The sequence below is a fragment of the Papaver somniferum genome, chromosome 7, assembly GCF_003573695.1.
Source record: "Papaver somniferum cultivar HN1 chromosome 7, ASM357369v1, whole genome shotgun sequence".
In the NCBI taxonomy this organism is placed as follows: domain Eukaryota; kingdom Viridiplantae; phylum Streptophyta; class Magnoliopsida; order Ranunculales; family Papaveraceae; genus Papaver; species Papaver somniferum.
The window spans coordinates 197,227,558-197,299,646 of NC_039364.1; the positions used below are offsets into that span (position 1 = coordinate 197,227,558).

Consider the following 72,089-nt stretch of genomic DNA (forward strand, 5'->3'; position numbering starts at 1 on the left):
AGAAGCTAGGCTTCAAAACCTTAATTCCGATTGGGAAAACCTTCGTATGGCAGATGAAGAAAAATTTGATGAGTTTAATCACAAAGTGTATGAAATTGTTAATGCATCTTTTGCATTGGGTAAGACTATTCCTGAAAAGGACATTGTGATGAAAATTTTCAGATCGCTGCCATCTAGATACGACTCTAAGAAGCATGCCATCGTTGAGGAAAATAACCTTGATAATCTCTCCAGAAATACGCCGGTTGGGAAGATTAAGATCTTTGATCACGAATATTCATCCAAAACTAAGGATGTTGCGTTCAAAGCACAGAAGGACACTAAATTACTTGATAAGTGTAAAAAAGTGTATATCTCTAAAGATGATCACTCTGAGACAGATTCATCAGATGAAGATCTTTACAAGTAGGTCTCGATGATCACAAGACAATTTAGGGATCTTCTGTTGAAGAGAAGTAAACGGTTCTCCAGAGATAAGCCTAAAGCATCAGTTAAACCTCATAATCGTGTTCCTCCTAAAAACAGGGAAACAGGTGAAACTGATGACGAGGATATGCCTCAGTGCTTTAAGTGTAAGGGATTTGGTCATTTTGCAAACGAGTGCCCAAATCATATAAAATACACCGGGAACAAAGGTCTTGCTGCAACTCTTGATGAAATGTCTGACAACTATGATCCCAATGAAGACGAGAAATCAAGTGTTGCACTTCTTGGTGAAAATATTGATTTTGATAATTGTAGCAATACATAAATCAATCTCGATATTATTTCAGAAGAGAACCCAACTAATCTGGAAGAAAAAATTGACCCATTTCTTGGAAACTCTGTTTGTAATGTTTCAGGTTACACCATGTGTCTAGCTGCGTGCACATCTCAGAAGCCTGACTTTTATCCCAGTTTGACATGCTCGTATTGTTCTCTAAAGGGTCATGAACTTTCTTGGTGTTACAAGTACAAACACCAATTGAGGCACGTCAACAAACTTCTACGAAAATCAAATCAATTAGCAAATAAGCTTAAACTTGCTCAGAAAACCGTTGAGGTATGTAGGATTTTATCTTCGTCTAAGAAGTTAGTTTCCAAGGATAAACCAAGACCATTAGAGAATAAATTATGGTCGAATCGTTTTGATAGACAGAGGTCTGTGGATTCCTCTCAAGAGGAAAATGGTGGACAAATTGTTGTTCACCGCAAGCAACTTGATTGTGTTGTTTTAGAAATCTTGTCTCATGTGCCTGGTCAAAAGACACAATGATTTTGTACCTCTCAGGCTTTAGGAAAAGTTTTTTTCTTCTTTTCTTATTTTTGTTCTTCCCTGTCTATCAACAAAGGAGGGTTATTATCGATAATTCTACTCTTTATAGGGTTGTGAGTTGGACGTGAATGAGCCTGTTTAAAGGTTTCGAAACCCTACATTCATTTTTCCTTCCTCAAAACCTCTTTTTATCTCAAGACTACTTGTTGAGTTCAATTTGTGATTTCCTCTCACAAACTCATAAGTTATGGATACTCCAAGCATGATGTCTTCTGATGGAAAATATGTTAATATGATTGTTAAGACATCAATCATGAAGGAAAAAGAAAAATCTCTGTTATCTCCTACCTTGAAAAGAAAAAGAAGGAATGTGAGGAAGCCAAGAGCCGTTCCTTCAAACTCTCAGAAGTTTTCTGGTGTTCTTGAAGAGTTGAAGGAGATGGGAAAGGAGATTCAACAAATAAAGGGTTTTGTGTATAAGACTCATGAGATTCAGAAGGCCCTGGTTCGACAACATCAGGCGAGAAGGTTTATTGATATAAATTCCTACCTTAATGAACCTTATGTCCCAATGGATGTTGACGACAAGGAGTTCGGGGATGATAAAGAATTCTTCAAAGGTCTTATTTCCTAGTAAATCTTCTATTTTTCTTGTTTTGTTAGAAGAATAACTAGAGTTTGGAATAGCCATTATTGTGATTACACATAGCTATGTCCAACGTTTTCATCTTCTTGTTTTTAGATTTATTGGTTTAAATTCTAAATTTGTTTGGAAGATGATTTTTGCAGTATTTAACTTTATGATTTTATATATTTTAATATTTTTATGGGATATGTATGTTTACGTCCGTAAACTATGGTTGTCCCGTACCTTGTCAAAAGTAAAGTCTTTCGTATGTCGATATGCATGTATTGATAAAAGAATGAATACACTTTTTACAAATACAAAAGTTAAGCCTATTATGTCAATTATTGATGGAAGATAGGTTAAAATATTTTGTTTGCAAGGATTATGTCTATTGAATATCGTTATGCGAATAATGATGGAAAATAGAATGAATCCTTGTGTTTTCCGCAGTATTAATCTTCCCTGATCCATATTTTTTGTATTATTGTGACGCTCCGTAAAGTGTCTTATGTTGAGCATTAAACGACCAAGTTGATTATTTTTATGATTAGCTATGTTGTTGTTCTGTGAGGTACTTTATGTCGAGCATTTTCAACTAAATTAATCATCTTGTTTGGTTATTTAGTTGTTGCTCCGTAAGTCTTCTTATGTTGAGCATGACCAATTAAATTGATTACTTTTGTGATTAGTTTGGTTGTGTATTTCGATTAGATTAATTATGGGCTCTCTTATGATTAATCTAATTGTATATTTTTGAGTCTCCATAAGTTCATTTATGTTTGAGCATTTTTTCGAATAAATTAATCATGGGTACTCTTGTGGTTAGTTTGATTGAATTTTTTGGATTCAAATTCATACTTGTATGAGATTTGTTATGTCCAAAGAAATCCTTCTTTTCTTTTGAAAATAAAGTCGCTCTTGTTTTTCTTTCGGGAATGACATTTTGTGGGGGAGAGTTCTTAATTGAACTTGTGCTTAATTTCCAAATCTTTGTGGGGAGTGAGGTTGTGGAATATTATAGGGGTTATCTTGTATCTTTACAAAATCCTTGAATGCATTTAGCTTCGGCTTTATGATTGCATCTAAATAAGATGATACATGTTTTCTTTCTTTTGGTCATGAAATGTCTCTTTCGGAAATTTCATTAGGATCCCGTTCTTGTACCTTTGCCAATTTTATTGAAAAAAAGTGGGAGAATTAATATGTAGTTCACATTACAAATACATATGGTTTTCGGATCATTATGTAAGGGGGAGTGGTTTCCATGTGAGATGGAGTATTGACTAAGGGGGATTGATACATATCACCATAGTATTGTTGTTGAAGTTATGATACAATTGAACTTTGACGCTGTGTAATGATACTATGACACTGTATAACAATGATTGATAACTCTTGTTTTCTCGTTGTTATAGCTACGGATTTTCAACAACGATGATGCTGAACTTACAACCTTTGGGATCATTGGAGTACTTGGAAGTGACGAAGATTTTGAGTAATGTTGAGGATTAGACATGTGGAATAGGAGCCACAAAAGTTAATTTATTTATTTTTTGTATTCCATATGTATTGATAGTTTTGTCACTAAAATTGAAAAAGGGAGAGATTGTTAGAGCATTGCTTGGTCGACCTCGCATGCGTTGCTATCTCAAGCATGTTTGTCAATGTTAGTGATCAAAACTATAAGTCTTGATTTCTAGTCTACTATAGCTAAGTCTCGGACTAAGATAGAAAGTGTAGTTAAGCTCAAGAACTCCATGGCAATCATCATATAAGACGAAGGACTACTCAAGGAACTGGTTGATCTTCATCGACTAAAAGTTATGTGGAGACTTGAACTTATCTATCACTCAAAAGTCTATCTACTTTATCTCGTATCTTGATACAAAAGTCGTTTTGCTATATAGACTTAGATTATACACATTTGCTATTTCGAGCCGAGTTTATCTCGCTTATCTATTTCTCGAAATATGTGTTGGTAAACTTTCGCTTTAACTAAGTTCATCTTTACCTAGTGACGAAAGTCATGACAAGTTTCAATCACTTTGAAAATTGCTTACTTTGACGAAAAATAGTTTGTGAATAACAACTATATAATATCAACGTCCTCTAAGAATGTTTCAATGATTGAAATGAGAGTTTAGATTATATAACCATTGGAGGATATAAGCATTTATTGTGGAAACACATATATGTATAAGTCCTTATTCCTTGAACAGAAGTTTGCGAACTTTGTTGATCAAGAGAACCGGCATGGTGGCGTGAGCCGAGTCCGCGAACTGGAGGAAGTTCTTGTCCGAAGAATTTCTGCTGGAGTTTGTGAACTCCGTCTGGGAACTTAAGTCCGCGAACCCAGTCCGCGAACTTGAGTAGGTTATATCTAAAAACGATGTTTGTGAACTTATTCTTATAAGGAATGCAAATTTCAAATCGTGGCTGTATAGTTCATGAATCGATTCGAGTGAATCAAATATTTTTTGCTTCGATTGTGTCTTGTGTAGTTACATAAGATTTCCTTGCAATTGAACAACTCTCTAACTAGTTCATTTGAGTCACTTGAACTAGTTATGGTGAAGAAGAATATGGTTGATATGAAAGTGATCATATGGCTAACTATTTGGTTGACTATTGTTGAACCAACAAACGTACAAGTTTGTGTACGGTTACACAAGCCTAGAAACGTGCATTTATTTGTATGTAACAAGCTAGTTTTCGATCTAACGGTTGAAATATATTAGCTTGAATCTAATCAGGTTTTCATCTAATGGTGATTATTGAATGCTTTGTTACCAAGCTAACATTGATTGCAAACCCTGATTTGAAAGACTATGTAAGGGAGAACTCTAGCAACTTGGAAACCTAATCTTCACACCTTCTGTGTGATACTAGTTGTGCTAAGCTAGAATCGATTCTCCTTTAACCTTTGGTTTCTTCTTCTAAACCAGGTTAACGACTTAAAGTCTTCATTGGGATTATGAAGCCAGACCGATACTACTTTCTCGTAGTTGTGTGATATGATCTTGTTGTTTCTATCGTACGAGTAATAATTGGATTGAGATTGATATCTCCGATAGGCAAGATATAAAAGTAATCACAAACACTTCGTCTCATCGTTTGTGATTCCACAATATCTTTTTTTGCTGCGTCGATTAAGATTATTGTGAGGTGATTGATAATACTAGGATGCTCTTCGGGAATAAGTCCGGTTTATCAATTGGTTCCTGTTCACCTTGATTTATCAAAAGACGAAACAAAACTCGTAGGTATATTCGTGGGAGACGGATTTATCTATTACCGTAGACTTTTCTGTGTGATACATATTTGTTTATTAAAGTCTTCGACTTTGGGTCGTAGCACCTCTTAGTTGTGGGTGAGATCAGCTAAGGGAATCAAGTGCGTAGTATCCTGCTGGGATCAGAGACGTACGAGCATAACTGTACCTTGGATCAGTGTGTGATTAATTGGGGGTTCAACTACAGTCCAGACCGAAGTTAATTTGGAGTAAGCTAGTTTCTGTAGTGGCTTAATACAGTGTGTGTTCAATCTGGACTAGGTCCCGGGGGTTTTCTGCATTTGCGGTTTCCTCGTTAAGAAATTCTGGTGTCTGTGTTATTTCTTTTCCGCATTATATTTTGTTATATAATTGAAATATCATAGGTTGTGCGTTGTTCAATCAATTAAAATATCCGACCTTTTGGTTGTTGATTTAAATTGATTGACACTTGGATATTGGTCTTTGGTACCATCCAAGTTATCTCTCTAGTATTTGATAAAGACTCGCAGATTTCTGTTTGCTTGAGTATATATCAAATCGAGAGATTGAGATATAAACTCTTTGATATACTTTTTATCTAGATTGAGTCTGAATGTCTAGTTGGTTCTCTAGAAAGTATATTGGAGTTTGTCCATACAGATTGTTAAGCGAAATATTAGGTGTGGTTGTTGTATCCTCGCTTTTTCACTTATATCTCTGATCCCAGTAGGATACTACGCACTTGATTTCCTTAGTTGATCTCACTCACAACCAAGAGTTGGACCCACAGTCGAAGACTTGATAGACAAATCTGTCTCATACAGAAAAGTCTATAGGATTGAATAATATGTCTCCCACAGAAATACCCAAAAGTTTTTGTTTCGTCTTTTGATAAATCAAGGTGAACAGGAACCAATTGATAAACCAGACTTATATTCCCGAAGAACAGCCTAGTATTATCAGTCACCTCAAAATAAACTGTAATTGATTAACGAAACAAGTTATTGTGGAATCACAAACGATGAGATGAAGTTTGTTTGTGATTACTTTTCTATCTTGCCTATCGGAGATATAAAATCTCGAACCAATTATTTCAAGTGCACTCCACACGATAGAAACAGCAAGATCAGATCACGAAACTACAAAGACAATAGTTGGGTCTGGCTTCACAATCCCAATGAAGTCTTCAAGTCGTTAACCTACATGGTTTGTGGAAGAAACCTAAGGTTAAAGGAGAATCGACTCTAGTTGTGCAACTAGTAACACATAGGAGGTGTGGGGATTAGGTTTCCCAGTTGCTAGAGTTCTCCTTTATATAGTTTTCAAATCAGGGTTTGCAATCCAAGTTACCTTGGTAACAAAGCATTCAATATTCACAGTTAGATAAAAAACCTGATTCAACCAAGTTAATATCTTTCAACTGTTAGATTGAACTTATCTATATACACACAAATGAAATGTACCCTCATTTAGGTTTATGTAACCGTACCTAAACGTGTACACCAGGTTGGTTCACAAATAGTTAACCGAGGTTATCCATATGATTACTCTCATATCAATCTTATTCATCTTAACCATAACTAGTTCAAATGACTCAAATGAAACTAGTTAAAGAGTTGTTCAATTGTTTAGAAAACATAATTGAAACCAAATCGGTTTGATTCAACTTGAATCAATCATGGACATTATAGCCACAGTTTGCAAAGATTGCATTCCTTATGATTTAAATGTTTAAGTCCATGAACTGACCAATTTGACAAAATAACCAGCTTAAGTATGTGTACGGGTATACGTACTTCAGCAACCGGTTTTGAGTTTGTAAAGTTTTCAAACTCCGCAGAAATTTTCGGTTCGAAAACTTCCGCCAGTATGCGTACGGGTACGCATACTTAAGGTGACTAGTTAAGAGTTTGTCAAGAAACCGAACTCAACAGAAATTCTCGGTTCAATAACTTCCGCCAGTATGCGTATGGGTACGCATACTTAACCCGTCTCCTTCACCAATTTCGTATACACACATATGCATACTCTTGGCTTCTGGTTTATGGATTTATACACTAATGTGCGAACACACTATATATGCTTATATCCAAAGATGGTTACATCATCAACTCTTTATTTCAATCATTGAAACATTCTTCTATAATTACAATAGCCGTTTTCACACACTATTAGCATCAAAGCAATTTTCAAGATATTGAAATAATCATTATCGAAACATTCCAAGCCTACATCAAATGATTGTATCACACAAACCATGTAAGATGTTACTCGGAAATTTTCTCATGATATAAGATGAACTTGGTCGAAGCGAAAGCTTACCAACACATATTTCGAGAATATGTAAGGGAGATATACTCAGCTCGAAATCTCAAATGTGTATAGAGAAAACTATATCGTAACACGACTTATGTCTCAATATAGGAGATAATATAAATAGACTTTCCAAGTGATAGATAAGTTCAAGTATCCACATACCTTTTGTCGAAGAAGTTCCGCAAGCTCCCCTTAGTAGTTTTTCGTCTTCAAGAGATGAACGTCGAGAGATCTAAGCTCAACTACACTATCTATGTCCTAGTCAGAGACATATATAAATAGGCTAGAAATCAAGACTTATAGTTTTGATCACTAACATTGAAAAACATACTTGAGATAGCAACGCATGTGAGTTCGACCGAGCAATGCTCTAACACAAGATATATTCTCTAGTCCGTCAGGAAGAGAATCAGCAAGACCTCAACTTTTCTTCTGCCCCTACAATCGAATCAGATGCTCTCCATGTTGGGAAACAAGACCGTAGCCCTACTGCACAACACAACATTCGTCATCCTCCAACTAAGAAAGCGCGCACATTTTGCGATCATTGTAAAAAATTTGGACATACTAGAACTACTTGTTATAATCTACATGGATATCCATCACGCGACTGACGCCAAAGGGATAATCAAGCTGCTTTTGATGCTGCCCCAGATGGTTAACCACAACATGAATCTCAAGTTCTCGCACCAACTATCACTCATGAACAGTACAATCGATTGTTTGTCGCTTCTTGAACCTTCATCTGGTCCTTCAAGCCATGAAATAAATGCTAATTTTGCTGGTAATGTCTCTTGCACCTCTGATTTTTCTTGGATCGTTGATAGTGGTGCATCTAACCATAGGTGTTATTCATTACTTTGTTTTACTAAATATGTTAAAGCTCCGCCTAATTTATTTGTCCAACTACCTGATGGTAGTTGATCTCCCATTTTACATATTGGGACAGTAACTTTTTCACCCAATTTAATGCTTGATAACGTATATCATATCCCAAGTTTTAAGTTCAATCTTCTATCAGTCAGTCACTTATTTAAATCTCTCAAATGTAAAGTGACTTTTGACGAATCATCATGTATATTTCAGGATCTGCTAAGGAAGATAACGACTGGTCAGAGTGATCTTTTGCTCAATGGTCTCTACATTCTCCGGTCGACCCCTACATGTTTTTCAGCTTCTCATTATTCAAGCTTTGATCTTTGGCATTGGCTCCTTGGACACCCTTCTGATTTACGTTTTCGTATTTTAGCAAATAAATATAGCTGCATAAGGACTAATAAAAATCATCTATGAGAAGTATGTCCACAAGCTAAGCAATCTTGTTTACCTTATGTATCCAGTAATTCGGGAAGTAGTAAAAAAAATTCAATTAGTTCATGCAGATATTTGGGGTCCGTTCTCAGAACCTTCTTTGCGTGCAAAACGATATTTTTTAACAATTGTTGATGATTTTTCGAGATGCACTTGGATTTACTTTATGTCTAGTAAATCAGACACTAAGAAGTATCTCGCATATTTTTTAATCATATTATCACCCAGTTCTATACAAAAAATACAAATTTATCATCAGGTAATGGAAAAATCTTTAGTCCACAATTATAAAAATTTCGTTCCAACAACGGGACTGAATTTCTAACCAAAGATCTACAAGAATGGTTTCATGCTAATGGTGTCATTCATCAACTCAGTTGTATAGCTACTCCTCAACAACATAGTGTTGTGGAGCGCAAACACCGGAATTTACTTAATGTTGTCCGCGCTTTACGATTTCAAGTTGATCTTCCCTTGAATTTTTGGCTGAAGTGCATTTTGACGCTTCCTATCTCATAAATAAGATGCCTACTCCTCTTTTAGAAAATAAATCACCTCAAGAAATTCTATTTCAAGATCCAACTTCTTATCACTATTTAAGAGTTTTTGGTTGTTTGTGTTTCGCAAGAAATATTAACGTTAAACAATAATTTAATCAACGTGCTCGGCCGTGTGTTTTTGTAGGATGCCCTTATGGTCAAAAAAGGCTATTGTGTCTATGATCTTCAATCACGTAAAATCCATGTTTCTGGTGATGTAAATTTTTATGAAAATACATTTCCTTACAGAGACTACCATATTAACAAAACATCTTACACGTCACATTCATTTTAACACTTAGCTGATGACGATGATACATATAATTATAATATAATTCCATCTATTTCATTACATGAGACCATACCCTCATCATCAAATACTTTGAATACCCCAGCATCCATGTCTAATCCTTTACAGGGAGACTTGCAACCATCGGGTACAAATGATACATTAAATAATATCACCTAGAAAATCCTCGTATCACCTGAAAATGAATATATCTCACATGAGAATCACTATGTACATAATTCGTCCAATGAAACTCAACGAGTAGTCTGTGATAATTCATCTCGACCCATTAGAGAGCGTCGACCTCCATTACATCTAAAGGATTACGTGTGCACAACTACTTCTCTTCCTTTTGCCTCTACTACAACTCGCACACCGTATCCACTCACTAATTATCTTTCGATCAATCAGTTTTCAACAAATCACCAAGCATTTTTAACCTCTGTTCTTAATACTACGGAACCTAGATCATTTTCCGAAGCGATAAAAATTCCAGTATGGAAGGAAGCTATAATCAAAGAGATGGCTTCCCTTAAGGCCAATAATACTTTGATAATGTCAGATTTATCGCCCGGTAAAATTCATATAGGCTGTAAGTGGGTGTATAAGGTTAAGTTTAACCCCGGTGGTTCGGTAGAAAGATATAAGGCGCTTCTTGTTGCTTAAGGTTACAACCAAATATATGGACTCGATTATCATGATACATTCGCAGCCTTGGCTAAGCTTGTCACTGTTCGGGTTCTTCTGTCTCTTGCTGCTATTAAGAATTGGCGATTACACCAGTTAGATGTCAATAATGCTTTTTTGCAAGGTGATCTTCACGAAGATGTTTTCATGAAAATTCACACGGGATTTTCTAAACAAGGGGAGATTAGAGTCTGTAAACTGAATAAACCATTATATGGGCTAAAACAAGTCTCGCGCCAGTGGTTTGAGAAGTTTTCTTCCAACTTACTTAAACATGGCTTTACTCAATCAAATGCTGATTATTCTCTTTTTATATACTCACAAGGTACTACTCGTATTTATATTTTAGTCTATGTCGATGACATAATCATCATTGGAAATGATGATGTTGCCATCACCGACTTAAAAAAATTTCTTGAACGATCATTCTCTATCAAAGACCTAGGAAACCTCAAATATTTCTTGGGGATAGAAGTATCTCGACCCCAAAAAGGGATTTTCTTATGTCAACATAAATATATACTTAAAGATACAAGGATGACAGGTGCTAGGGTGTCGTCCTTCCCAATGGAACAGCAACTTAAACTTCGTCCTACTGATGGAAACCCTCTTTCTGATCCCACACCTTATCGTCTTCTTATTGGATGATTACTTTATATTACAGTAACTCGTCCTGATATTTTTTATGCCGTCAATAATCTCAGTCAATTTATGCAATCACCACATACGACTCATATGGATGCGGTCAATCGTGTCATTCGTTATCTTAAAGGATTTATTGGCAATGGACTTTTTCTCTCTGCTTCTAGCAGTCTATATATCACTGGTTTTAGTGATTCCGATTGGGCGGGATGTCCTACCTCTCGACGTTCCACATCTGGATATTATACTCTTCTTGGCTCCAACCCTATCTCATGGAAATCAAATAAACAACCAACTATTGCCCGTTCTTCCGACGAAGCAGAATATCGTGCTTTGGCCTATCTCATATGATGTGACCCTTATGGTTTGTGTGGATTTTTTATTTAGCGGGATTAAGTTCTATCCCATGTTGGTAGGTTTTAGAAAAGGATCATAAGGTGTTCCGATTGATACTCATATGTGAAAAGTCACATTATGTTGAATCAATTTGTGTTTATATGAGTTGTGTTTAGCATAACATATGTGCTTCGAGTTTTCAACTTTTGCTATTAGCACGCATTTGTGAATATCAATATTCTGCGGAGCACGTGTCACGGTTTCAATGGTCGCATGCAAGATAACTGTGTAGCCCTCGCTATACAGAGGAACCTGAATAGCAGAAGACACCTTCGCAGATCTACTTTATCTTATCCCAAGAAGGGATACCTCGACGACCAAGATAGAAAAGTAAAGCCTAGTCTAGAGAGAGGCAGCTGACGAAGGGACAGAGGTATATGACATATCTAATCAGCATTAAATGCACAAATCTCTTATCTACACGCTTAATCAAAGCACGTGGATAGAGATGAGTTGGAAGATTCTGACTGGCGAAGGTTAGCGGTGAACGAAGGTACAACCTGTACTAAGGCTGGGAAGTTCCCGAAGGAACGTGGGTCAGCTGAGATGACAGGATCCGACTGGAGGAAGCATGCGGTGGACGAAGGTACCATTTGTATGGAAGGTATATCATGGAACGGTGGATTCAAAGACAACAAAGATATACCTGGAGCAGAAGGGGTTATAAATACCAAGTTTCACCAACAAACTAAGGGCATTCAATATCTAGGAGAAGAAGATCTAGTCTTAAGCTTATACCTCTTTAATGTTTAGAACTTAAGTATTAACTTCAACTTGAGTTCTCTCTATTACTTTGGGAAACATTTAAGATCTTTGTAACCACCACAAACTGATACAAACAATCACTCATTACCTCGTGGACGTAGACAAAAGTCGAACCATGTAATTCCTTGTGTCTCATGATAACCTAGTAGCATTTACATTATATTTGTGTTCTTCGTTATTATCGTGATCCCGAGTACAATCTATAACTTAGCATTATCAGTTCGACAGAGGTATTAATATTGATTAGTATTCGATCCTCTGAGCTGTATACATTACGTAGACTATGGGAAAATTAGTAGTCACGGTGTTAGTTAAAACCGATTCAACCTTTCTCTGGTAAAGGTTGCCTTTGTTGTTGTTCTTTTGTGCTTGCGAGAGGATGACAACATACTGGGGGAGAGTTCTTATTTCAACTTGCGCTTAATGATATATCTTTCTGTGGAGAAGAGGATGCGGAATCTGAGGTAACGAATTTGTTAGTTAATATTTTCCTATTTAAGAAAAGCCTGTTTATATTGCATATATTTTGCTTTTGCTTAACAAAATTTCGGTACAATTGATATATTCCATTATGATGTGTATGGATGTGTGTGTGTGTGTGTGTGATTCAATTGTTTCCGGATATTCTTTCGTACGAACTTTAATGGTTAAAATATCTTCTCAATGATTTAGGTGTATCACATCCTGAACCTATGTTAATTTTTTACGATGGCAAAGCCGCTTTACACGTAGCGTACAATCCTGTTTTTCATGAACGAACAAAACATATCGAGCTTGATTTTTATTTCGCTCGTGAGAAAATTCAATCCGAATTGATCTCTCCTGCTTTTGTTCGCTCCAACGATCTAGTAGCAGACATTTTTACCAAGCCCCTTGGGGTTGAAACTTTCAATCGTCTACTAGGCAAGTTGGGTATGCTTGAGATTCCTCAACCAGTTCCAACTTGAGGGGAGTATTAAGTCTCTTACACACGACATGCACGAGCAAGGCTAGACATATACTCACGCAGGACACAAGCAAACACAAGTTGTCACAACATACAAGAATGCTAGCTGTACGAACACACAAAAAATCAATCAGATCTTTTGGTATGGAGATATATCAAGAAAGAATTTTAGTTCTTGGGAAACTCTTGGTCTATTTAGGATTTAGATTTCGACATTATTCTTATAAATAATTAGAGATGAAGTCCTTTCCTTGCATAGTTTCATTCTCCATTATTATCGTTGTAAACAACTATATTAACATATATACATGCAGTAGCCAAACCATCCAATAAATAACATTACCATTACCATTTCTCTTTAATAAGATTTCAACTTATCTCCATATGTAGTTTTCACTGATTTGGACTTTCTTCACGAAAAGCTCAAAGTGGTTTTTCACCTTATCTCCAGATGTAGTGACTCTTCTTTTTTCTTGGGTGTTTCCTTAGGATTATAAGGTTAAAACACAAATCTGGAGTATTATCCCAACTGTGATACTATGGTGTATATGGAAGGAGCGCAACGACAGAGTCTTCAATGGAAAGCAAAATTGAGATAAGGCAGTTATTAGCAAATCTCAATTCGAAATGTTCTCTTGGCGCTTGGTTTTAAGGAGTGTCATAGTCTCTCTTTTCCTGATGTAATTGATGACTGGCCAAGAGCACATTTCAACCCTCATTGAGTCGTTTATACTATCTGGTTCAGGAGTGGCTTCTTGTTTCCTTTTTCTTTTCTTGGCAGAGGGATCGTATGTTATTCATTTGTTTTCTTTCTTCCAAGTGGTCCAAACCTTTTGTACCCTTATTTTTTTGATCAACATATTCTTCTTTGCCGATCAAAAAGGAAAAAAAAAAGATCATTAAAATCTTAGGAAACGGCCACAATCGGTTATATCATATAAGTAAAGTCATCTATATGGAGACAGATGTAACCCTTTTTTTTTTGATGGAAGGTGTAATTCCTTTCATAATATTAGATCTATCCCCATAAAATTACATATGGGAGTGCACCTTCCCAATCAAAATTACATTTAAAATATTTCGCCTTTTTTGCAAGAGTATCAGTTACTTCATTTTTTGTTCTATGAATAACTTGATAATCCAAAAAATTAGAACAAGATTTAGCTAGATTTTCTGTTGCTTTTAAAAGTGCTTTGCTGAGCCAACATCAGGAGCTGGCCACCCAACATTTTGTACTTGATTATGCTATCTTTTATGGTTTTAAGGAGATTCTTTCTTGTTCAGAATAGAACATATCTTTGGATTTCTAATGACAGTTGAAGTGGTGTTTTTTCTTTTTTCTGAAATACTCTGTTGCATCTTTCTTTCCAAATGAACCACATTTTAGTGATGGCTAGTTCTATAGAAAATTCATTTCTAGGGTGAGTCATCCATTCGTTACAGATATTTAACAATTTAGTAGAGCTTTGGAATTGTATTTGAACAGAGCTAGGACCTAGATCCCAGAGTGCTTTGGCATAAGGGTAGTGTAAGAAAAAATGACCACTTATTTCTTCATTTTTCCATATCGATACTACCGTAGCTGTTAGTATATGAGTGATGCAGGTATTATCGATACTACCATTCTGCTAGTGGATGAAACTCATAGCTTTCTAATTGCTCAACATATTAATGTTCAAAATATCATAGTGGAGGGTGACTTCCAGAGAGTGGTTCACATACTTCAACGCAAGAATTCCTGCATCCCTTGGAGAATCCATCATCTCACTGATGATATTGGTGAAAGACCATCTTATTGAACTCTTTAAGTTCCGATTCGTTCCGAAAATGGCCAATACTTCGTCCCACGATCTCGTAGCTTACGCAAACTCCATAATGTCCAAACTTGGTGGACATCTTCTCAACTTCCTAGTTCTATTGTGCAGCAACGCAGCTCCTGGTTAGCAAACTGTTGCTTGTCGTTTCATTTGTTTTTTCCTTGCCTGTTCTTCCTCTGCAAGACATACGTCCAGAAAAGAAAAGAAAAAGTTCTTCAATATTGCTAACGGAATTTACCGAGAAGGATAACAATTTTCATATATAAGAAATGGAAAATCCTTTGTCTTATATCAAGTTCGGTACCCTCTCCAATAAACTGTCTTATACATTAGCAGCCATGCAACTTTTGTATTTTTGAAAAGTACGAAGTTTACTAGTCATAGACTCATAGACAAAAGTACCAAATCGATCGGTTAGGTGACTTAGGTTGAGTTTGGTAATGTATTCTTCTTTTCTCTAAAAGCACGTTCACAATGTATATATGGTAATAGTTTTTGATATTGGTGTTTGGTAAAAGATTTTTAAAATACTTTTTATTTAACAATTTTTGTAGACAACTATTTTCAGAAAAAGCTTATTATAGGGGCGACATGGTTTATTAGAGGGCGGCATTCTAATAGGACAAAAAAGGTCATTACATGATCATTCAAGGTGTCCCTTATAAAAAAACTGGAAATGACAAATTAACCCTCATTATTTATAACCTAGTTTAGTGATTATATTCAAGTTTAGTGTTAATGATTAATTTCACTTATATTAACTCAAAATCAAAACAAAATCAGATTTTTAGAGTTAAAAAAAAGTTCAGAGGAGAAGAAAAAGAAAAACTTTTGTGATATTTGTGAAACCCTAGATTTTGATTCACTCAACCAAAATGAGTAATTCCAAAGACCCGGTATACTTCTAAATTAGTTCCCATTAGCTTTTTCTCGCTCAAAATTATCTAAAGTACGTCGAAATCTCGAGATTATGATGTGGGTTTTTCTAAATTAATTACCCACATCAACTAGGCTAACAATCTAGGGTTTTAATAAGCTTCTAAATGAGGTCAGTTTTACCATGATGATGATTATGAAGATTATGATGATAATGATGTTATGTTAGAAGAACATGAAAATATTGTGGAACCTTTTGGTTCAATAACATATGGCTTCTCGCCCTCGACCTTCATGAATGTTGTTTCTTATAATACTCATAGCAAATCATATGATTTTGATATTGATATGGTACTTGTACAATTGTTCTTCGAAGATGAGCATGACATAGGAATAGTTGAATCTTTTGTAGACACTAATGTTAATATGCATGAATTTTTTTTTGATGTGTCTGATTCCTTGCCTAAGTCACAAAATGTTATTTCTTCCGATGTTGATTTGAGTACTACGGACAATCATGATACCGATTTAGGTCTTGATGTTTTGTTCGATGAATGTGAGCATGATTTACCAATTTCTGATTTAGGGGAAGTATGTGTTGGTACTATTGATCTTATCCATGAAAATAACTTGGAAGTACCAACTTTCTTACCTAAATCGCATATTGAGATTATTCCACCCAACCTAGATTTGGTTTGTGACAAAACTTTTAAACCAACTTTTCTGAAAATTCCCAACCTAGGATTGGAACTGTGTGCCTCCCAAGTCCTTTTGGACTATTTTGCATCAAAATACAACATTTTTAAAGAGCCACAGTTGGAATTAATTTCTCTGACCATCCCGCAAAAAGTCCATTTTGAGTTAGACCTTGTGAATCCTGAACCCCTAAAATTAAAAGATTTTGTGCTTAAAAGTAAACCTGCTGAAAATTACAAGTTTGGGGGTGATTCATCCGGTTTTTCACTCTCGCTCTCATTTCAGTCCAATTTTAGTGTTTTGAAACTGTCTATGTTTCAACACTTTGTCTTTTGGGTTGATCCTCAACTCTTTAGACTGTATATATATAGAGAATTGTTTGTATATAATCTGGTAGGTAATGTTTAGTGGAATCATATGTTTCTTGTAAATATTGTGCTAACCCAATGTGAATTCAGTTGAGTTACTGTTGGGTTTTTCCTTGAATAATGGAGTTCAAAACTTGTTTTCGCCAATATCCGGTAATCTCTTTCCTATTTCTACACTTAGCATCGTTTTCATGGTATGTGTTATAATCATGATTATCTTTTGAAACATTGAGGACAATGTTTAGTTTAGGTTTGGGGGTGAAAAGTAGATACTTTGATAACATGCTATAATTGAAAACGGAACTCTTTCTTTTTGAAAAAAAAAAATCAAAAAAAAAAATTAAAAAAATTCGAAAAAAAAACATAAAAATGGAGCTCATTTACCTTGAAATGTTGACTCTTGTGCATGTATGTAAACATAAGGATTCTTAGTCTAGATATTTAGGCACCCTGATTCTAGCACAATTCACATAGTGATAAGAAACTTGCACGCGCACGATCTACCAATACATGTATAGCCTCATCCTTGAGGTGTTCTATCGGAAGTCACCATTGCCAATCACTTTAGAATACTGAGCGAAACTTGAATAGCTTGTTCTTTGGTTGGTTGGGATAAAAGGTGGAGGTTACATTAAGAAAGACAACCATCGAATTTAACTGGGTGCATCAAAAAGGGCTATCTCTTGCAAAGTGTCATGTAATTTTTTTGTTTCTTTTTGCTTATGTATCAAAAGAGTTACCATGTTGTAAATTAGTTTTTTCAAAAAAAAATAAATAAAAAAAAATCAAGTATTTATCAATTCCATCCTCTCTTGTTCCAAAAATAAAAGAGAGTAGTCAATGTAAATAAGAGTCATGTAAAGAGTCATCTTTTGTGTTTTTGTGTTATAAGCAAGGAAGGGTGTATTCCATTGATGTACAACGCGAGTAATTGTGAAATACCTCCAACTCATTCACAATTCTCGTAAAGTACGGACAGCTAGCTAGATTTCGACCTCGGTTCTTAGCCTAAGAAACTATCTCTTGGTGATTAGTAGTTATAACATCCGATCTTTCTTTACACATGTGTAGATACACTTTACACTCTTATCACATGTCTTTATTTGTTATCAGTGCTAGGATTGTGCCTTTGATAGCTAGATTGACATCTCCATTTTGCTGTGAGCTTCTACTGTCTTGCACATGTCACATTTCATGGAATCAGAGCTTATATTTTATTCGAGAACTTTGTAGGTACGTTCTAAGCAAACCTTCATGAGACTTCAACTCGTCCACTAGGGACACTTAGTGGTTTAAAATGCTTATTGCATTCGCTAAATGCAATCGAGAGACCAACGACAGTGGTATAGGTAGGATTTCCTTAGTTTTGTTTTACTTGAGGACAAGTGAAATTCAGGTTTGGGGGTATTTGATGAGTGCCAAATATTGTATATATTTGCACCTTTTTATTGGAATTTAACTCATCATTTGTGCACTAACGCTCCATTTTATCCCATATTCTGTGTTTTCGTTGTTTTCAAGAATAAATACTTTTCTCAATTCATTTTGCATTTTTAGGTACTAAATAAAGCCTGGTTAACTCACTGAGCGAAGAGAGCAAAGAAACGGCAAAGACTCCCGCAGAAAGGCAGCTAAGAATGATGTTTGCAAGAGCCGGATCAATTAGAAATGGGCTTGAAGAGGAAGAATTGTTCTTAAAGAAGATATGGGCTTGGCATACCCAAGTCCCAAATCCATTCCCAATACCCAAAACCGCTTCTATTTTCAGCCGTCAGATTGGATCCATCACTTCATCCCACGGTCGCTTCGTCATCGTGCATCAAACTCTGAAGTTCCTGTCTAACATCATAGTACCTAACCCCATCTTAAGCCGTCAGTTTTGATGTATCACACATCCAACGGTCGCTCCACGCCTGTTCCCTTCGTGCCGTTCGATTTAATCCAGATGTGATCATCCAACGCTTTCTCTTCGCTGTGCATCAACATTCGATGTCCCCGCCTCACACCCTAGCAAAAAATATCTTCTTCCCAACCAAACATTCCCTTCTTCCTCCCATCGAGAATTTCTTCTCTCTTTCTCTGCAGTTTTCTTCCCCCGACAGAAACCCATCACCTGCAGTTTCTTCTTCTCGAGCTTCACCACCACCACCTTCACCCGACCACGACAGCAGACCAAACCATCAGTTGAACCCCCTAGTCTCTCTTTCTCCATCATAGCTTCTTCATACCTAGATGCTACAATTGAGAGAGGCAGACTTAGGGTTTCCCCTCACAGTCGATTAAGGACAATTGGAGCAGGAGATGGAGTGGCAGAAGCAATACAAGGCATGGATTTTCATCAATTAGCAGAGGAGAAAACAAAATCTGAAGATTGGTGAGTTTATTTTACATAAACCCTAATTTTGGGAATTTGGGGGAAATTGTATGAACCCTAATTTTGGGGTATAAATAGAATGTGTGTGTGGGTGTTGGGAGGGTATGCCCGGGCTAGCCGGAGCACCAAGCTCTTAGTGTTCTTTAGTTTTACTATTTCATCTGTTTCATCCAGTAGTATAATTTGATCATGTTTTAGTTCACTAAGCTAAGGTTGAGATGAAACCATAGCTTTGTACTATGTTATTTATGTTGTTTGTGTGATTCTTGAATGCTTAAAATGTTGTATGATAGATTTAATCTCAGTGCATCAATACTCTGCTCTCACAATGTATGTCAAGCATCCATTGTAGTTAGGATAACATTGTGTTGATTGAACTGCAACTCATGCCTTAGAGACTGTTATGAATCCTCTGACTAGTTGTGCTTTAGTTAGACAGTTAGTGCTTAGGATTGATATTTTAGTTGTGATTGAATCATCCATTGGTGAAACACCTTAGGTAAGTAATAGACTTGACACCTCTACCTTATCTGTTAAAAGGACAAGAGTATCATAATCAGTTGAATACATAGTATGAGTTAATGGTGGATTCGACAACCTTAGTTCCCTCATTCTCACTGTTTACACCCATAGTTCATTCATGCTCTTGTTTATTAAACATTGCACATTGCTTCCACTGTCTTATCTTTGCTCCTTTACACACTGCTTTGCACTGTTGTGCTTTTTGCTTACAATCACTTCCCAAAATTATCTGAAATCAGTTAAGCAAAAACCTAGATTCAACTACACACACCAAGTCCCTGAGGACAAACCCCTTCTTACCTCACTCACTACAACTGACCCTGTATAATTGCAGGTCTAAGTTGTAGGTTCTTTTAAAACCACACCAAGTTTTTGGCGCCGCTGCCGGGGACTTGGCTGCTGTGTGGTTGAAGCTTTGTGTATCTTGCTTTGCTGTTTTCTGTTTTCCTTGTTGTTCATCTTAGTTTTTCTTTACTTACATCTTAGCTAACTTACTGTGCATTTAGTGTAAGCATATTTGCTGTTTTTCCTGTAACTGCATTTTAGTTTCTCATCTGTAGATGCACCTGCATCTCATACTCTTTGCTCACTGTTTGTTCTTGATCTTGATATTTACTGTCCTGTTCTTGATGTACATTCCCTTGTCTTGTTGTTTCTTGCATCTTATTTGCATTATATATCATCTTGCAGTCTTCACTGCATCATTTTCTTTCATCTATTCATCCCATGCTTCTATTGCATTCTGGTAGCATATTCTTTGCTGTTTACAAAAAAATCATTTCATTTCATTTGGCATAACTTGTAAATATATTTGCATCTTCACTGCATATTGTTCTTGCATTTATCTTTGCATACTGTTCTGCATCATAACTTGCATCTTTCAATTAATCTTACTGCCTCCTGTTTTCACATAATCTCTGCCTTCTTGTTGTGCATCTCATTGCATTTCACTGAACTTGCAAATTTTGCTGCTGTTGTGGTGTTGTGGAGCTGGTGTTGCTGCTGCTGCTCTTGGATGTGCTGCTGTTGTTGCTGTGTTGCTGCTGCTGAGCTGCTGCTGCTATGCTGCTGCTGCTGGTGCTGGTGTTGTTGCTGCTGTGAACCAAAGCCCAACTGGGCTGTGCAACTAGAACAACAGAGCAGCTGGGCTGTGCTAAAAAGAGTAAGCTTAAACCCAATAACTGTGTGGGCTTGCTTTAAAAACTGAAATTCTGGGCCTTGTAAATTGATTCTGAAACTCTTGAACCCAAGTGCACTTTGTTTCTGAACTCTGGACTTGAACCCAACTCAGAATTTGGAAAACGTTTTTAAGCCCAAGTGGGCCTCGTATTTTGGCTAACTGAGAGCCCAAAAATCAAATACCCAGCTGGGCCTCGTGCATTTCTGGGCTTGGTTAACTGAACTCGTTAGTTGGGCCGTGTACTCAAATCTCTAGGCCGTTCGCTGGGCTTGTCCCACAGAAAATTTGAACCAGTTAGTTGGGCCTCATCCCATTAAAACCAAAAGGAGTTTTCAAAACCCAACAAAACCAAAATTTTGCTCCTAATTCAAAACCAAAGCTTTGCTCCACCAATGTGGGCTTGCTCCCAATTTTAAAACCAAAGTTTTTCTCCCAATATTAAAAACCAAATTTTTCTTTTTATCTCCCAATTAAAACCAAAAGTTTTCTCCCATTCAAAAACCAAAATTTTTCTCCCTCTTTTTAACCAAAAATCCCAAATAGGCTTTACCTTTAAAGCCTAAAAACCAAATTTTTGAAACCCATAACTGAAAAGTGTGGGCTTTATTTCTCTTTTTGAATTGTGTGATTGTTTGATAAACATAACATGTCTGGATTTTGGTCTGCCACTGGGAATAAATCTATTAGAGAAGCTTACGGGCAAGATTCACCTTATGAGCCTCCCACAGACCATGATGTCAATAGTTATAGGGATTATTATTATGGACCCTCTGTAGGTCATGAACCTCAATATGCAAACCCTAATGACTATTCAAACATGTATCATCCACCATTGAGTGAAAATGAACATCTAGACAATATCCAACTCACACATTCGTCACTTGTGAATCAGTTAGAGGCTCAGATCACCGCTTTAGAAATGCAAACACATGAGAAATCTGTAGCATCTAGTTCACATAGACGGCCTGAAATCTATGCATGTACCTTATGTGGTGGTTTAGACCACCCTGATAAATATTGCTATATTTTGCATGATTATAGGCAATTTAGAGAATCCCATGAAAATCCAAATTATGAAATGCCCACAAATTGTGAGGCTGGTAGTCATTGGGACCATAATCAATCCTTTGAGGGTTGCGATCAATCTTTTATAAACCCTAATGACCATGCACACATGTACCATTCACCACAATTTGAACATGAAGAATTTTGTACTCCCATGAATTTAGACCCCACCACATAAGCTTTCAGACTCAGTGAGCAAAACTTTGCTAGATCTACATCACGAATTCAGGCATATTTAGATCAGATTTTGCTTCACCTACAAAAGGAGGAAATTCATGAGGAAATGTATGTTGTCCCTAATGAAGTGTCTAGTCCCATTCATGTAAATGATGTTGAAAATGAACCTAATTTAGAGGAACATGAATCGACTAATGACACCACCACTGTTAATGAGGACCAATATGCATGCTACCATGATGATGATTATGATGATTATGATGATGTGTTAGAAGAACATGAAAATACTGTGGAACCTGTTGGTTCAATAACATATGGCTTCTCGCCCTCGACCTTCACATGTACCTTATGTGGTGGTTTAGACCACCCGGATAAATATTGCTATATTTTGCATGATTATAGGCAATTTAGAGAATCCCATGAAAATCCAAATTATGAAATGCCAACAAATTGTGAGGCTGGTAGTCATTGGGACCATAATCAATCATTTGAGGGTTGCGATCAATCTTTTATAAACCCTAATGACCATGCACACATGTACCATTCACCACAATTTGAACATGAAGAATTTTGTACTCCCATGAATTTAGACCCCACCACAGAAGCTTTCAGACTCAGTGAGAAAAACTTTGCTAGATATACATCACGAATTCAGGCATATTTAGATCAGATTTTGCTTCACCTACAAAAGGAGGAAATTCATGAGGAAATGTATGTTGTCCCTAATGAAGTGTCTAGTCCCATTCATGTAAATGATGTTGAATATGAACCTAATTTAGAGGAACATGAATCGACTAATGACACCACCACTGTTAATGAGGACCAATATGCATGTTACCATGATGATGATTATGAAGATTATGATGATAATGATGTTATGTTAGAAGAACATGAAAATATTGTGGAACCTTTTGGTTCAATAACATATGGCTTCTCGCCCTCGACCTTCATGAATGTTGTTTCTTCTAATACTCATAGAAAATCATATGATTTTGATATTGATATGGTACTTCTACAATTGTTCTTCGAAGATGAGCATGACATAGGAATAGTTGAATCTTCTGTAGACACTAATGTTAATATGCATGAAAACAAATTTGATGTGTCTGATTCCTTGCCTAAGTCACAAAATGCTATTTCTTCCGATGTTGATTTGAGTACTACGGACAATCATGATACCGATTTAGGTCTTGATGTTTTGTTCGATAAATGTGAGCATGATTTACCAATTTATGATTTAGGGGAAGTATGTGTTGGTACTATTGATCTTATCCATGAAAATAACTTAGAAGTACCAACTTTATTACCTAAATCGCATATTGAGATTATTCCACCCAACCTAGATTTGGTTTGTAACAAAACTTTTAAACCAACTTTTCTGAAAATTCCCAACCTAGGATTGGAACTGTGTGCCTCCCAAGTCCTTTTGGACAACATTTTTAAAGAGCCACAGTTGGAATTAATTTCTCTGACCATCCCGCAAAAAGTCCATTTTGAGTTAGACCTTGTGAATCCTGAACCCCTAAAATTAAAAGATTTTGTGCTTAAAAGTAAACCTGCTGAAAATTACAAGTTTGGGGGTGATTCATCCGGTTTTTCACTCTCGCTCTCATTTCAGTCCAATTTTAGTGTTTTGAAACTGTCTATGTTTCAACACTTTGTCTTTTGGGTTGATCCTCAACTCTTTAGACTGTATGTATATAGTGAATTGTTTGTATATAATCTGGTAGGTAATGTTTAGTGGAATCATATGTTTCTTGTATATATTGTGCTAACCCAATGTGAATTCAGTTGAGTTACTGTTGGGTTTTGCCTTGAATAATGGAGTTCAAAACTTGTTTTCGCCAATATCCGGTAATCTCTTTCCTTTTTCTACACTTAGCATCGTTCTCATGGTATGTGTTATAATCATGTTTATCTTTTGAAACATTGAGGACAATGTTTAGTTTAGGTTTGGGGGTGAAAAGTAGATACTTTGATAACATGTTATAATTGAAAACAGAACTCTTTCTTTTTGAAAAAATAAAAATAATCAAAAAATCAAAATAAAAAATTAAAAAAATTCGAAAAAAAAACCCATAAAAATGGAGCTCATTTACCTTGAAATGTTGACTCTTGTGCATGTATGTAAACATAAGGATTCTTAGTCTAGATATTTAGGCACCCTGATTCTAGCACAATTCACATAGTGATAAGAAACTTGCACGCGCACGATCTACCAATACATGTATAGCCTCATCCTTGAGGTGTTATATCGGAAGTCACGATTGCCAATCACTTTAGAATACTGAACGAAACTTGACTAGCTTGTTCTTTGGTTGGTTGGGATAGAAGGTGGAGGTTACATTAAGAAAGACAACCATCGAATTTAACTGGGTGCATCAAAAATGGCTACCTCTTGCAAAGTGTCATGTAATTTTTTTGTTTCTTTTTGCTTATGTATCAAAAGAGTTACCATGTTGTAAATTATTTTTTTCAAAAAAAAAAAAAAAAAAATCAAGTATTTATCAATTCCATCCTATCTTGTTCCAAAAATAAAAGAGAGTAGTCAATGTAAATAAGAGTCATGTAAAGAGTCATCTTTTGTGTTTTTGTGTTATAAGCAAGGAAGGGTGTATGTCATTGATGTACAACGCGAGTAATTGTGAAATACCTCCAACTCATTCACAATTCTCGTAAAGTACGGACATCTAGCTAGATTTCGACCTCGGTTCTTAGCCTGAGAAACTATCTCTTGGTGATTAGTAGTCATAACATCCGATCTTTCTTTATACATGTGTAGATACACTTTACACTCTTATCACATGTCTTTATTTGTTATCAGTGCTAGGATTGTGCCTTTGATATCTAGATTGACATCTCCATTTTGCTGTGAGATTCTACTGTCTTGCACATGTCACATTTCATGGAATCGGAGCTTATATTTTGTCCGAGAACTTTGTAGGTACGTTCTAAGCAAACCTTCACGAGACTTCAACTCATCCACTAGGGACACTTAGTGGTTTAAAATGCTTATTGCATTCGCTAAATGCAATCGAGAGACCAGCGACAGTGGTATAGGTAGGATTTCCTTAGTTTTGTTTTACTTGAGGACAAGTGAAATTCAGGTTTGGGGGTATTTGATGAGTGCCAAATATTGTATATATTTGCACCTTTTTATTGGAATTTAACTCATCATTTGTGCACTAACGCTCCATTTTATCCCATATTCTGTGTTTTCGTTGTTTTCAAGAATAAATACTTTTCTCAATTCATTTTGCATTTTTAGGTACTAAATAAAGCCTGGTTAACTCACTGAGCGAAGAGAGCAAAGAAACGGCAAAGACTCCCGCAGAAAGGCAGCTAAGAATGATGTTTGCAAGAGCCGGATCAATTAGAAATGGGCTTGAAGAGGAAGAATTGTTCTTAAAGAAGATATGGGCTTGGCATACCCAAGTCCCAAATCCATTCCCAATACCCAAAACCGCTTCTATTTTCAGCCGTCAGATTGGATCCATCACTTCATCCCACGGTCGCTTCGTCATCGTGCATCAAACTCTGAAGTTCCTGTCTAACATCATAGTACCTAACCCCATCTTAAGCCGTCAGTTTTGATGTATCACACATCCAACGGTCGCTCCACGCCTGTTCCCTTCGTGCCGTTCGATTTAATCCAGATGTGATCATCCAACGCTTTCTCTTCGCTGTGCATCAACATTCGATGTCCCCGCCTCACACCCTAGCAAAAAATATCTTCTTCCCAACCAAACATTCCCTTCTTCCTCCCATCGAGAATTTCTTCTCTCTTTCTCTGCAGTTTTCTTCCCCCGACAGAAACCCATCACCTGCAGTTTCTTCTTCTCGAGCTTCACCACCACCACCTTCACCCGACCACGACAGCAGACCAAACCATCAGTTGAACCCCCTAGTCTCTCTTTCTCCATCATATCTTCTTCATACCTAGATGCTACAATTGAGAGAGGCAGACTTAGGGTTTCCCCTCACAGTCGATTAAGGACAATTGGAGCAGGAGATGGAGTGGCAGAAGCAATACAAGGCATGGATTTTCATCAATTAGCAGAGGAGAAAACAAAATCTGAAGATTGGTGAGTTTATTTTACATAAACCCTAATTTTGGGAATTTGGGGGAAATTGTATGAACCCTAATTTTGGGGTATAAATAGAATGTGTGTGTGGGTGTTGGGAGGGTATGCCCGGGCTAGCCGGAGCACCAAGCTCTTAGTGTTCTTTAGTTTTACTATTTCATCTGTTTCATCCAGTAGTATAATTTGATCATGTTTTAGTTCACTAAGCTAAGGTTGAGATGAAACCATAGCTTTGTACTATGTTATTTATGTTGTTTGTGTGATTCTTGAATGCTTAAAATGTTGTATGATAGATTTAATCTCAGTGCATCAATACTCTGCTCTCACAATGTATGTCAAGCATCCATTGTAGTTAGGATAACATTGTGTTGATTGAACTGCAAATCATGCCTTAGAGGCTGTTATGAATCCTCTGACTAGTTGTGCTTTAGTTAGACAGTTAGTGCTTAGGATTGATATTTTAGTTGTGATTGAATCATCCATTGGTGAAACACCTTAGGTAAGTAATAGACTTGACACCTCTACCTTATCTGTTAAAAGGACAAGAGTATCATAATCTGTTGAATACATAGTATGAGTTAATGGTGGATTCGACAACCTTAGTTCCCTCATTCTCACTGTTTACACCCATAGTTCATTCATGCTCTTGTTTATTAAACATTGCACATTGCTTCCACTGTCTTATCTTTGCTCCTTTACACACTGCTTTGCACTGTTGTGCTTTTTGCTTTCAATCACTGCCCAAAATTCTCTAAAATCAGTTAAGAAAAAGCCTAGATTCAACTACACACACCAAGTCCCTGAGGACAAACCCCTTCTTACCTCACTCACTAAAACTGACCCTGTATACTTGCAGGTCTAAGTTGTAGGTTCTTTTAAAACCACACCACGTAACTACCCTACGGTTGGTGTGTCAACTTAACTTTTGAACCGTATATCATTATTTGATAAATTCTTAAGACACAAGATTATTTACGGTTGGTATGGTTGTTTGAGTAACAAACCGTAACTCAATTACGGTTGATAAATATGATGCAAATACAAACCGTAACTGAACATATTTCTCAAAACTAAGAACTTACGGTTGGTATTTGAGTTAAAACCAACCATAACATCAACCCAATATACAGTTACGGTTCGTATTTGAGTTATTACCAACCGTAATTCACATGCAACCATAAATTTCAATTTTCATACAAAACCCTAATTTTTGATAAAAAATTAACTTAAATCCAACACGATAAACTAAACCCTAACTGGGTTTTTTCAAATCACTGATTAATCGAAGACGATGAAATTTTCAGTTTTAATGGAGGTTACGGTTGATGGAGGAAAAGATAAGATGAAGAAAAAGATGAAAAAAAAATGATTTGATTTTTTCTGATTCATTAGGTTTAAAAAAATTGATTTGATTTTGGTTGATTTAAGGTAAAAAGGGTAATTTAGTCAATTTACATCCCCTTTGGGACATCCCCTAACCAACTAAAGGGACATTACTATCACAATGCCTCCCCTCTAATAAACCATGCCGCCCCTATAATAAGCTTGTTTCAGTTATACGTCTGTTTTTGTCATCTGCTACAAAAATAATAGTTGAATCTCATATTTTGCCAAATACAATTTGATTGTTTTTTAATCAGCTTTAATTTTAATTTATATATTTAACAAAAGTTCAACTGTATTTTTCACAAGGACATTACGGCAACGCACAACATAAAAAAATGCTTTTATATTATAAAAAGCACAACAATACAAAACAATGCCTTATCCCTCCACCAAATTTCTCTAAAAATAATTGGAAAATCATTTCTTTCAGACTCAACACTTCTTAAATCCATATGTTTGTAGATGGTGGATTTTCGACAAGGGATAAAATCGTAAACTCATAATTATACGAAGCTCTGATCCAACAATCAGACGTGAGTATTGAGACAAGGGTCTCTCATCGAATTCTCAACGGAGAGTAATTTCTCTCAGAGTACATGTAGATATGTAGTCTCACGACTGGACAACGGCATATCTCATGAATACTGAACACTTTCAGAGATTATTTCTATATAGTATCACGAGATGGACGGCTCCTAGACAGCTTGTTATGCTAGTATAGAGCGATAACGCCTTCAGGAACAAACAACGAGTTTACCCTGACTATGTAAAGGATATGACTTACCGACAAGCTCATATCGGGATAATTAATGCTCCTAGACAGCTTGCTCTTCTAGTATAGAGCCACAAAGTTAATTACTCCTAATAACAATTGCTCCTATTCTATGGTCGAAACCACGACTGGTCCCATGGAATGGCAATAACAATTGATCCTATTCCATGGTCGAATCCACGACTGGTCCCATGGAATGGAAATAACAATTGCTCCTATTCCATGGTCGAATCCACGACTGGTCCCATGGAATGGCAATAATAATTGTTCTGATTTTATGATCGAATCCACGACTTGATCTCATATAATAGCAATAACTATATTATCTCATTACTCTGATTTCATGATCGAATCCACAACTGGTCTCATAAATGGTAATAGATAAATCTTAATTACTCCGATTCTATGGTCGAATCTACGATCCCATGGAATGGTAATGCTCACTTTATTATTCTGAATTCATAGTCGAATCCTCAGCTGATCCTATGAATTAATAATAAACATCTTATTACTCAGTTTTGCGAATTATTCTTCACTGAATTCCATAATTAGTAATAAATAATCAACAACCGGGCGTCTGAGCTACCTCTAAGTAAGCCCAGATTCAAATGGTGAAAGTGTATTCAACGACGATGCACTAATAGTCACCGTGCGAACGAGTATTTCAAAATACAACGAAACGATGAACCTATGCAAAATAGGGAAGAAAATAATAAATAATTAAAGATATTGACCAAGGTGCTGGGAACACGGACACACGACCTACCGACCGTGCCGTGGTCAGTTCCACGCCAGTTTTATATTTTTAATACATTTTTATTATTTTCCGTGATTTGATGAAAATTCTCTCATGTGATCAAATTTCCTTCGTCTCGAGGAAACTCCTCGGTTTCATGGTACTTCCATAAATCCATAAAAAATAATATAAAATTAAGGAAAGGAGTGTGGGGCGTGACCATTGGACAATCGGCCATGCCTTGGTCTCAGCCGGCCCCACACCTCACGGCTCCTTATTATTATTTCTCTAATTTCATGAAAAACTCATTGATTTCATGGTATTTTTTGCACAAATCATCATATAATAATAAATAAAATTATGAAAACTTGTGGGACCGGGCCACTAGCCGGCCGGCCATGCCCTAGCCGGTCCCACACGCCCTTGTTTTATATTTTATTATTTTATTATTTTCCTTGAATTCATCAAATTCCTTGATTTCATGGTATTTCTCTCAAATTAGGAAAAATTCCCTCAAATCATGAAAAATACTAAAAATATTAAAAAATTATGAAAACTCGTGGGACCGGTCCAGCCGGCGGCCAGCCCATGGTCCCACACGCCCGTGTTTTTATTATTTTAATATTTTTTGCTTCCTGAACTCATGAAAACTCCTTCAATTCATGGAAACTCCCTAAATTCATCAAATTTCTCAAAATTCATGAATTTTCATAAAATCATCAAAATATTATAAAATTAAGGAAAAGGCACCACGGGACCGTGGTCACGACCGGCCGACCATGCCTTGGCCTGGCGGTCCCACACCTCCTTATTCCTTATTTTATAATTATTTTCCATCATCTCATGGTGTTTTCCTCAGTTTCGTCGAAACCCTAATTTTGGCATATTTTCTCGAATGGATGCTCAATTGCACGCCAGAAAATCAAAATTCTCAGGACTGAGACGCGGACGCCTTGGGGACACGAGCACGCTATCTTGACCGACCAAGATTGGCTCTTTGGCTCAGAAGCCGGTCCCATCAAGTTTCACAGTTTTGACCTAATTTGCACAATTGCTCGTATTAGGTCCAAGACTCTTCCAAACACTTTGGATTTTCATGAAGTGATCATCAGGCGGTCACGTGACTACCCAGGGCCGGTTTCATGACCCATGGTCGGTCCCTCACCTCGTCATAATTAATTAGGTTTTCTCACCTAAGGCTCAGACGAGCATTTTGAATAAATGATTAAACCAGCATTTAATCATTCTTCACCAAAAATCGTCAACTCTTCAGGAGTTCTTTGTATTTGCTCACGTGAGCATATGAACACTACATGGTTGATCCACGGTCCCATGTAGTCGCTCCCTCCTTCGTCCCATGGTTAAACTTCTGACGAACCATGAATTGATCATCAATTGATCAAATTAGGGTTTCTGAATCCAAGGATCATCATTCCAGATTCCAACCTTAATAATTTTACGACGACCTCATGGTCATTAATTTTTTAATTATGCTCGGTTCAACGACCAGTATTCTAATTAATATTTTTGGTACGCTGCCAATAATCCATCAGATGAGCAACACATGCTCAGACGATCAAATATTCAACAATTCATCACATGAGCAACACTTGCTCAGATGATAAATATTTCTCAAACCAAGGAATATTGGTTCAACAATCAATATTCAACGATCCATCGAATGAGCAATACTTGCTCACTTCATCGTAAGAACTATACCTCTGTCTCATGACATGTTCAATTCATGAGTTTCAGAACATCATGTTCAACTCAGAACTACATGGACTCATCGTCCCATCAAACCACGAAGTCATCAATTGACTAACAACCACGAGACGTCAATCGTGTCACTTTGGGGGGATATCACTTAGGGTTTTGGTCTGGCGGTCTACGGCACGTGTGTTCAAACACACGATGGAATGTGAGCAAGTCGTGCAATCAGTTGAAGGAATTCACGAGGTAGTGGGTGGAAAATCGACCAAGTCTCCACATGTTGAGCAACTGGTTTCAAACACGATCTCCACTTCCCCACTCCTTGATTCCATCAACTGTCACACTTCATGGATCATGGTGTCTAAAATTCCAGCAATATAAATAAGTCTCTGAATCATGATTGAAGGATCGCATCAACAGTATCATCAATCTCACGTCTCATCGACAACACGAGATCATCAACTCATCAATTGAGCAACTTTCAATCATTCAGAGCTTATCATATTCAGAATTCACACCCCACAATCTTTGATTACCATTGATTCCACACATTTCCCAGCTTCCCTCCTACAGATCAACCCATCCTCTCTTGTGACCGAATTTACTCTGGAACGGTCATTGTCTTGATTTAGGCCGGAGTACTACAGATTGATCTCTCGAATCTAAAGCACCCCCTTTGCAGCGGTGCATCTGTGTGAGGTTTAACATTTCGCTCGGTTCGAGGAGTCTCCTCCGTACGGTCGTCTCCTCAATTCCTTAAAAACCAGCAAATCGTTTTTCCCCATCACAGATTGGCGACCACAGTGGGAGATTATCTCTCGGTTGCAATCTCACTTTCACAAGATGGTTGATCTTAGGTCACGCAGTACGAATCCTAACAAAATGTGCTACACTAGCAACACACTAATAGATATCCAGACATTCCGCTTCCAACACTGATGGTGGTGACATTACTCCTCCTCACGTCATCCATGTCCGGACGTTCCCCTGAGAATCAGAGAATCCACCACCTACCATTGCTGATCTTATCAAAGTGCAGAGACTCTTGCAAAGAATCAAACTGACATGGCTGCACACAGAAGGAGCTATTTAATATCTCAAACTCTTACTGACAATGTCAGGAAACCAAGGAAGGAAAGAGAAGGAAAAATCCTCAGACGTGATCCTGAGGTAATTTCGATTCATACAGTAGATGATGATGAAGTCCGCAAAGCTGCAGACGATCCATCGGCGAAGGAGTCATCAAACTTCATCACTCGGAGGATTTGGAACGCCTTCTGGAGAACCGTGGAAAGGACAAGACCCCACATGTCCATCGTCACCAGCCTCCATACCCTGCTGCTACGCAGAGGATTCCTCTTCCAAAAGGTTATATCTCTCCAACCTTTACTTTGTACGACGGAACCGGCAATGCTCGGGAACATGTTTCTCGGTTCCTGGAAGCTTTGGGTGAACATGAGCATAACCATGTTGTTCGCCTCAAAAATTTTCAAAATCCTTGAAAGGGAGAGCATACACCTGGTACAACAACATCGCACCAGGAACTATCAACGGTTGGGGAGAAATGGTTAATGCTTTCTATAGGAAGTATTTCTTCGTTTCAGAGAAAATTACCCTCTCTGATCTCGGAAGGATGTTTCAAAGGAACAACGAACATCCTAACGATTATGTGAAAAGGTTCAGAGTTCAAGCGTTGGATTGCCATGATCCGAACGTCACGGAGCAACAACTGGTAGACTTGTGTATCAACGGCATGATCCCGGTCTACAGAGATTTATTGGAAAATATCTGTTTCCAGACCTTCTCAGAGCTTCATGAAGCGGTGAAGAGATCGGCAACTACTGCACCCGCTTTACTGGAAAGAACAAAAGCTACAAAGGCTGAAGAACCGTGAGACACTCGAGGTAGTAGATGTCTGATCAAGAAGCAGTAAAACCTCCAGCCTTCCACAAACATTGTTGCATAAGGGAGCAAACGGAAGGCCAAACCGCCGCGCAAGCATACCTCGGCTCCTTCAAAAGCACAAAGGAAGGATAAGTAAGATGCACAAGCCTCTGACCAACGCACAAGAGTACCTGATCAAGAAGCACCTGACTTTACTTTTTCCATTAAAGAGGTGATCGAACTCCTGGATGTCTGGGTCCAAGATGGTGCAATCAAGTTTCCATATGTCAAGAAAGAACCAACTGAAGAAGACATGGAAAGTCCTCGTTACTGCCGCTTCCACAGGTTCGTCAATAATCCCACAAGCGACTGCGGAGTTTTGAAGCACATTTTCAAAGAGAAGGTTGATCCACAATATTCAACTGGGGACTGAAGGAGTACACAAGAATCCTCTCCCAGTCAAAACCTTACACTCTCTGAACAACCTATCAAAGAGGCAGTTCAATCCTTGGTCGAACATGAATTGCGTTATCTGTCGAAGGCACAAAGGAGAGACATGTTCACAGTACTGAACCACATCGTGTCAAGAAGTCCATTCCGAAAATACTTCTTGAGCCTCCAACCACAGACCAAGATATGTACGACTGGGGACTGCTTACCACAGTCAATCTCAGAAGAAACGAATTTGGAAGAACGTTGATCGATGGACACCTCCATCAACAAAATTCCACTGAAAACCATCGGATCCACATGCATCACTCGACAAGAAGATACTCATGCTCCATCTCAATCAGAGACCTTGAAGGAGCGCTCGGAAATACTTATGGCTACATCATTCTCAAAGTGAACATAAGTTCAACCTGGACAGAAACCAAGTTTCACATAATCAATCAAGAAGATCCAGGATATGACATGTCCTTCAGACGAGCGTGGATCCATGCTGAAAAGATGAGTACTTACAAAGCGCCTTTGGTTACACATCTCTCCAACGAAGAAAGTTCTAATCCAGAAGATTTGACGGACATTCCTTCATCAGAGTACTTTGAGTAATTTCGACGAGGTTGAAGCAAGAACCTGCAAAATATGCATAGACATTCATCAAGAGGTTCCGCGCTCAGGCAAGTCTCATTCCATGTCTATGTCATTTATTTCCCCACATGCTATCCTAGCATGGGGACTTAATTATGCTAGCAACTCTACAAGACGTTATGAATGGTAGCTTCACCGCATTAGTATTTTACCAAGTGGTTGAATCTGACGTTTCTCCGAATCAAGCACTGAAATATTCATTATTGACGTCCAAACATGGCAAAGAACACTTTGGGCGTTTCTCCTGCAAGTCCATGTGTTCCACAAAATCAGAAAGCTCTGATGTCTGCACAAGTGTCGAATCCCACTACTGCAACGAAAGGGATGTTGAATCAACAGAAGATACTCCAGGGCCGAGACGATCAAACCCCTAAGACATTCGATGCTTAAGGAATATAGTTTCAACGCTCAAGCATCTAAAAACCATCAAATTGTACTCCCAATCAAAGAGTACAGCTTCAGCACAAATATCTCGACGATGACACATTGATTCAACACCAGCACGATCAAAGTGTAACTAAACGATAAGTCTTCATTATCCCATGATAAGACTTCTGAAGCATATGCAACATCATGGATGGCGCTAACTCCTTCAATATACACCGGGCAACCTGAGGTGATTCCGTGAAACTTCATCAACGGGTTTTCGCTATGTCACAAGCCCCTGCATGATTGAGGAACTTTCTCTCTTCACCAATCACATCCAGTATGAAAACTCTTGATGCCATCTACCGCAACAATGTCGACTCACTGACAAAGCCAGTTCGTGGTAAAGTTATGCTTTCAGGAGCATTCAGGTTGAACTCTCAGTACACCTTCATCTTACGGACGCTCAACTCATCAACTAGTTCGTGAATGTAAAAGGCTCACTGGATGAAGTAGCAAAGATTATATCTATAATCATGGTTCTAGCCTTTTCGGTCTTTGGAGCAACTTCATCCATCTTCTTCAACACGGCATCACTGGTGGTGAAAGGAGTGTCACCTTCCACTGCTTTCCTGATAGCATCAATCTTTTGACGAAGCCATTTCAGATTGAAGCCAAGTTCTTCAGCTTTCTTCAAGTTGTACTCCCAATCAAAGAGTACATCCCGGGTGACAGTATTTCCAGCTGTGATGCGGATATCATTTATAACACGCAAGATGGCTTCTACTTGCCTCGTCAAGAAATAACTATGCTCCGGATCCTTGGTAACGACGATGTGCCCATACGTCTTCCACGGTTTCTTGTACATAGCAGCATATCTAATGGGAACGCTAAATCCACCAACAAACCTGCGATATGGGAGTATCTCACCAAATGAAGGAGTAAAAGCAGTCCCTGCGTTGGGATACTCATGCACTATTATCCGGTTCTCAGTCGCTGGAGCAGCGTCAGCAATCATAGGAACAACTTCGGTTGAAGCAGCTTCTTCCATTCTCGATTCGGGTTCCACCATCCCACGCAAAATTGGAGTTTCAGTCACCTCCACGGCATCAACAAGCTTTCCATGACCTTGAGGTACAGGATGGAGGTCTCATTATCAACGGCTCCATAGTTGCTCAAGTCATCATTGTTGGATCCATTATTCCCAACTTCAGCATTTGGCACCTAATGTGAAGATTACATGGGATTAGAATGATTCATGCGTGGAAACCCAACACAACCATAAAATTAAGAATGTAATTGAACTAACATCATATAAGTTCCTTATTATGCACCCAAGACATGCGCAAATAGTGTAGAAGTCATGAAACACGTTTTCAAACAAGCTCAGCTGAAGAGATTTTACACTGCCATGTATTCAACGGATAACTGGGAGAAATTGAAAAGGAATTTAAGGTTGGGTCATATACCATTATATTCGTATGGATGTTTACTACAACATATCAAAATTTCATAGCAATCGGATGAACGAGCTAACAGATGTGGCCAAAACATCAGACGACATGCAATCTGGAAAAGTTCTGAAGGTCTCCTGGAAGTTCACTATTTCGCCTTTTTCAGGATCTAAACATGCTCAAACTTCAAAGAGCTTCTTTGATAAAGCTTTTAAATTTCCTGGGATTGAAGATACGTATGCAAACCGAGAAAATCTGACTTCGGACGAGAATTCTACAACGTTTCTAGTAAAATCTGAAGTCTGAAATTTTCTGGTGACGTATTTCGGCAAAGCTATCCATAAATTCACATGGATTTTCATTGATTCATTCACAAATCAGCGATATCATACTTCTTTGAAGAAATTACAGAAGATATACTTACTAAGGGAGTCTCTAAATCATTTGAAGCCTCGACAATGCCAGAATCTCCGTTGACAACACCATTATCTCCATTCGATTCGGGATTTCGGGAATTTCTCCATATTCCCATGTCCCAAAGAAGAGTGCGCTTCATCAACATGATTCTTATCTACAATGGTTTGTTCCTGGATTCATCAACAAAAATTATTATTATTTCACTCAAGGAGATGCCGTGATCACCTGCACGAAAGAGATATTTACATCGACTTCTTCATCAGTACTGGATTCCTGAATTGTTCGCCTGGGAACAAGTTGAAGACCGTCAGTCGATGGAGAAAAGGTCTGAAAAGAAATAACAAAACCTTGGTCTCTTGATCCTAATTGCACGGGCAGGAAAAAGTCATGACACAAGGAGCGTTAACAACTCACCAAAGAAACGGCTGGGGACTGCACGTCATTTGATAACATCCTGTAGTCCTTACTTCTGGGTGCTCCGCCCCGAAGACTTTATTCCATTTCCGAGGAGTCTACATTGATCTGAAACCTCACTACACGATCATCCTGTGGTATTGTTGATGAAATAACCAGGAGTACAACTCAGTATGAAGGATCTCTCACCATCACTCAGAGGTCCCAGAATCTTGAAGTTGCACCCGCGGAGATGTCATCCCTGGAAACATCGTCTTTGAAAGTGTCATCATGGGAGTCATTAATTCTTGCAAAGTGACTGTGACAGATGCATAACATTCAGCGCATCATTCAAAGCGCAGGATTCAACAAAACGACGAATCATGGAATAAAGATGTTCACATCAGCGTCTGCAAAAATGGTAACTTTCAACTCTTACCTGTTTACGATTCCACTAACAGTACATGAGTTAATACTTCAAATCTTGCTCGTTCCTTCAAACCTGCTAAGACGAGAAAAATTCTGACATGATTTTCATAAAACCGTGAACAACCCACGTAAATTTTACAATGTGAACATTCACTGGTTTCTCAAAATCTGGACATACGTCCATTCTACGATTGTGAAAACTTACATATAGACATTATTTTACCATGTATAATGGTCTACATTCAACAGTTGTTCAAAATCAAAACATGATTTTACAAACTATATAAATATTTAACGTGAAACTCACGTAAATTTGGAAAATATATCTATATATTTTTGCTCCCTCGCACGAGCATCTGTCTCTGAAGCGAGAGTATATTCTCAAAGATTTCTGAAAGCTCGAGATAAAACTTTTTCATGAAAGCTCATAAACAAAATTTTATTACTAATAGACGCACGTCTATTTTAAAAAAAAAAAAAAATTCTCTCGTAAGAGCATCCACCTTTGAAACGAGAGTTTATTCCACTTTGTGAAATCTCACATATTTAAAAAATAAAATATTTTTTTTCGTGAAAGCTCATAGACAAAATTTTTATCATTAGACTCAGGTCTATTTTGTTGTTTCTTAAACTAACGAACGAACGAGCGTCCGTGCTAAAACGGATTCCTTTCTTGGGCCCGACCCGCGAATCCTAAATGACCAAGGTTCCATCACCAAATCAGCAGTGCTACCACTTTATGCTCATCAAACGATGCTCTAATCGTGACACTGAAGCCTTCATCAAGTCGTGGTTTGCTCATGCTCTCTAAATCCGGTAACGTCTCAACTTATGACTAAGTTCAATTACTGGTATTATTATTTATGGACGGAAAATCACAATTTAATGCTGACTGAGGAACACAGCTTTCCTCAGTAAGCAGGGGACTTAATGTAGATGGTGGATTTTCGACAAGGGCAAAAATCGTGAACTCATAATTATACGAAGCTCTGATCCAGTAATCAGACGTGAGTATTGAGACACGGGTCTCTCATCGAATTCTTAACGGAGAGTACTTTCTCTCAGAGTATATGTAGATATGTAGTCTCACGACTGGACAACGGCATATCTCATGAATACTGAACACTTTCAGAGATTATTTCTATATAGTATCACGAGATGGACGGCTCCTAGACAGCTTGCTCTGCTAGTATAGTGCGATAACGTCTTCAGGAACAAACAACGAGTTTACCATGACTATGTAAAGGATATGACTTATCGACAAGCTCATATCGGGATAACTAATGCTCCTAGACAGCTTGCTCTTCTAGTATAGAGCCACAAAGTTAATTACTCCTAATAAAAATTGCTCCTATTCCATGGTCGAAACCACGACTGGTCCCATGGAATGGCAATAACAATTGCTCCTATTCCATGGTCGAATCCACGACTGGTCCCATGGAATGGAAATAACAATTGCTCCTATTCCATGGTCGAATCCACGACTGGTCCCATGGAATGGCAATAACAATTGTTCTGATTTTATGATCGAATCCACGGCTTGATCTCATAGAATAGCAATAACTATATTATCTCATTACTCCGATTTCATGATCGAATCCACAACTGGTCTCATAAATGGTCATAGATAAATCTTAATTACTCCGATTCTATGGTCGAATCTACGATCCCATGGAATGGTAATGCTCACTTTATTATTCTGAATTCATAGTCGAATCCTCAGCTGATCCTATGAATTAATACTAAACATCTTATTACTCAGTTTTGCGAATTATTCTTCACTGAATTCCACAATTAGTAATAAATAATCAACAACCGGGCGTCTGAGCTACCTCTAAGTAAGCCCCGATTCAAATGGTGAAAGTGTATTCAACGACGATGCACTAATAGTCACCGTGCGAACGAGTATTTCAAAATACAACGAAACGATGAACCTATGCAAAATAGGGAAGAAAATAATAAATAATTAAAGATATTGACCAAGGTGCTGGGAACACGGACACACGACCTACCGACCATGCCATAGTCAGTTCCACGCCAGTTTTATATTTTTAATACATTTTTATTATTTTCCGTGATTTGATGAAAATTCTCTCATCTGATCAAATTTCCTTCGTCTCGAGGAAACTCCTCGGTTTCATGGTACTTCCATAAATCCATAAAAATAATATAAAATTAAGGAAAGGAGTGTGGGGCGTGACCATTGGCTAACCGGCCACTGCTTAGTCCCAGCCGGCCCCACACCTCACGGTTCCTTATTATTTTATTATTATTATTATTATTTATCTAATTTCATGAAAAACTCATTGATTTCATGGTATTTTTTTCACAAATCATCATATAATAATAAAATAAAAAAAATTATGAAAACTTGTGGGACCGGACCACTAGCCGGCTGGCCATGCCTCCATGGTCCCACACGCCCGTGTTTTTATTATTTTAATATTTTGGTTCCATGAACTCATAAAAACTCCTTCAATTCATGGAAAGTCCCTAAATTCATCAAATTTCTCAAAATTCATGAATTTTTCATAAAATCATCAAAATATTATAAAAGTAAGGAAAAGGCACCACGGGACCGTGGTCACGACCGGACGACCATGCCTTGACCACGGCGGTCCCACGCCTCCTCATTCCTTATTTTATAATTATTTTTCATCATCTCATGGTGTTTTCCTCAGTTTCGTCGAAACCCTAATTTTGGCATATTTCCTCGAATGGATGCTCAATTGCACGCCAGAAAATATCAAAATTCTCAGGACTGAGACGCGGACGCCTTGGGGACACGAGCACGCTATCTTGACCGACCAAGATTGGCTCTTTGGCTCACGGAAGTCGGTCCCATCAATTTTCACAGTTTTGACCTAATTTGCACAATTGCTCGTATTAGGTCCAAGACTCTTCCAAACACTTTGGATTTTCATGAAGTGATCGTCACGCGGTCACGTGACAACCCAGGGCCGGTTTCATGACTCCATGGTCGGTCCCTCGCCTCGTCATAATTAATTAGGTTTTCTCACCTAAGGCTCAGACGAGCATTTTTGAATAAATGATTAAGCCAGCATTTAATCATTCTTCCACCAACAAATCGTCAACTCTTCAGGAGTTCTTCGTATTTTCTCACGTGATCATATGGACACTACATGGTTGATCCACGGTCCCATGTAGTCGCTCCCTCCTTCGTCCCATGGTTAAACTTCTGACGAACCATGAATTGATCATCAATTGATCAAATTAGGGTTTCTGAATCCAAGGATCATCATTCCAGATTCCAACCTTAATAATTTTACGACGGCCTCATGGTCATTAATTTTATTAATTATGCTCGGTTCAACGACCAGTATTCTAATTAATATTTTTGGTACGCTGCCAATAATCCATCAGATGAGCAACACATGCTCAGACGATCAAATATTCAACAATTCATCACATGAGCAACACTTGCTCAGATGATAAATATTTGCTCAAACCAAGGAATATTGGTTCAACAATCAATATTCAACGATCCACCGAATGAGCAATACTTGCTCACTTCATCGTAAGTATTATTCCTCTGTCTCATGACATGTTCAATTCATGAGTTTCAGAACATCATGTTCGACACTCAGTAACTACATGGACTCATCGTCCCATCAAACCACGAAGTCATCAATTGACTAACAAACCACGAGACGTCAATCGTGTCACTTGGGGGGATCACTTAGGGTTTTGGTTTGGCAGTCTACGGCACGTGTGTTCAAACACACGATGGAATGTGAGCAAGTCGTGCAGTCAGTTGAAAGAATTCACGAGGTAGTGGGTGGAAAATCGACCAAGTCTCCACACGTTGAGCAACTGGTTTCAAACACGATCTCCACTTCCCAACTCCTTGATTCCATCAACTGTCACACTTCATGGGATCATGGTGTCTGAAATTCCAACAATATAAATAAGTCTCTGAATCATGATTGAAGGATCAGCATCAACAGTATCATGAATCTCACGTCTCATCGACAGCACGAGATCATCAACTCATCAATTGAGCAATTTCAATCATTCAGAGCTTATCATATTCAGAATTCACACACCCACAATATTTGATTACCATTGATTCCACATATTTCCCAGCTTCCCTCCTACATATCAACCCATCCTCTCTTGTGACCGAATTTACTCTGGAACGATCATTGTCTTGATTTAGGCCGGAGTACTACAGATTGATCTCTCGAATCTAAAGCACCCCCTTTGCAGTGTGTGAGGTTTAACATTTCGCTCGGTTCGAGGAGTCTCCTCTGTATGGTCGTCTCCTCAATTCCTTAAAAACCAGCAAATCGTTTTGCCCCATCCACAATGTTGCAGTACCAACTCCTTCCTTATTTAGTATTTCCCTGTTTAGTTATTACTTTCCTTAGATAGGCAGTTGCCTTAATTCATCTAGTTCTCTTTAATTACTGCAACTTGGCTAACAAGTTATGCTACATATAAATATGCTAGCCTTGTTTATGAAAAGACAATCAGTTAATAACAATTCAGTTTATCCTTAAGTTTGTTTTCTTATCAGAGTTGGTGGATGACCCCCAATCAAAGGGTTTATCCGGCTCTATTACTTGTTTGCAAGGCTTTGTCCAGTGTTAAAGGTCTAGAACCCTAACATCTGGATCAGAGCAGGTTCATCTCAATCTCAAAAAATCCACCAAATTTTTTTTTAGGGTTCTTTCTTACTATGTCTTACACAGAAAATTTAAAAAACATGCATGAAAGTATTGAAGTCTTAGCAGACAAGGTCGACAATCTGGTTGACGTTATTACTAACCTTCATGCCAGTGATGAAGAGACTCAAACGAAGAAGCTAGCAGAGAAGTCGTTGCTCCGAGAACAAGAAAGTACTTCTCTTGATACATCCATAGAAACCTCAATCCGCAACATATTTAGAGAATTTATTCCTCTTCTACAACAATGTCCTGGTACCGCGAATCCTCCACCAGCTCCTCCTCCACCACCACCACCAAATAATGGTCCAAAACAGCAGCTACGCCCTAATATCAAATTTCCTAACTTTCATGGTGACGATCCTGAAGGCTGGATTTTCAATGCAGATCAATACTTTAGTGTTTACAATGCATCTGATGCTCTTAAACTTACTCTTGACGCTGCACATCTTAAAGGTGAAGAAAACCAGTGGTTTCGCTGGAGAAGAACCCAAACTTATATTACTACATGGGAACAATTTTTCTCTTTGGTTTGTGCAAGATTTTCTCCAGAAAAATTCGTGGATGCTAGGTTGGATATAAGCACCATTGAACAGAAAGGTATTGTACGTGAACATATCCCTGAGTTTGAACATCTATTAAATTTGGTTGATTTTCCTGAGGATTTCTTGATCAGCTGCTTTATCCGTTCTTTGAAACCTCACATTGGCACTATGGTTAAATTACTGACACCACAAACCTTAACTGAGGCTTTTACCAAAGCCATTCATCACGAGGAATATTATGCAGCGGTTAAGAAATCTGCTACAAGGAAACTTTATTGTCCTCCTCAATTTAGACCTGCTGCAACGTTACAACCTACCCCATACAATAGATCTTTTTTACTTCCAGGAGCTAAAAGGTTATCCTTAGAAGAGCAAAGAAAAAAACGAGCAAAAGGCTTATGTTTTAATTGTGATAAGCTCTACACACTTGGTCACTTATGTGATAAGACAAGATTATTAATTTTAGATATGGCTTTTGACAAGGATGAGATTACCAATATTGTTGAAGGGGATGATGATCTACAGGTTACAGACGAAATTCACAGTGAAGTTGAGATTCCTAAGGAATCTCAAATTTCTTTTCATTCTCTTCTGGGATCTTCCTTTCCTAAAACTATGAGAGTCACAGGATATATTCAGGGAGAACCCATTACAGTTCTCATTGACTCAGGATCAACTCATAATTTTTTACATCCATCCATTGCTCAGAAACATGTTCTTTCTCATCAATCTAGTGGTGCTGCCTTACAGGTTATGGTTGGTAATGGCGGTTTTCTCGAAACTAGTGGTTTATGTAAAAATGTCTCTCTTCAATTACAAGACTATACATTCACTGCTGATTTCTTTGTTTTGGATATTAGTGGATGCGATGCTGTGTTGGGTGTACAATGGCTACGAACCTTGGGTGAAATAATGTGGGATTTTCAAAAAATTCACATGAAATTTCAGTTAAACAATAGTAATTATTTGTTGGTTGATAATTCTTCAACCTCAGTCATGCTTTTGGATAGTTCTCCACTACAGAAATTCTTGGATTGTGCACACAATGGATTTCTTCTCCAGCTTAATCCTACTTTGCCAACAACATCTTCTGATAAGGTTCCTACTGAAATTTCAGCGTTACTTTTGCGTTATAAATATATTTTTGAAACTCCAACATCTCTTCCACCCTGTCGAGCTCATGATCATCACATTAATCTGCTTCCTAACACAACACCAATAAATGTTAGACCCTACAGATATCCTCATTTTCAAAAAGATGAAATTGATAGAATTGTGTCTGAACTAAAACAAGATGGTTTCATTCGCCAAAGCTCTATCCCTTACTCTTCTCATGTGATACTAGTTAGAAAGAAGGATTCTAGTTGGCGTATGTGTGTTGATTACAGGGCACTTAACAAATTTATTGTCAAGGACATATATCCAATTCCAGTTGTTGATGAGTTGATTGATGAGCTAAATGGCAAGACAATTTTTTCAAAGGTGGATCTGTGCTTTGGGTTTCATCAAATCAGGTTATTCGATGCAGATATTCACAAAACAGCTTTCAGAACACATGATGGCCACTATGAGTTCTTAGTAATGCCATTTGGATTATCTAATGCACCTGCAACATTTCAGAGTTTAATGAACGATGTTTTTCGACCTTACCTTAGAAAATTCGTCTTTGTATTTTTCGGTGACATATTGATTTACGGTAGCTCTTTATCTGAACATCTCCATCATTTAGAGATTGTGTTTGACTTACTAAGAACACACAAGTTCTATCTGAAACAATCTAAGTGTGATTTTGCAAAATCCTCTATTGGATATCTTGGCCATACCCTTTCAGCTGAAGGAGTTGTTGTGGAAGAAGATAAGATTTCAAGCATTAAGAATTGGCCTATTCCTTCTACCATTAAAGATCTTAGAGGATTCCTAGGTTTGGCAGGTTATTATCGCAAATTTGTGAAAGATTATCGGAAAATTTGTGTTCCACTCACTAAGTTGATAAAACAAGATGCTTTCAAATGGTCTGAACAAGCTCCAACAACATTTAATCAACTCAAGCGTGCATTAACCAGCACTCCAGTTTTAGCATTACCAGATTTTTACAAAAGAATTTTGTTTGGAATGTGATGTGATGCTTCTGGTAATGGATTGGGAGCAGTTTTAATGCAGTCTAACAAGCCTATTGCTTATTACAACAAACCTTTGTCAGGTAAGAATTTGAATTTATCAGTCTATGATAAAGAGATGCTTGTTATTGTCCTCTGCAGTAAACAAATGGAGACCTTATTTGCTTGGAAGACATTTCAAAATTTACACAAATCATATAAGTCTTAAATATTTCCTTGAGCAAAGATTGTCTTCTCTCGAACAACAAAAATGGTTGTCTAAACTATTAGGATATGATTATGAAATCATCTATCGATGTGGAGATGCAAATAAAGCTGCTGATGCTTTATCAAGAATGGCTAATCCTCAACTTTTGGCCATCTCTACTCCCATTTTTTCTGGACTCAATGAAATTGTTCAAGAATGTCATACAGATGCTGTCTTAGGAGTTCTTATTCAAAATTTGCGCCGAGACCCAACTTATAAACGTAATTACTCATATGTTGTAAAGATCGGGTTTTTGTAGTATCTACTTCTGAATGGTGTGCTAAACTACTTCATGAGTTCCATTCAACTCCGATAGGTGGACACTCTGGGTATTTGAGAACTTTCAAGCGCCTTCAACAAAACTTTTATTGGAAATGTATGAAATCTTCCATCAAGACATTTATACAACATTGTGATGTTTGTCAGCGCAATAAATATGAAGCTTCAGCACCTCCTGGATTACGACATCCGTTATCTATCCCTACTGATATCTGGATTGATATTTCTATGGATTTTATTGATGGGTTTCCTTTATCCAACAAGAAGAACTCCATCTTGGTGGTAGTGGATTGTTTATCTAAGTATGCTCACTTTATAGCATTATCACATCCTTATACTACTTCCACTATTGCTGAAGTCTTTATACGTGAAGTTGTTCGTCTGCATGGTATGCCTAAAACAATAGTTAGTGATCGGGATCCTATTTTCATGAGTAATTTTTGGAAGACATTCTTTACTCTGCAAGATACTCAGCTTTGCAAGAGTTCAGCTTATCATCCTCAAACTGATGGGCAAACTGAGGTAACCAATAAAACTTTAGAATGCTATCTACGTTGTTTTACTAGTATTCGTCAAACAGATTGGTCTAAATGGCTTCCATGGGCTGAATGGTGGTATAACGCAAGTTATTATTCAGCCATAAAAATGACTCCCTACCAGGCTTTGTATTGTAGAGCTTCTCCAACAGTTTCTACTTATCAGCCTGGCACAACTCTTGTGCATGCTGTAGATGATTTACTAAGAGCTAGAGATTATATTTTGAAAATTCTCCACTCCAACTTACAAGATGCTCAGGTCAGGATGAAAAATTGCGCAGACAAGCATAGAACTGAACGTTCTTTTGATGTCAATGATTGGGTTTTCCTGCGTCGTCAGCCTTATCGACAGACAACAGTTCGTGACAATCATTTTCTAAACTATCTCCAAAGTTTTATGGACCATTTCGCATTCTGGAAAAGATTGGTACAACAACATATAGATTAGAATTGCCAGCATCTAGTCGCATACATCCAGTCTTCCATGTTTCTCAGCTGAAATTGAAACTTGGTTCATCCGTTATTGTCAACACTGATTTACCGATTACTGTGGATTATGAAAAGTGGGAACCTGAGTTAATACTGGATCGCAAGTTGTTCAAAAAAGGTAATGCTGCAGGTACTCGATGGCTTATTAAATGGAAAGATCGCTCAAATAATGAAGCAACTTCGGAGGATGTGGATGCACTTATCGATTGTTTTCCAGACTTTCAGACATGAGGACAAGTCGTTTTTCAGGCGGGATGGGATGTTGCAGTACCAACTCCTTCCTTATTTAGTATTTCCCTGTTTAGTTATTACTTTCCTTAGATAGGCAGTTGCCTTAATTCATCTAGTTCTCTTTAATTACTGCAACTTGGCTAACAAGTTATGCTACATATAAATATGCTAGCCTTGCTTATGAAAAGACAATCGGTTAATAACAATTCAGTTTATCCTTAAGTTTGTTTTCTTATCAGAGCCGGTGGCTGACCCACAGTCAAAGGGTTTATCCGGCGCTATTACTTGTTTGCAAGGCTTTCTCTGGTGTTAAAGGTCTAGAACCGCTATGAGATCTTTGTGTTGGCAAGATACTGACATTTTCTTGTGGTGAAATTATTCCTTCTGCTGATTGTGGTCTGCTTTTGGGTGGAAAAGAAGGTGTATTCTTTTTCTGTTCTATCTTTGCCTTTGTAACTCGTTTTGATCTTTCTCTGCTACGTTCTCTTGCTTCAGTGTACTCATGTCTGTCTCCTTTTTCTTTCTTCGAATCAGGGCAACAAAATCTAATGTGGCATGGATTCGAGAGTGGTTATGCATGGAAATGTGGTGGAGGAACAACAACAACTCTTTCAATTGAATGCATAAATGACTTCCCCTTTCAAAACAAATGTAAGTACTCATTGCCTATTTCAGTTGATCTAAATTATATCATGACCAAAATTTTGAATTGAGAGGTAATTAATATAGTACACTGTAAAATTTGAATGCGGATGGTTGTACAGTTTTAAGATTTAAGAGATTATTCCATTAGGGGTGAAGAATTTGAATCCGGATGGTTATTCTCAATTTTGTGCAGATTCATTATTAGCTCTTGAACATGGGTCTGACATTGCTTTGATTATTACAGATTCATCGTTATTGCATTGTACTCCTTGATTATGTAGATGCATTGTACTTCTTGCGCATTAGCAGGATGTGTTTCTCTCAAGGGGAAGGGGTTAATTTTGCTGGTGTTGGTCTGTTGAGGTCAGTTGGAAACTTGGAAACAAGCTTACTGGACATATATTTGTCACTTGCTCCCTTGGATTCTTTTCCTGAACTTTTAATGACAAAATGACACTTCCTTTTATTTTCCCTCTTGATTCTCTTTCTTTTTAATTTTTTTTTTCAGTATGTATTCAATTCACATCTTTCGGGGAAAAAAAATATGCCATTTGCATATGGCTTCTGCTGGGGTGCCATATTGCAGGCGTGGGGATCATTTTGCCTTGATTATAAGTGCTTTCTGGTCTCAGCTTTCGTCATCCTAGGGGTGCCATTTAGTAATATTTACTGTTTATCCTCAAGTTTCATCGTCCTAGGGATGCCATTAAGTTCCACTCAAAGAAATGTTAGAACAAGTGCTACACATTCTTAGGTAGCTTGTACTAATTCTCAGTGTTCGATAGTTTTACTTTTACCTAAAGAATTAGTATGTACCCCCTTTGTTTTACCTTTTTGGAGGTTTGGGGAAATGTGAATCTGTTAATGCACGGTGTTTGTATTTACGGTCGGATCTTTTTAGACTTAGAGAGTTTTAAAAAGTATAAAATACTTAATATCGCAGTGACACCAAAAACAATGGTCAGATGAATGCAAAACGAATAGTGATCTTTGGAGGTGATGAAATATTGAAAAGGCTAATTAGGATTGAAATGAGCCACATGTTCATGCCCCTCCTTCAATGTTCTGTAGACTTGATTTTATCCTTGAGCTCTAGTGCAATCACCTGCATAATTCATAAAATAGTTTCCAACTGATTTTCATACTGAAATTATGCATTCTGGGTCACAAAGTTGAAGCTGCAATGTTGAGTTTCCACATTCTAGCAGAACTTCTGGGCATCCTATTTCTTATACTGCTACAGAGAACTATTTGATAAACCGATTGTTTGCATAGTTTTCTCGCTTTATTGACTTTTGTTGGATCTCCCTCTAATTAGACTGTTACTCTCTGTGCATCACTTCACTTCATTTTATTTGTTTCTCATTCTCATTATTTTTAAATTATCAGGTCAACAAAGAAATTTCTTTCAAGTGGTTTGTGTGTGCATTCAGTGGAGGAACTCCTTCATAGATGGTGAGGCAGATGGTCTAAAGTGAAGCAGCAGGCAGCTGTATCATGTTTCCAATAAGAGAAAGTTTGTTGATGCAAAAACATAGACACCAGGTACAAAAATAGAACCACATAATTAGCTAATCAAGATAGATACGATTCCATTTTGAACTCTGTCGACTGTCGAGATTTGTGTCATGTTTTCAATATCCTGCATGTAGTCTTGTCTTCGTGGTTTTAGTTGATGTGGCATTCTTAAAGGAAGTGTATAAGAAGTATTTTCTGTATTTTCATTGGATTAGAAATCTAATTTATTCTTAGTACCTGTTAGTCATGAGTTGTAGTGGATTAGTGGATTTATATGCTTTAGTGGATTTATATTTGTAAGAAAACATCATACAGCAAACCTACCTTGTACTTTGGAAGGCAAACTTGTGTTTTTATTAACAACAAACCTAAGCAACTCCTGGAGTAGCAGTAACCTTATGGTTCAATTTAGGGTGTTCACTTTTGAGGCCTTAGTGTTTTCAGTCGTTTGAAGCAGGGAACTCTTTCTGCTGCACATATGTAGGCTCATCGTTTGGTTTGCATTTGAGGAGAGATAGAGATACAAATGTTGAACATTTAGCTAAAGCCTAGTGTCAAGTTGGTCAAGATTTATGTATTATTTCATAGTTTTCCTCTCAAATTTGGTTTCGATTGTCACTGATTATAACTGGTGGTGCAAATCATTTCTCAGTAGCTGAACATGCCTATGCTTGAATTGTCTTATAAATCTACATAACAACAGTCGCCTTATTTTTTTCGCATATAGACATGATATGCTGCTCCATCGAAGTTGTACGATATTGAAAAGTAGGCATGAGGACGCTATCTTAGTTTTTTTTTTTTATTATTCTTGCCAAACTTTAGATTGTCTTTTAAATTTTTTTTATGGAATATATTTTTAGTATGTTAGGTTGAATGTTCAAAGCTATGTGTGTGTGTCTCGTACATGTTCAAAAATGTCTATCTTTATTATTGGCTCTGTGATGTTGTTACACCATTTTGGACTTGCAATTATGTATGGAACACTTAATTAAATTCTTGAATGCTGTAGCCTGCAGAGATTCCCCTTCATGGTCCTTTGGTTGCATCTGCTTTGTTGCTGACTCTCCCATGCTGAGCTTTGGCTGCAACATGTGAAGCTCGATGATGTATCTCTTGGATATCACTTACTGGTGCAAGCAAAACCAGAGCATGTGCGAGGACGATAAAGTAATACCACGACTGATACCAATGCTCCAAATAATGCTGATGTAGAGTAGAAGGATGCAAAAGAGAAGTTGTTTTGTGCTGTTGTTCTATTGGGTCTACAGCTGTATTTCGAAGTTTTTTTTTTCATATTTACTTATGAAGAGAAGAGAGACAGTGGTTGGGCATTGGGGAACATTTGATATTGTTGCATCATGAATTGCCAAATGGTCTGTTATGATTTTTGAGTTCTTAGAATGTGGATACTTTATAGAGGGGAAGTAACTGACTGAACTTCTTGTGATAAATGATGTCTGTTGAATGATATTCAGGGTCTGTTGTTTGCTATGAGGTACTACAAATTCAATTTTAGGCGATACGATTTTATTATGATCATATATATTGTTTGAAAGCTTTAAATGAGCATGTTCTGTAGTAAAGGAACTCAGACAACTTCACGAGATAAGTTTTCCCGTGGACAAATTTATTCACAGGAGACACAAATGTACTGCAGAATAGACATAAACCTTTACTGTGTGTTTGTAATCTTTACGACTTGTAACATCTTTATGGATTTAAGTACAAAAACCAGCCTGTAGCAAACCAAAAACACATCGAAGTACCAAAACCAGCCTGTGTAAACCAAAAACACTTTCATCATAGCTGAATATGCTGGCAGAATTTGATTGGCCGCCACCACCCACCAGGCATTTAAGAACACGCCAGTATTTACCATGGTAAACTAACTTGGTAAGAGGAAATTTCTCCAACAACTAACTGGTTTTGGTGGTTAGAAACGAGATCTCGCTCTAACCTCCTCTGAAGTGTCTGGAGTGTAACCCCAATTCCTCCAACCATGCAATTTTGAAAACTACTTTAACTGCAGCTTTGACAACTAATACTATTTTCTAGAACCTTTTGCGCAAAATTTGAACATCTAGTGGTATATAAAAAGTATGTCACCTTATTGTTCGCTCTCTGTGTAAATTTCTCTGCTTACATCTCCTCTAGAATTCTTCAACTCTTTCGTCGAAAATGGCAGAAAAAACACCAAATCATGTAGTAGTAACGGCATTTCCATTCGGAACACACGCGATACCATTATTCAATCTAGTACGTAGATTAGCAGTTCAAGCACCAGCATTAACATTCTCGTTCTTCTCCACCGTAAAAGCCAACCAATTAGTTTTCGGGAATAAATCTAAATCTTACAACAATTTACCGAACAATATACCAACCAATATGAAGCCGTATGATGTTGATGATGGTATACCAAACGGTCTTACAGGAGATCCCAGGGCTGAAATGAATTTCTTTCTTAAATCCATGGCAGAAAATTTTGGAAACAGAATTGATCAAGTGTATGGTGATGATTCATCAGATGATATTAAGTGTTTCGTAAGTGATTCTTTCTTGTATTTTACTGGCGATTTGGCTGAGCGAAAGGGAGTACCATGGATTTCTTTCTGGACTGCTGGTCCTTGTTCTTTATCAACTCATTATTACACTGATCTTATTCGGCAAACCATACCTCCTGGACCTGATGGTATTCAAGGACGTGAAGAAGAACTCATCGACTTCGTTCCAGGATTATCTCGTATAAGAACCAGAGACTTGCCAGAAGGTGTTCTTTTCGGAGGCTGGGAATCTGAGTTCTCGCGCATGTTGCATAACATGGGGATGATGTTGCCGCGTGCTGCTGCTGTTACCATTAATTCATTTGCGGAATTAGATTTGCCAATTCTCGAAGATTTCAATTCCAAGTTTCAAAAATGTCTCACAGTAGGTCCATTCACTCTAACTTCTCAAAATCCATCTCATACTCATGATGACCCTCATGGCTGCGTTACTTGGTTAGACAAACAACAGCCAACATCCATCGCTTATATTAGCTTCGGCACAGTGACTACACCACCACCTAATGAACTTGCTGCCCTGGCACAAGGATTGGAAGAAAGTGGTGTACCATTTTTATGGTCATTGAAAGATGATCTGGTAGGTCAATTGCCTAATGGGTTCTTTGAAAGGACTAGTGAGAGAGGATTCATTGTTCCATGGACTCCACAACAACGAGTACTGGAGCACGACGCGATCGGTGTCTTTGTGACACACTGTGGATGGAATTCAATAATGGAGAGCATTACAGGTGGCGTACCAATGATATGCCGTCCATTTTTTGGTGATCAGAGAATTAACTGTCGTATGGTATCTGATGTTTGGGGGATAGGGACCAGGATTAGAGACGGAGTGTTTACAAAGGACGGAACGGTGGAGTGTTTAGATATGATCTTCTCCGATGAGAAACTGAGAGAGAAAATTGGTGCCCTCAGAGGATTTGCCAAACATGCTGTTGGTCCGAAAGGGAGTTCTACCAGGGGTTTCAACACTCTGGCAGAGATAGTTTTAAAAGATTCGAAATGAAGTTTATGCAATTGTTACTATCTCTTATTATACAGCTGGAAAATGGTATCATCACAATTTACAAAACTGGCTAATGAAAATTTATATCCTTTTCAAATCTTTTCAGTCATGTCAATGTAAACACAGTGGAGCATGTAATCTTAAAGCATCAATCAATCTGTTCTGAACAGTTACAGTTTTTTTTTTTTTTTTTTGAAGTAAAAAGTTTTAGATTGATATTGAAAAGGCAAAAAAAAAAACAAGAAGAGAAGACGCCTAGGTGTACAAGGGGGAGGCAAAAGCAGCCTAAACCAAAAAGACCACAAACACTGGGCAACACACCTAGTGTTACAAGAGCTAACAGCTACTCATAGATAACAAGAAAAAAATTAACAGCAAATCATAGCACCCTTCTACTTTGTTTTTTAGTGGGAGTTCGCTTCCCTCTTCCAAGCTTATGATTACAAGAAACCCCAGGCCAAAGCACCCTTCTACTTTGTTTTTTAGTGGGAGTTTGCTTCCCTCTTCCAAGCTTATCATTTACAAGAAACCCCAGGCCAAAATTAAAAAGATGACGGTACCCAAATACACCACAATCTTTTTGTTTCAACTTATAAGTCCTTTTACCGAGTTGTTTTGGGATAAAAATTGATTCTGCTGGTTTTGGTAAATTTGGATGTGCCGATGAGAAACGAATCTAAACCCTAAACAAATCTACTGCACGAGAGTACTTTTAGATTCGACAGATCAATCTGTACAATTCTGGCCTAAACCAAGAAATGACCGTTCCAGTCTTGCTTCGGTCACAAAGTGAAGGAGAAGGGTTGATCCTAGGGAGTGAAGCGAAGAAAGTGTTGAGATCAAAATATTGAATTATGAAGGTGTGGTTGTTTTATGACTTGTATCATAATATGGAACCGGCTTGCGGAATGTTAGCTATCAGTTCTTGCTGTTTTCTGGATACTTGTGTTGATAACACTTGTCCTTTGTCGAAATAGGTCGAAAACCTATTTATACAAGTCATGATTGAGCACCTGATCTCGTAGGAAGTGAAGACAGTTAAGCAGTGAAGAAGTGGAGTCGTGTAAAAAGTGGTGATCATCATGTTCCCATCACGAGGGAAGACTGGTCAGCTTTACACCCACTACTCACTTACTGTTCATTAACCGTCCGCCCTTTCCTGACACTTTCTCGTAATGGGCGCGTTGCACGCCGCATTGTTCTAAACCGCCAGACCAGTACCCTGATGAACATCCCCCAATTTGTGACATGTTTGATGTCTCGAGTATTTTCGTGGAAAATAGGCAGCAGATTGCTGAGTGGGTCTTGTGTGCAAGACCTAATTATTCCGACCAATCGCGTGCATGCTAGGCGGCGGGTAATCATGTGTGGCGAGCTAAGTCATGAGCAAGAAATAGTGTGTGACGCTATTAAGTTAGTCTTGGTTGGTCGCCTAAGATTTAGTCTAGGCCAGTCAATTCGGCTGGCGAAGTTGGACGACCGAGATTGCAATTTATGGAAGGGGGTGGTCGTCGATTATGGCCACATCTCGTTGGCACCTGCCAGTGGCATAGTGGCGGAGTGGCGGAGTGGCGCCTGCCTGGCGTGGCTGCGGCTACTATATCTTAGCATATACTACCGTGGCCACGTTGAATAAAGAAATTATCGCAAGGCCATAATGCGGGGACGATCATGGGTAGCCAAAATATGGCGCGGGCACTATTCTTTAGGGTCTTCTGGGTCCCACATGGCTTGTGGCATGTTGTGGGCCCGAAGTGGCATAGTCATTCGATGACTAGGAATTAGGGTTTCCTCTTGATTCGACCAATGCCATTAAAACAAGAGTTTTATTCTGATCAGAATACCCTGGTTAGAGATTGTTATGGCGTTGGCCACGAACGAAAAGTGAGATAGCATGCGGCCGCTCTGTTATGAAACGTCGGCATATTGCTGTCGCGGAATAGCATGGCCTGCTAATTAGTATGCCGACGCGATTTGGCAGGTTGATTAACTAATTGACATGGCGGCCACGTTGACGCGACGACCACTAGGTGTTGGCGCGGTTTGGGTTTATTTAATGCGTGTGGCGGGTTTAAAGCGATTTGATTGGTCGATAGGAAAGAGGGTCGGCAAGCAGCATGGTCCTGGCCACACTCCAAGTGCGTGTAGCGCATTTAAAGCGACCTGATTGGTCGATGAGAAAGGGGGCCGGCAAGCAGCATGGGCCCGGCCACATTCCAAGTACGTGTGGCGCATTTAGAACGACCTGATTGGTCGATGGGAAAAAGGGGGGCCGACAAGGGAAACATGGAGCGTGGCCATCCGGCTACAGGTGGCGCCTGCTAGGGCGAACTGGCCGGCCATGTGACGCGGCCACGCCTCCTCTTGTTGCTGCTCCTATTTTCCGCAGCTCCTCTTTTATTTCTTGTTTTCTGATTTTTGGCAGGACTTTGCTCCTACTAGTCCATGGAAGATTAATTTCCTAGCTTACCTAGGTTTGGTCTCGAACAATAGGGTTCGAGATATTGCGCAGGGCGCAAAAAACCTAATTTTTGCAAATTAATTAGGCCAAAAATTGAATCTTGTGAGATATCACAAAATTGAATAAATTTGTGTGTGTTGACACAGAAATTCTTTAATTTTATTCTCAGAGAGCAGTTAGCGCGTCTTCTGATTGAGCACTTTCATGCAGACCTTAATCTTGATACTTCGGGAAATTCATTCTACTCAGCTGCGAGTGAACACTAATTGTCATGTCATTCCAATATTAAGGGTTTAGCCGGGGAACATAGCATAGGAAATATACTCAATAAGCCATACATTAATGAATAATGCAGGCGGGAGATTAAATACTCATTAGGCTCTTTACTAGTGAACAATTCATCTAGGAGCTTGAGTTTTAATACAATATGAAGAGCGGCACAGGAACTCATCAGATTTTGATATATCCTTCAAATTCCTTGCGCAATATAGACATATCAAGGTCTACTACTTCTGATGTCGGGTCATGTAGATAGACTTTTACGGTTTTCGCCCTAAGCTAAAAACCACCATCAACACGAGTGTGATCGTCTACGGACAAAGTCGAGGCAAACAACTTCGATATTCACACTTTGTATGATTGACTATGGATACAAGACCGAGACAATATGCCTACCAAAGTGTGATACTTGATAATAGGTTCGGACTTAACCAAACTCTATAGGATCACTATCAAGTATATCGGAGTTAACGTAAAGTGCAATTTACTTTAAATTATATAAACAAATATAATTGCGGAAAACAAAAGCAAATCACACAGCAAGATTTTGTTAACGAGGAAAACTGCAAGTGCAGAAAAACCCCGGGACCTAGTCCAGAATTGAATACTCTCAGAATTAAGCCGCTAGACAAAATCTACACCAACTTCGTATAGTTGAGACCAAGCAACGACCCTTAGTTCACTTAGTTTCCTCAGTATCCCTGCGCTTCCGACTTCGAAGGTCACGCACTGGTACAATTCCTTTGGATCGTATTCCAAACAGCAAAGGAACGACGAATCTGTTTGGTAACAACTCTATTGATTCTTTCCAAGATAAAGATATCCCAAGTCATACGCAAAGGCTCTTCCGTTTAATCTAATAAACTCCTTTTCCTAGTTAGATCAATCTATCCAATAACTACCAAAGAAGTTAAGTTTAGATTTGCAATCGATAAGTATAGATCTCAACGTGAAACTATAAAACGATGTCGATCTCACGCAACTAATCAATCGAATATCTGATTCTAGTTGGATCCCTGCCGATCAAGGTTTGTGCACACACAAAGATATGAGAACTAATAAGAAATCTTCTTCGTCTTCAAATCTTCTTTAATCTTCAATAATAACCTACACAACACACTTGAATCTCATGTGATCAATCACACATAGAACGGAGTTTGTTAATAATGGATTATCACAAGATGTCTTTAGATCTAACAAGAGTTCTAAAGATCCCGTCGATACTTCGATCTAGTTTGAGTGAATCTTATATCAGAAGAGAATATTCTCAAGAATAAACAAACTAGGTGCAATCAAAGTTTCAACAACCATTAGTCCATCAAATCAATCGAAAACTAATAACACTGCAATTATCTAGTTTTCGACCAACGGTACTCGTAGAGATTCTTGAACACACAAAAGTATTTAAACGAGCGATCGTAAGAGATTCCACCTAATTAGGATACTTTCCTCTCCGAAGAGACGGCTCCACCAGAAACAACAAGAAATAAAGTTTGCCTGGCTCTTAGGATAGTTTGCTAGAAATGAAAACTTAGGTATTTATAGACCAAGGATGTTTGGACATCAAGGAATTTCCAAAACCGAAAATATTCTCAAGATATACGATGAATAGCAAGATTCGGTTTTCCTAATTTCAATAAATGCTTGTCCAATATTTTCGAAATCTCTCAATAGAAAATATCCAATTAGTAAATGCACATTACCAATTTTTATTCTCTAGAGATATGCATTTAATTGCTGGTAATTACAGCATATAAAACCAAAAACCTTAATTAAAAGATTCTCAATTTATTTCGGCACATGATCTCCTTGAGTACTAAGGGATATCTTTGAACAATAAACGATAAGAGTTATTGTACGTGATCAAAGTATGTTGACATCTTTTCACTGTAAATCCTTATTCATATTTACATGGATTTACATTCTTGGAATCGGTTATACCACACTTCCAAACAAGTTTAGAATTGGTTGACCTGTACTCCAAGATAACTATGTGATTGATCAAATACCAAATCACATACATGGGTTCAATCGGTTCTACCAATCACTAGGATCGGTTATACCTTAATATGGAAATACTTGTGATCGGTCACACAAGTTACCCAGGATCGGTTACATCAGTTACCAGGATCGGTTCCATATCCCCATGGTATTGCTTGTAATCGGTCACACCAGTTATCTGGACCTGTTACCAATTACAAGGATCGATTACACAACACTCTGTGATCGGTCACACCAATTACCAGGATCAGTTACACCAATTACAAATATCGATCATACCATCTCATGGTGATTACTTAGGATCAGTTACACCAATTAATAAAAATCAGTCATACCAAATCATAAGTCAGGCATTGTGATTAGTTATACCAAGATACATAACCAAGGTTAAGACCGGTTCTACCATCTCATACATATTGGTCACCCAAATATTTGCAATGAATAGCCGGACCAATAAGCCTAATGATTTCCATTTTGATTCACGAAACAAGTTCATGAATGTAGTTCCTTTAAACGAATGTAAAACATTGTTTCCTATGATGAAATATTCACCATAACCCATTCACATAATCATACCAGTATATACAAGTTCAAAAGATAAGCGTTATACTTCGTAGTCTAATTCCCTAATACTATGATCATACAATTATGACCATGTCACATCACTAGAGTATTATACAATATGTACAGTATATACAACTTCGCAGTTATGTTTTCAATATAACACGACTTGAAGATACGTTAGGAATGAAACAATTCAAGTCAATATTACTAACCTCAAGTGGAAGGATGATGTCGTCGTTATAGTTCGTTACTTCTTCACATTCTTCAGGTCTCAACATTCCTAGAATTTCTAGTCTAACCTAAACGAAGTTGACTCTAGTATATAATCAAGTGACTTTAGATGAGTTTTACACTAAAATATGACAACCAAACTTGGCATACCAATGCTTGGTGAGTTCAACCGAGTTATGCTCTAACAAAAATATTTTAGCATGTTCTTTCTTCACCTTCAATTCTCCTAGACTCAATGGACATGTTAAGCGGGAATTGAACCCGCAACCTATAGGTTGGGAGTCCAATCCATGGCCAACCAGGCTAATGCCAGTTGTTCTACATGTATCCTGATTTTATTTTTACCAGTTAATTTTTTGGCCCCTCCAACATTTGAATCATGTCTCCGCCGCTTCCTAGATTGTTATAATCCTTAACAATGCCACTTAGAATAAGCTTAGTATCTGTTGGTGTATCTTTAGAGGAAGCACCGAACAAAGAAGTCAATTGCAAAAGCTTGTCCACTTTTTGGTCTTCGCTGATAGGCTTTCTATGAGGTATTTCCTCAACAAATTTGAACTTATCTTTTCTTTTAACTACATCGGCCTTAGGGAAGTTCACTTTTTCCACTTCCATCTCTTCAATATTTGTTTCATATTCAGATTCATCGTTTTCATCACCAAAACAGTCTTCCTCATAATCATCCTCTGCAGGAGGGTCTTCAATATCACCTTGAGTACTGCTTCCCTCCATATCCTCCGAAGTTTTTATACAGCTACAGTTACGCGGTTGCATGTCTGAAAGATAGAAATTTAGATTCATGTCATTTTTTGTTGCAAAGATAGCATTGAAGCATAATAAAAATGGAGCATAAAATATAGATAACATAAACTGACTAACAAAGCGAGATAATGGAAGGTTGCATCAATTTCTAGAAGAATCAAATCCCTAATGCAACTCGTATCTTTTGTTTTCTTTTTTTTTTTGGCTCAGCCAACTCATAACTTCATATGGAACAACCTTCTGTATGAAACTAGTTAACCCATCCGGTTCGACCGGTGAACATGCGGCCTAGTTCGATACAAATTGACCCAATTTCGTTACTAGTTACTACTTTGCCAATATTGGAAACTGATTGTTTTTATTTTTTTGTCGATTTTCTTTTCAAATCTCAAAAAGTTGTTTTCGATTTCCAATATTTTATGTTATAATATTTTTTGCTTCTCAAGGATCCATCACAGTAAACTTTTTACTTCTCAAAGCATCCATCATCCATTAAAACATAATACTGAAAGAAAAAAAGAAAAAAAAACACAAATCATCCCACAATTTCCATTTCTGAAATATCTGAGTACCAAGTTTTTTACTTTTATATCACTTGATTTTAATTTATTATTGTAATCTATTTTTTTTAGAGTTTTAGTAAACTTACTTACGTAAACCACTCGTAGAAACAGTATAACATCTATATTATAAGTTTTTTTCTTGATACAGTAACTATGCATGGAGCTTCTGAGGCGATCGGCTGCTCGCATTCCTCTGAAAGTGCAAAAGATAAATCGTGGCTGAGAACGCAGGACACTTTTCTGCCTGAATCCATCGTCTTATAATGTTAACATGTGTGCACTTGACGTAAACCCTTCAAGACAACCTATAACGTGTGTCAAAAAGAAAAATAAAAACTTCCTCTATTATCTTTTATGTCATCATCTCAGTTGCAGTGAATGTTTTGGAAGTTGAAATTGAGGTGAGATCTCGACATAAAAGAAAAAAGATTGGGTTAAAAGTGGGTGCATCAAAAGGATTTTTTCATTGTCCCTAGGTTTAATTCACTTATTTATTCTTCCCAATTTAAAGGCGCTTTTTTATTCTTTGTTTTAGGCATAAGTAAGTATTTTTTTTGTTTTCATAGGTTTTAATGGGATTCCTGGATAAGATTTTTTATACAATCCTTGTTGATATTTACTCACCGTAAAGTTAAAATGGTACCTGACACCTGCTTTAGCTTACGAGAGTAACATAATGAGAGAGTTGAGGCATATAATCTGCTCAATCGATTATTCTCTCAATAAAAAAAACACTATATTACTCATTGCTTTTAAATATGGGAAGACCGATATTTATGAATTTTTGATTTAAATTATATTATCTTAATTAATATTTTGCGTATTACTGACGCATTACCAATGTCTTGCTCCAACAAGACGAGGGTCCTGGCAAAAGAACTACAGACTCCTGATAATATTAAAAGAAGGGTCCTTTGTTAGTCGACAATCACCTGTTCATGACCTTTGGTAGGTAAAATGATTGACTATTGAAACCTAATAGAGTAACTAAATATGGCTCCAAAGACTGCAATTTCTACTGAATGCTAACATCATTATCATGATGGTCCATTTCAAAGGATTTCCGTCTTTTGCTGCTCAAGAATCTGACGCTTAGCTTTATTCCACCTAGTTACCATAATCCATGGATTACTCCAACTTCTGAAATCACCACCAATGGGTTTAGAGTCAGATTGAATTATGATTTTTTCACACTTTATGCTAACAACTCATTTTATTGCCACAATCACAACCATCCCAGCAATATAATTGGTTAGTACCCCAATTCCTCTATAGATGGTACCAATAATCTAACATAAGTGATTCCGACAAATAATGCCAGCATTTCCTGGATTATCGAAGCACCTCCATCATAACAAAATAATGCATATCCTCTTGCAGGAGCTAACCACTGATATTCCCTTACTTTATCTGTTTTTACTTTCCTGATTCCAACTTTGAAGAAATTTAGAAGTTGTAAATCATATGTGTGGTTCCACATATCACCACTTGTTTTAAGGCACCCTTCAGCAACCAAATGTAGAATTCTGGATTTGGACTTAGTCAAATTAGGCTTTATACCATCAAAAAAGGTTTTATTTTTCTGGAACCACAACTCCTTCAGAGTTGAAAAAGCTGCAGTCAATCGAACCTGTTTTATATTTGGACTCTTTTAATTTGCAAAAAAAAAAAAAACATCCTTAGAGGATTATGTTTTCAGAAAGCCAAATAGTTCCCAAACCAACTCTGAATCAGCTTAATAAAATTAGAGAATCAAATTAAACGAGGCATTGTGTCTTGTTCCAGACCACAAAAATAACACCTAGATGCCAAGTTAAAACCTCTCTTCTCCATATTCTCATAATTAGTATAAGTATATTTATCCAATTTTCAGATATTACTTGCCGCACTTTGATGTAAATAAGATTTCAAAAATTTTAACCATCTAACAATGGGTTCCCTGCATCTAATCCTTTCCACTACAATTGAGGTAGAAAATACTTCCTTCATGCTACCACTCTAGACCAATTTATCTTTTCCACTAACTATTATAGGCAACGTATCTGTTAGAGCATTGCTCGGCCGAACTCACAAGTGTTGCTATCTCAAGCTTGTTGTCAAAACTATATCTTGATTTCTAGTCTACAATTAGTTAAGTCTCGGATTAGGAAGTGTAGTTGATAAACGGACATCACGGCAGTCATCGTTGCGTTCTACCGTTTGAATGAGAAGATCAACCTAAGCTTTTGGAGAACTTCTTTAACAAAAAGTAAGTGAAGACTGGACCACCTATTTCTCAAGTTATATTCATCTTTCTTTCTATGAGACGTTGTCACATAACTAATTACACTATTGTAAGCATATCAAAAATTTCGAGTCAAGTTTAACTTGTAATTAGTTCTCGAAATATATATGACTAAGCTTAATGAACATTTGTTCATACTTGATGAATTTCGATTAAGAACAATTTATTGTTCGTAATCTAAATTATGATTTAACACTATCATTCGAAAATAGCCTGGGACGGTGATATGTGTTATTGATGTTATTTGGGAATATTTCGAATTGATCTAGAGAGAAATATAGAACTACTGAAAATCTGGATACAGGACAGTATGCATATGATGAGTGCCAAATATTGTATATATTTATCCCTTTTTGTTGGCATTTAACTCATCTTTTGTGCATTAATTCTACATTTTATCCCATATTCTGTATTTTCATTGTTTTCAAGAATAAATATTTTTATTAATTAATTTTGCATTTTTAGGTAATAAATAAAGTTCGGATGAGTCGCGGAGCGAAAAGAGCAGAAAAGTAGTGAAAAGCCGGGAGAAATTACGCAAGGAAGCCGCGAAGAATGGTGCGCACAACCTCATTTTCTACACACAAAAGCGCCTCCGTTCTCAGCCGTCAGATCAGTTCCCAGAAGCATCCGATGGTCGCTCCTTCATAGAGCATCAAAATCTGAAGTCTCTGCCAAGCACCACAGCGCTGAAATTTCAAGCCTTCAGATTAGATGGTAGTTGAATCCAACGGTCGCTCTCTTGCTGTGCATCGAAGTTTGATATCTCCGCCTAACACTACAACACCTAACTCCATCTGGCGTCGTTGATTTTGTTGTATTATATAATCCAGCGGTCGCTACAAACTTCACTTCATCTCACCGTCCGATTGATCTTTCATCTCCCTATCCCATGGCTCAGCGTCGCAGATCATCAAACTCGATACACTCGCCTCACACCCTAGCGACCGAGCACCTGCACCTCAAACAAACGCACCCTTCCCTTTCTCCTTCGAACCATCTCCTCCATCACCCCCTCTGCAGAACCGCCATGCCCCGTACCACCACCATGTCCGTCTCCATCACAACCACCTCACCCCAAATCACTCCACTATTTTCTCCCCAAATCACTCTACCTATACCCATCATCACTATCACGTTTAACATCAACTAATCTCCTCAATTTCTCATCTCTGCCGACTGAAACCCTAGGTGAGAAATTGAAGATATAAGTTGAGTTAGAGCAGCAATTGGAGCGGGAGATGACTCAGGAAGAGAAATAGAAGGATGGGTCGACGAGATGGAGCGAGAATTTCATCAACAGTAGGTAAATTAATTTTTCACCAAAACCTAATTTTACTGACTTTGGGAAAATTGGGGAAAACCAAATTATGTGTATGGGGTATAAATGGGTGTTGGGGGAAGTTAGAAGGAGACTATTGACCTCTCTGGACTAGCCAGTAGAGAATTGGAGAAAAAATTTTATGAACTGAAAATTTCAGTACTTGTATGTTTACAGTTGCAATTTGCTTATGTGTTGTAGTTATTTGATATGCTGCAATTTATGTTTAACTTATCTCATATGATGTATGTTTGTTGCCAAAACATGGTTAGCATGAGCTAATCAGTTTCAGGCCAAGGCTCAGTGAAGCCTTGTGCACTGTCAAGTGTGATTGAGCTAGGATAGTTCTTCCTGCTGTGTTTTGATTGTGTAATTGAGAGAGGCCAATGCTCATAGAGCCTGTGATTGGCTGTACTGTCAAAAGACAGCCAATGCTAGGGGTAGACTAGTGAGCAAGTTGGTGTTCTTCATTTCTAGTTGTATGCTTAGGATTGAACATAACCTAGACCATGTCACTTGATTAGGACAAGGTGGATCATAAGCCTTGGCTTACCACCACTTCTCTTTCAGTCAATCTTAATTTCAGTCACTTTTATTTCAGTCCTGTGTGTTTGCATTTCAGTTATTTTCTTGCTTTTATTTTCTGCATCTTGTAGCTACTGTGCACTGAAGTCAGTGCACAATCCTGCCTCTTGCCCTTGGCTGCCAAGCCTTGGTTGTTTGTTGCTTTTCTTAACTGCTTCTTTATTGCTTTACCCTGCATTTTGGTTCTTTGCTTATCTTTCCCTGCTTGGTTCTTAGCCTGTTTCTCTATTGCTTTACCTTGTGTTCTTATTTCTCTGCCTGAAACCTTGCCTGCCCTTAGCTTATTACACATCTTAGTTAGGAAAACTTCTCATATGCTCCTCTCCCTGTGGACAAACCCCTACTCACCCTTTTATTACAAATCTTGACCTTGTATACTTGCAAGTATATTGTGTGCATCTTAGAATCACAACAAGTTTTTGGCGCCGCTGCCGGGGAGCTGGCTGCCATATTTTTGGAGTTTTCAAAGTCTGCTGTTGGTGTGCAAGTGTTGGTTTCTGCTGCTTGTTTTCTGCTGTGCTGCTGCAAGTGTTGCTGAAGCTGCTGTGAAGCTGCTGCTGTGAAGCTGCAGCAGCTGCTGCTGCTGCCAACTGAAGAGCTGCTGCCAAGCTTGCTGCTGCTGCTGCTGTTGCTGCCAAGCCAACTGGGCTGCCAACTGAAGCTGTCAACTGGGCTTGTGCAACCTCTGCTGCTGGGCTCGAACCAACTGAGCTGGGCTCAGTAACCTCAACTTCTGCTGGGCTTGCAACTTCAGCTGGGCTCCGTTGCTGCTGCTGCTGGGCTCTGCTCCACCTGTTGCTGCTGGGCTTGGACGTGAGCTGCTAGGACGATCCTAAAGCCCAACTGGGCATTGCAACTAAAAGGGGACTAAAAGCCTATTTTTGGGCTTCCCTCCAAAAACAAGTAAGCCTAACCCATGAGTTAACCCACTTGGGCCTCATTTAAATTCAAATTTGGGCTTGTAATAATTTATTTAATTATTTATTTTGGGATTGTAATAATTTTTATTTTCTTTTTCTTTTTTTTATTTGGGATTGTAATAATTTTTTATTTTCTTTTTGTTTTTCTTTATTTTTCTTTTATTTTTCCTTTTATGGGTTTGTTTAATTATTATTATTGTTTTTATTTTCTTTTATGAGTTGTGATAATTTATGCTAGGTTTAGTTCAAAAATTTTCAAAAACCCAAAATTTTTAAACCAAAAACAAAATCCCTTCTTTAAACCAAAACCCATTCAAAAACCAAATCTTCATAACCCTTGGGCCAAATTGTTTCCGATTGCTCTGTCTGACCAACATGTTAGTTAAGGTACCTACTAGGACATGATTGTGACCTACAGAGACCAGACAAACAGACTTGTTAGAATTAACCCAGACGAACCTATCGAAATTCTAAGTTCTGAGGGAGACAGTCCAGATCAACCAGAAACAATGGGAGAACCACGTACCCTCAAGGATTATATGTACCCAACTAGAGCCAGTCAACCGTCTGTATTTTGCTGCCCGAGGCTAATGGCCATTATGAGCTGAAATCTAGCACAATACAGATGCTTCCTATTTTTAGAGGTGTTGAGAATGAAAACCCTTACCACCACGTGAGAGAATTCGAGGAAATTTGTGGAACTCTGCGTTTCACTCAAATGACCGACGAAACCCTGAAGTTAAGGCTTTTTCCTTTTCCCTGAAAGATAAGGCAAAGGCCTGGCTCTATGCTTTACAGCCTCAATCCATCATGACATGGGATGACCTCATAAAGGAGTTTTTCAAAAAGTTTTTCCCGAACCACAAGACTGCGACAATTCGTCAAAGTCTGAATAGCTTTGTGCAATTAGAAGGTGAGACCTTAGCTAGATACCTGGAGAGATTCAATGAATTATTGCTCCAATGTCCCCATCATGGTTTTGAAAAATGGAGACTTGTGCAAATTTTGTATGAAGGTCTAGATGTGTCCACCCGAACAACGGTTGAGTCGATGTGTAATGGTCTATTCGTAGATAAAACTGCTGACGCGTCTTGGGACTTCTTGATTGAAGTAGCTGAAAAGACGCAACAGTGGGAATCCATCCGTGAAACCAGAAAGACTACATCCGAAGCAAAGGCTTTTAGGATTGAAGCGGATTTTGAGGGTAGAGCAAACATGGCATCAATAGTTAGGAGATTAGAAGAGTTAGAACTACATAAAAATTCAAAACCTTCCACCACTACTCTCCGAGAACATGTCGCTTCATCTGTTTGTGCTGCTTGTAACGACCCCAACCATCAATTCCAAAATTGTCCAGATTTGCTTGCATCCAGGAGTCTAGGCTTGAACAGGCACATGCCATGTTTCAAAACCAGAGCATAACCCTTATTCACAGACCTACAATCCAGGATGGAGAAACCACCCTAACTTTTCATGGTCAAAAGGCCCACTCAAGGAGGACCATCTCAACCCAATCAGAGCTATCAAAACAATCAGGGATATCAGAACAATCAAGGTTATCAACACCCGAGAAACCCTCAACAACAATCAAACTCTCAACAACAATCATATCCTCAACACAATACCGACAAGAGATTATCCACCTTAGAGGAAATGTTCCAGAGTTTGATGCAAAGTCAGAAAAATCTAGATCAAAAGATGGATCAAATATGTGAGAGAGAAAAGGGTAAACTTCCGAGCCAACCCCAACAAAATCCAAAGAGGATATTTCAAACAGGCACAACATCCTGCACTGAAACCTCACCTGATCAAATCCATGCCATTACCACCCTCCGAAGTGGTAAAGTCATCGAGAACAACGTGGGCGAACCTAATGAATCTGATACAAATCCACGTTGTCTCCACAACCCCAGAAAACCAAAGAATCTGAGCAAGTTGGAAAATCTGACAATTCTACTGCTGTGAATGTCCCTTTGCCAACTCATCTTCCTGTTGCTCCATTTCCTCAAAGATTGATCTATCAACAGAAAAGTACCCATTACAATGAGATGTTAGATCTGTTCAAGAGAGTCAACATCAACATTCCTTTTCTTGAAGCAATCAAGCAAATCCCTGCTTATGCCAAATTCCTCAAAGACTTGTGTACTCAAAAGCGCAAGCTCAATGTGCAAAAACGTGCTTTCTTAGCTGAGCAGGTGAGTTCCATCATTCTGAACAAACTCCACCCAAGTTTAGGGATCCAGGATGTCCAACAATTTCTTGCACTATAGGAGAACACACGGTCAATAAAGCGTTATTAGACCTAGGTGCAAGTGTTAACCTACTGCCATATTCTGTTTATGAGCAGTTAGGTCTTGGGGAGTTGAAACCAACATCTATCACTCTACAACTGGCAGACCGATCTGTCAAGATTCCTCGTGGAGTGGTGGAAGATGTTTTGATCAAGGTTGACAAATTCTATTTTCCCGTAGACTTCATTGTCTTAGACACTCAACCTGTACAAAACCCAGACTGTCACATTCCTGTCATCTTAGGACGTCCTTTCTTGGCTACGTCCAACGCGATCATCAACTGTCGGAATGGAGTGTTGAAACTGTCTTTTGGTAACATGACGGTAGAATTGAATGTGTTCGATATTAGTCAACAACCTGTGAATCTTGATGATGATGATGTGCATGAAGTTAATATGATTGAAGGATTAATGCAAGATTCGTTGACTAACATTCTATCCGTCGACCCCTTTCAAGCATGTATGGAGAACTTTAACCCTGATTTCTATGATGATGCATACTGTAGTGACGTCCTATCTCTGCTCGAATCTGTACCTCAAATGGACGTCACTGAAAGGAAATATGAAGTGGAACAACCCCTATTCTCTGATTCCAAGCTTATTCCATCCATTGTTGAGCCACCCAAGCTTGAATTGAAACATTGCCTAGTACGTTGAAGTACGCATTCCTAGGTTCTTCTGATACTTTACCTGTCATTATTTCATCATGTTTAGACACGGAACAGGAAAGTAAGCTTTTAGAAGTACTTAAGGAACACAAAGAGGCCTTAGGATGGACCATCTCAGATCTCAAAGGAATTAGTCCCACCATTTGCATGCACCACATTAACCTTGAAGAGAATGCCAAACCATCGAGGGAAATGCAAAGGAGACTTAATCCTAACATGAGAGATGTAGTCAAAGGAGAGATCCTGAAACTACTTGATGCGGGTATCATATACCCAATTCCCGATAGCAAATGGGTTAGTCCCATTCAAGTTGTGCCTAAGAAGTCAGGCATTACTGTTGTTCAGAACGACAAGAATGAATTAGTCCCTACTCGTACAATCACAGGATGGCGAGTATGCATCGACTACAGGAAGTTGAACACAGTAACAAGGAAGGATCACTTCCCGCTCCCTTTCATTGACCAAATGCTAGAACGTGTGTCTGGACACAGTCACTACTGTTTTCTAGATGGCTTTTCCGGTTATAACCCCATTTTGATTGTGGAGATTTTTGATGTTTGGGGGATAGACTTCATGGGTCCATTTCCCATGTCTGACAGCAAGTTGTACATCCTAGTCGCAGTTGATTACGTTTCTAAGTGGGTAGAAGCCATAGCAACCAGAACAAATGACCACAAGGTGGTACTTTCATTTCTAAAGGAGAACATATTTTCACGTTTTGGTACCCCTAGAGCTATCATCAGTGACGGCGGTTCACATTTTCGTAACAAGTACTTTGAGTCTTTAGTACGCAAGTATGGCATAACTCACAAGGTTGCTACTCCGTACCACCCTCAGACAGTGGACAAGTGGGAAGTGTCTAATAGGGAAATCAAGCACATTCTGGAGAAGACGGTCAAACCCGTCCAGGAAAGATTGGTCATTGAGATTGAATGATCTTTGTGGGCCTATAGAACAGCTTATAAGACAAACCAATTGGCATGTCCCCCTATCGTCTAGTGTATGGAAAGCCGTGCCTCTACCTGTGAATTAGAACATCGTGCCTACTGGGCAATCAAGAGCTGAACTTTTCTCTTGACGAAGCTGGAATTCAACGGAAACTTCAACTCAACGAGTTGGAAGAATTGAGAAATGAGCTTATGACGTGCCAAGCTGTACAAGCAGAAGATGAAGATATTTCATGACAAGCGCATTCTGCGCAAATCCTTCACTCCTGGTCAGAAAGTCTTGCTGTATGACTCCCGATTACATCTTTTTCCAGGAAAACTGCTTCCAGATGGAAGGGTCCGTACCTAGTACGCACAGTTTTTCCTCATGGAGCTGTGAGTTGGAGGATGTCTCCAACAAGAACGTTTTCAAAGTCAACGGGCAGAGATTAAAGCCATTCCTTGAGCCATTTCCACCCGACATTGAAACAACCGACCTGGAGGACCCAGTCTATGTGGACTAAACTGGTCCACTCTTTCCCTAAAACCAAAAAGTTTTCCAAATGTTCCCTAAAAACCAAAATTTTCGTTTTCCCATCAAAACCAATTTTCTTGTAGATAATGTGTAGTTAAATTTCCTTTTGTATATTGTTGTGCTCATCCATTGTGACTGCTAATATGATGGATTTTTGCCTTGAAATAACGGAGTTTTAAATCGAGCTACCACCGTACAATCGGGTATTCTCTCTCCTTTTACTCTACTCAGCATGTTCCTCTTCATATATTGTTTTTAATTCTTTCCATGTTTTGAAACATTGAGGACAATGTTTAGTTAGTTTGGGGGTATAGAGTAGATACCATGATAATTTGCCATAATTGAAAACGAACTCCTTCTTCTTTTTGAAAAAATTGAAAAATTCCAAAAAAATTGAAAAATCAAAATAAAAAATTAAAAAATTGAAAAAAAACATAAAAATGGAGCTCATTTACCTTGAAATGTTGACTCTTGTGCAAATATGTAATTATTAGGAGTCTTAGTCTAGATATTTAGGCACCCTGATTCTAGCACAATTCACATAGTGATAAGAAATTTGCACGCGCACGATCTACCAATACATGTATGGCCTCGATCTTCAAGGTGTTGGATAGGAAGTTACGATTGCCAATCACTTTAGAATACTGAACGAAACTTGACTAGCTTGTTCTTTTGTTGGTTGGGATAGAAGGTGGAGGTTACATTAAGAAAGACAACCATCGAATTTAACTGGGTGCATCAAAAAGGGCTACCTCTTGCAAAGTGTCATGTAATTTTTGTTTCCTTTTGTATATGTATCAAAAGTGTTTCCTTCTTAAAAAAAAAAAAAAAAAAAAAAAAAAAAAAAAAAAAAAAAAAAAAAAAAAAAAAAAAAAAAAAAAAAAAAAAAAAAAAAAAAAAAAAAAAAAAAAAAAAAAAAAAAAAAAAAAAAAAAAAAAAAAATCAAGTATTTATCAATTCCATCATCTCTTGTTCCAAAAATAAAAAGAGAGTAGTCAATGTAAATAAGAGTCATGTAAAGAGTTATTTTTGTTGTTGTGTTGTAAGCAAGGAGGGTGTATGCCATTGATGTACAACGCGAGTAATTGTGAAATACCTCCAACTCATTCACAATTCTCGTAAAGTCCGGACAGCTAGCTAGATTTCGACCTCAGTTCTTAGCCTGAGAAACTATCTCTTGGTGATTAGTAGTCATGACTTCAGATCTTTCTTTACACATGTGTAGATACACTTTACACTCTTATCACATGTCCTTATTTGTTATCAGTGCTAGGATTGTGCCTTCGATAGCTAGATTGACATCTCCATTTTGCTGTGAGCTTAAACTGTTTTGCACATGTCACGTTTGATGGAATCTGAGCTTATATTTTGACCTAGAACTTTGTAGGTACGTTCTAAGCAAACCTTCACGAGACTTCAACTCGTCCACTAGGGACACTTAGTGGTTTAAAAGGCTTAGTGCATACGCTAAATGCATTCGAGAGACCAGCGACAGTGGTATAGTTAGGATTTCCTTAGTTCTGTTTTACTTGAGGACAAGTAAAATTCAGGTTTGGGGGTATTTGATGAGTGCCAAATATTGTATATATTTATCCCTTTTTGTTGGCATTTTAACTCATCTTTTATGCATTAATTCTACATTTTATCCCATATTCTGTATTTTCATTGTTTTCGAGAATAAATATTTTTATTAATTAATTTTGCATTTTTAGGTAATAAATAAAGTTCGGATGAGTCGCGGAGCGAAAAGAGCAGAAAAGTAGTGAAAAGCCGGGAGAAATTACGCAAGGAAGCCGCGAAGAATGGTGCGCACAACCTCATTTTCTACACACAAAAGCGCCTCCGTTCTCAGCCGTCAGATCAGTTCCCAGAAGCATCCGATGGTCGCTCCTTCATAGAGCATCAAAATCTGAAGTCTCTGCCAAGCACCACAGCGCTGAAATTTCAAGCCTTCAGATTAGATGGTAGTTGAATCCAACGGTCGCTCTCTTGCTGTGCATCGAAGTTTGATATCTCCGCCTAACACTACAACACCTAACTCCATCTGGCGTCGTTGATTTTGTTGTATTATATAATCCAGCGGTCGCTACAAACTTCACTTCATCTCACCGTCCGATTGATCTTTCATCTCCCTATCCCACGGCTCAGCGTCGCAGATCATCAAACTCGATACACTCGCCACACACCCTAGCGACCGAGCACCTGCACCTCAAACAAACGCACCCTTCCCTTTCTCCTTCGAACCATCTCCTCCATCACCCCCTCTGCAGAACCGCCATGCCCCGTACCACCACCATGTCCGTCTCCATCACAACCACCTCACCCCAAATCACTCCACTATTTTCTCCCCAAATCACTCTACCTATACCCATCATCACTATCACGTTTTACATCAACTAATCTCCTCAATTTCTCATCTCTGCCGACTGAAACCCTAGGTGAGAAATTGAAGATATAAGTTGATGTTAGAGCAGCAATTGGAGCGGGAGATGACTCAGGAAGAGAAATAGAAGGATGGGTCGACGAGATGGAGCGAGAATTTCATCAACAGTAGGTAAATTAATTTTTCACCAAAACCTAATTTTACTGACTTTGGGAAAAATTGGGGAAAACCAAAATTATGTGTATGGGGTATAAATGGGTGTTGGGGGAAGTATTAGAAGGAGACTATTGACCTCTCTGGACTAGCCAGTAGAGAATTGGAGAAAAAATTTTATGAACTGAAAATTTCAGTACTTGTATGTTTACAGTTGCAATTTGCTTATGTGTTGTAGTTATTTGATATGCTGCAATTTATGTTTAACTTATCTCATATGATGTATGTTTGTTGCCAAAACATGGTTAGCATGAGCTAATCAGTTTCAGGCCAAGGCTCAGTAAAGCCTTGTGCACTGTCAAGTGTGATTGAGCTAGGATAGTTCTTCCCTGCTGTGTTTTGATTGTGTAATTGAGAGAGGCCAATGCTCATAGAGCCTGTGATTGGCTGTACTGTCAAAAGACAGCCAATGCTAGGGGTAGACTAGTGAGCAAGTTGGTGTTCTTTCATTTCTAGTTGTATGCTTAGGATTGAACATAACCTAGACCATGTCACTTGATTAGGACACAAGGTGGATCATAAGCCTTGGCTTACCACCACTTCTCTTTCAGTCAATCTTAATTTCAGTCACTTTTATTTTCAAGTCCTGTGTGTTTGCATTTCAGCTATATTTTCTTGCTTTTTATGTTCCTGCATCTTGTAGCTACTGTGCACTGAAGTCAGTGCACAATCCTGCCTCTTGCCCTTGGCTGCCAAGCCTTGGTTGTTTGTTGCTTTTCTTAACTGCTTCTTTATTGCTTTACCCTGCACTTTTGGTTCTTTGCTTATCTTTCCCTGCTTTGGTTCTTAGCCTGTTTCTCTATTGCTTTACCTTGTGTTCTTATTTCTCTGCCTGAAACCTTGCCTGCCCTTAGCTTATTACACATCTTAGTTAGGAAAACTTCTCATATGCTCCTCTCCCTGTGGACAAACCCCTACTCACCCTTTTATTACAAATCTTGACCTTGTATACTTGCAAGTATATTGTGTGCATCTTAGAATCACAACAGCATACCAGTTTCACAAACTGGGAAAACTGTTATAGGTCTGGAGCCATAGTACATGTACTCAGTACACGTACCGATGTAGCTATAGTTCGGCAGTGACTTAGTCGTACGTATATCCGGTATCCATACCACAAAAAGTCAGTGAACTCGTGAACCTAGAATGGTACGCATACCTAGTATACATAACGAAAAGAACTGCTAGTTCTGAAACCGTTGTGGTATCATACCCGATACGCAAACCGAAAAACTTTTGTATGTTCCGGAACTTATATTTTTCTTAAGGGTGCAAATACCTAGTACATGTACCATGACAAATATAGTCACGAACAAGGTTGAAGCACAAGTACTTACCTTGTCGAATTTTTTCAGATGCTCGTAAAATTATTTCTGTGAGATAATTAGCATTTGAACAAATCTCTAAGAACACTG

The 72,089-nt window shown here is 38.0% G+C and overlaps 1 protein-coding gene across 1 annotated transcript; it reads left to right on the forward strand.

The window, feature by feature from the left end:
• The first annotated feature begins 50,207 nt into the window (after positions 1-50,207).
• LOC113299339 (anthocyanidin 3-O-glucosyltransferase 7-like) lies at positions 50,208-51,872 on the forward strand. Its single transcript, XM_026548353.1, has one exon. The coding sequence runs from the start codon at positions 50,303-50,305 to the stop codon at positions 51,686-51,688; it is 1,386 nt and encodes a 461-aa protein (XP_026404138.1). The 5' UTR covers positions 50,208-50,302; the 3' UTR covers positions 51,689-51,872.
• Positions 51,873-72,089: the final 20,217 nt, after the last annotated feature.

Excerpts from the sequence above, each read along its gene's own strand:
- LOC113299339 (XM_026548353.1), top strand. The coding sequence starts at position 50,303 with ATGGCAGAAAAAACACCAAATCATGTAGTAGTAACGGCATTTCCATTC.